General features: G+C 37.7%; 2 protein-coding genes across 2 annotated transcripts; both read right to left on the reverse strand.

Moving 5' to 3' along the window:
• Positions 1–38,408: 38,408 nt before the first annotated feature.
• Positions 38,409–40,259, reverse strand: LOC110883961 (receptor-like protein EIX2). Its single transcript, XM_022131627.2, has one exon. It carries the CDS (start codon positions 40,257–40,259, stop codon positions 38,409–38,411), a length of 1,851 nt encoding a protein of 616 aa, XP_021987319.2.
• A 7-nt stretch (positions 40,260–40,266) lies between these two features.
• Positions 40,267–41,397, reverse strand: LOC110880507 (receptor-like protein EIX2). Its single transcript, XM_035978118.1, has one exon. It carries the CDS (start codon positions 41,395–41,397, stop codon positions 40,267–40,269), a length of 1,131 nt encoding a protein of 376 aa, XP_035834011.1.
• Between the last annotated feature and the right edge of the window lie 30,692 nt (positions 41,398–72,089).

Here is a 72,089-nt window from a genome sequence, read left to right on the forward strand (position 1 = left end):
CCTCCTCCTCCTGCTCAACAACAACGTGCATGTTATGGAGGAACATCATCTGCTGGTCAGCAATCAAAGCCAAATACAGTACAGCTCGACACTTCAAGTTTCTCTAAAGTCAGTGTAGAAGTAGCTAAGGAACACATGGAGCTGCTTAACACTGTAGTGAGCGCGTACTGTGGGTTAATAGAAGGTCAGATTGGCAACATTAATCTGACACAAGAAGATTATCGGCAGATTGATAAAGAAGAGATGGACTTGATGGATATCAAGTGGGCCTTTGCGAGTGCTGTGAGAAGGGCAAAGGATTGGATGGAAAGTACTGGCAGAACCAGCTTGGAGAGTAAGAGAGACACCAAGTATGGGTTCGATAAACAGGCAGTGAAGTGCTTTAACTGTGGTGAACGGGGTCACTTTAAACGGGAATGTACAAAGCCAGCACAGCACGGGAACCAAAACCCCTTCAGAAATCAAGGCAACCAGCAGAACAGAAACAATGAGCGTACATTGGTGCCTGTCAACAACCAAACCAACCGGGCACTTTCGGTTCAAGTGGATGAAGGTTGTGACTGGTCAATCCAGTTGGGTGGCGATGCTCCTGATGGAACAGCATGTTTTGCTCAAGTTGTGAAGGAGTTAGTTCACACCAGTGGTGGAGAATCTTCCGCCAGTGGTGGTGAATCGTCTGAAGATGAAGACTCTTCTGGGTACAGCAGGAGTGTTGATGAAGAATCATCCAATTCTGGTGATGATCATGTGGGTGAGACATCAAATGCAGCAATCGATGCAGATATTGATGAACTTTTGGGGGAAGCTGCAGCAGAAACTCAAAGAAGATCTATTCTGGTGGATCAAGCTGCTTATTCTTTGTCTTCTCTCCATTCAGCCTTTATGGCTAATGTCAACGGTTCATCAAGTCAGGTATGTGTCAATGAACCCACTGCTATTACTTGTGATGAATGTGATAGATTGCGTGCTAGATGTGCTGATTTAGAGAAAAGTATGTCTGAGTTGCAAGGCAAACATGATGCTTTACAAGCTAGCTTGTTTGACTTGCAAGACAAACATACTACTTTGAATGAGAATTTGAGTGACTTGCAAAGTAAGCACGAAGCTTTGCAAGAAAAGTATGATGTGACTTTTATCCACAATCAGAAATTGACTGTGGACCTTTCCAAATGCACAGAAGCCAATATGTTTTATGAAAACCATGAAAAGGAGTTTAAATCGGTAATTGAAAAGTTAAAGAAAGATAAAACCGAGTTAACTAAAATGGTTTCCAGAAAACAAACGGACATTAATTTGTATATATCTCGTCTTGAGACAATGCAAAAAGAAATGGCGTGTGTAAAAACGGAAAGTGAGGCAATCCAACTCAAGTTAGATAGTTATTTGAGTTCTAGCTATGTGTTGGATCACATCATTGAGGTGCAAAAGGAGAAAAGGGACGTCACGTGCATAGGCTATAAGAACTGTCCACCACCAGTGAGACATAATTATGATGCCATGCCGGATGAGGAGGACAGAGTGTTCTTTGAACCATCTGTGCCTCTAGATGTGAAAGAGTTTGCAGCAGGACTCGGATACCAGAAAGAAGTATCCTCGGATTCAGATGGGTCAGCAGATACATTTGTAACTGCTGAACAGAATCAGGATCCTCCAGTTGTGATTGAGGATGCTGATTCTTCTGATGATGAATCTGATAATACTGATTCAGCAAAGTCTGATGCAGTAGTCAAAAATGAGGACATACCTCTCGAGAATCATATTCTATGTGATCCTCCTGCAAAACCCGCTAAGACTGTTGCAATCGAGTCCTCGTCTGAAAACGAGTCGGAGAGTGTGAACTTGCTGTACACTCTTGTTGGTGATGATAAGATTTATTCAGACAAAGATTTTCCTATTAAGAATGTTAATCAATCCTTAATCAGTAAAGTCTTTGAGAATTCGACTAGTAAGTTTTTGGGAAAGTCAGGACCACGTGTTACAATTACACAGTGTCCTCCTATTCCAAAGGCCGAAATTCGAAAACAATTTGGCAACAAGAAATTACCAGCAGTGCAGAAACAGCAAAATCACACCAAGCCAAAAGCAAAATCACCGGCTCAAACTCAAAAGAAGCCGAATCAGAAGAAAAACAAGAATGTAAACTTTGTGAAATCGACGGGAACGGACAAAAGTGAAACGTTTGAAAATAAATCTAACTTAGATTTTGTCAAGAAAGCTACTGTTTTAAAAAGAAATGAACAAAACAGTTCAAAGCCTAGTACCTCGGGTTCACAAAGTTCAACATCATCGGCTAAGCGATCACATGATACTTCGGGGTTTGTTGAACGAAGATCATGTTTCGAGTGTGGAACAATTGGACATATAATTAGAAATTGTCCATATCTTCATAAGCAAAAAGAAAAAGTTGATGTTCCCCGTGACCAAGCTGACCGTAAGCGATCTGTTTCTGCAAAACAAGATCCCCGACTTGTAAAAGAAAGGGAAAAGAAACAGAAACGCCAACAGGTCAAGAAAATTGAAAAAGCAATTAAAACCGATGTGGTTAACAAAACAGTTGTTTCTGTAAAACCAGACAATTCAAAAACTTCAGACAACCATGAAGTTAAAATTTTAAAGAACAACACTGGTAAAACAAAACAGACCTGGAAACCAAAAACGGTTAATGAATCAGGGGGACCATCACAATTCACCAACCATCAAAGACAAGAAGTTATTGTCACTGATGAAAATGGAAGACCCAAGACCACAATGGCTTGGGTCCCCATCTCCAACTAATTCATTTGAGTTCATGTGCAGGGTGTTCCAGGAGGAACTATCAGTAGTCATTGGATTGTTGATAGTGGGGCATCCAGGCACATGACAGGCGACATGAAGCTTCTCTACGACGTCAAATCTATTAGAGGAGGTTATGTTGCTTTTGCTGGAGATAAAGGTGGATATATCACGGGTGAAGGAATGATATCCAACGGGACTGTCAGCTTTGACAAGATCAACTTTGTGCAACAACTTGATCACAATCTTCTTAGTGTTTCTCAAATCTGTGACAAGCAATTCTCATTACACTTTGATTCTAATGGATGTTATGTGCTGAAACCCGGCTTCAAAATTCCAAAAGAATGGATTCTCTTGTCGGCTCCAAGGATAAATGATTTGTACGTCCTTGATATGAGCCAAGCTATTACTACGTCTGCACAAGCAACTTGTTTCGTTTCCAAAGCCACAGAAAAAGATACTATCTCTTGGCACAGACGAATGGGTCACATTCACTTACGCAAAATGAATCATTTGGTATCAAATGAATTGGTGAATGGTGTTCCCCTCAAAAATTTCCATCTTCAAGACGTCTGTGTTTCGTGCCAGAAAGGAAAACAAACGAAGAAGAAGCACCCTACAAAGAAGATCAACACGGTGGCAGTTCCTCTTGAACGTTTGCACATGGATTTGTTCGGTCCTGTCAAGCACAAGAGTATTCGGGGTGATCAATACTGCCTCGTGATAACTGATGATTATTCAAGATTTTCTTGGGTAGCGTTCATGGCACACAAGAGTGAAACCTTTGGTATTATCAAAAACTTGATCATTCAGATTGAGAATTTGTATAAATTGAAGGTTAGGCGGATACGTAGCGACAATGGTACTGAATTCAAAAATCATGCCATGACGGAGTTTTGCACTTCAAAGGGTATTCTTCATGAGTTTAGTACAGCTTATACTCCTCAACAGAATGGCGTCGCTGAACGTAAGAACCGCACATTGATCGAGACTGCTAGGACAATGTTGGTGGAGTCGCAGCTGCCCATTCCATTCTGGACTGAAGCTGTGGCCTCTGCATGTTACACATTGAACCGAGTCCTTACAGTCAAAAGGCACAACAAGACCTGCTTTGAGCTTCTTCAAAAACGGAAACCAGATTTGTCTTATCTTGAACCGTTTGGAGCTCCATGCACAATCATCGATCCTAATGGAAAGTTTGGGGCAAAAGCAATTGATGGATACTTTCTTGGGTATGCCACCCCTAACTTACGAGTCTGGAATCTAGAGACTAAAAGGGTCGAGGAATGGTCTGAGGTCAGAGTACAAAGGCACACCTTGCCAGTCAAATGTTCGGGTCAACCTTGGATGTTTGAGTACGATGACTTTTTCAATTCGATCAATGTTGAAGCCGTTGAAGAAAGTGCTGCAGCTAGGATGTTTTTTGAGAGTGACAATGCAACAGTTTCACCGGTGGTTCGTCCAATTCTTGTTAATCAAGAACCATCTTCTTCGGTGAACAATAATACTCTCAACAATGAGGATTTTCATGATGCAAACGAATTGAACGAATCTTCAGAGGATGATGAATTTCTAGATGCAGATCAAGAAGCCCCAACAACAGCAGTTCATGGTACTTCAGAGGGTACTCCTCCAGTGGATGCCCATAGAACAGCTGAGGCTACTGCATCATCCTCTTCGTCAATTCCGGGCCTTGATTTGGTTGTTGATCTTAATCTTAACAACCTGGGTATAAATATTCCAGTTCGAGAAAATCCTGAAACAAGGATTCATAATACCCATCCTCAACAAAACATCATTGGAAATGTGCAAAGTGGCATTCAAACAAGAAACATGTTGCGAAACAACAACAATGCAGGCTTGTATGCAGCTATTCGAGAATCCGGGCAACAAAACGATTGGTCTTTCGCGTGTTATGTCTCACAGGAAGAACCAAGAACTTGGAAAGAAGCCTTGAAAGATAACGCTTGGGTTGAAGCAATGCAAGAAGAACTGCAACAATTCCAGAAGCTGGGTGTCTGGAAACTCGTAGAGAAACCTGCTGGATACAAGAAGATTGGTACCCGTTGGGTTTTCAAATGCAAAAAGGATGACCGCGGAGTTGTTATCCGAAACAAAGCACGTTTAGTCGTTCAAGGTTTTCGTCAGATTGAAGGGATCGACTACAATGAAGTGTATGCACCTGTTGCACGTCTCGAAGCAATTCGAATCTTTCTAGCCTATGCGTCCTTCAAAGGATTCAAGGTTTATCAGATGGACGTGAAAAGTGCATTCTTACATGGTGTGGTTGAAGAAGAGGTATACGTCGAACAGCCTCCAGGTTTTGAAGATCCTATCCATCCCGATCGGGTTTGGTTGCTCAACAAAGCTCTCTATGGTCTTCATCAAGCACCACGAGCTTGGTATGCAACCTTATCTCACTATCTGCTGGAGAACGGTTTTCGAAGAGGTCTTATCGACTGTACTCTTTTCATCAAAGAACAAGATGGAGATCTTCTTCTGGTACAGGTATACGTTGATGATATTATTTTTGGTTCTACTAATGATGTCTTGTGTAGGAATTTCGAGCGGATAATGCAGGATAAATTCGAGATGAGTGCTATGGGGGAAATGACCTTCTTCTTGGGCCTACAAGTGCAACAAACTGAGTCTGGGATATTCATCCATCAGACTAAATATGTTGGCGACATCTTGAGCCGGTTCCAGATGTCTGATGCAACGCCCATTGGTACCCCATTGCCAACTAATCACGGAATTACTCCAGATTTGAAGGGAGAAGCTGTTAGTCCTTCAAACTACCGCGCAATGATCGGATCTCTTATGTACCTCACAGCATCAAGGCCAGACATAATGTACCCAACGTGCCTGCTTGCCAGATATCAAGTTAACCTGAAGGCCTCACATCTTGCTGCTGTCAAAAGGATTTTTCGTTATTTGAAGGCTTACCCTGACACCGGTCTGTGGTACCCTAGGGATAATAACTTTGAATTGGTAGCTTTCAGTGATTCTGATTTTGGCGGATGCAAAATCGACGGCAAATCCACAACGGCTGGATGTCAGTTTTTAGGAAATCGCCTAGTCACATGGCAGTGCAAGAAGCAGACATGTGTCGCTACCTCAACATGCGAAGCTGAATACATTGCTGCCTCAAGTTGTTGCTCCCAAGTTCTTTGGATCCAACAACAATTGCGGGACTACGGTTTTGAATTCCTAACTACTCCTATTTACATTGATAATTCTGCTGCTTTAGATATCACTAGAAATCCTGTGCAGCACTCAAAGACCAAACACATCGAAATCAAATATCACTTCATACGTGATTGCTTTGAGAAAAGGCTAATCGATGTTGTTAAGGTCCACACCGATGACCAACGTGCCGACTTATTTACCAAAGCATTTGACAAATCAAGATTTGACTTTTTATTATTGGTAAACGGCATTAAGGTCAAGCAAGAGTAAAACCAACATCGGAAAATCATTTTTGTATATATCTTTGTGTTTTTAAATTTGTCTTAGTTTATTGATTTTAGGGGGAGTAAATCCAAAAATCTGAAAATCCAAAAACATCGAAAAATTTCAAAAACACAAAAACAATAGAAAAACAAAAATGAGTTTCCTGGCGAGCAAAAGAGAAAATGATAGTACATCAGTGGTCTATCCAAACCTCTTTAAACCTTAAATGAAAAACGATAAGCAGCTCTATATAAGATGTATCGGTAGGCTCACAATCATTTTAAAGTGTGCAGGGTGATATAAATCTTAAATCGACTGAAGATCAGGTGGGAACCATTCATTGGCATATGGTCTTAGTACCGAAATTTCGTTTGATAGATTGCCGAGGTTCTGAGATATTCGGTCTTTATGTTGCTTATCATCTGGGTATCATGGTTGTATCTTTTACCAAAAAATAACGGGGACGCAAGTCTAGATCTTCCATGATACTATACATACGTGTACATATCTCATACTGCATTCGACCTCAATAAGTGATAAACAATCACATGTCCAAATCAAATAAGTGATAAAATATCACATTTATCCGGGAGTCAAGTTCGTCTCTCTGCTGTACTGAAGTACTGACCTGTTCACGGACTTGCTCCTGTGCCCTCATGCATATGAAAATCAAGTTCCTCATCAATAAGTGATTATATCACATAGGGTTTGTTTTCAAATCAAAATAAGTGAGAATCTCACATCATATACGGTCAAACAGATGATAATTGGTATACTCACCGGTAAGATGAACCCTCGTGCATACCTTGATACGGGAATGTGTCGTGATGTGGATGAACACCGGTCGGTAAGTATAAATCATACCTTAACGTATCCCCTCGCCATGATTACATCTGATAAGTTGAGTTTAAGTGGACAACAATACCGATAATTGTTATAGGATGCTTATCTTAATGTTAACTAACTGAACAACAGGAGCGTTTGGCATGACCGTACACTGATATGATTCTCTTACCCTCGAAACTCGCAAAAAGAATGTCTGTATATATTTATTTACTGCTTTCAGTCTTTACATTTGAAAAATTCAAAAATACCAAAAAGATTTTATTTCTACTTTATTTTCGATCGTACGATGTTGGAGCTCGAGTCTTCGTTACCTGAAACCTGAACGAAAACCGAACTGACTAAATCTTCATAAACGGTCGAAATTTGCAAGATTTTGAAAGTTAAAGACTAAAATTGACAAATTTATTAAACTTTCAAACTGTCGGACGGTGTTTGATTGTGACATGGTCATTTGTGTGTCATTTGTTTATGCTAACTATATTCCAAGCAGTTGTTCTCATTACGCGTTTAGATTTCTTGCATGTGCAGATTCTAAAGGCAAGGAGAACATGGTCGATGACAAGCTTCGGAATGAAGACACGACGTGAAGGCGCTCAAAAGATGAAGATGATCGAGTTGCCACTGGCCATCATCAACACCACAAGGATCTAACTTCATAAAGAACAAGTTTTTCACGAGCATAACTCAAGGGGGAGCTTATGTTAAGGGGGAGTTTGTCAACACACTTCCTACATGATACGGGTAGTTTGTTGATACACTCTCTGCTTTCAAGACGTGAAGACTTTGAAGATCCTCCGACATTGAAGACTTGAAAGGACATCAGAGTCTTGAAGACATGAAGATCAAAGATGATCAAGATCGAGACAAATCTGCAACCATCGAAGATCAAGACAAAGCTACAGCCAAGGGGGAGTTTGTTGGTGCACTTGTGTCTGTACTTTGTCTGTATTCAGTCACGATGTAAACGATGTCCTTGTCAGTCCTGTAAGTTGACCAAGTCAACCGTCCTCCTGGTTTGACTTGGCCAACAGTTAGCAAATTGGTTGTATTGTCTGTGTCGAAGGATAGCTCATCGAAGGATAATGTTGATCCTTCGATGTGCTCGAAAGATGAACCTTCGATAGATGATCGATAGATCATCCTTCGAGGTAGATGCTGATCCTTCGAAAGCCTAGTAATCGATAGATGATCCTTCGACCATCTATCGAATCCTTCGGACAAGACAACCTGTGCTGGGTATATAAATACCCATGCAATGTGTTCACTTGTAGATAGATGCACACAGAGAGAAAGATACGAGAGATAAGAGAGCATTCTGTCCAGGAACACACACACTCTAGAGGGTTTGCAAAACTGATTTGTAAACATTGTGCTTGTAACCGGAACCTTTCATTCGCATTAATACAAGTGGTGTTAATCGGTGAATCTTGTGTGTTTGTGTTTGTGCTTGTTTCATCCCGGTTTGCTTGCTAGCTTGGATTCCGCACTCGCTAGTGGGTTAGTATAACAAGGTTTAGGTTCGTCATCCTCCGAGAGGGACCTACAAGCTCTAATAAAGAAGGGATCATGATTAGAAGGCTTGCAAAATTCCATGTGGGACTAGGATCAAATGACAAAGAAAGATCAAGGAATTGTAAGGATGACATGTTCTGAAAAAAGTGAGGGAGTTGACCTTTGAACGAATTCCGGGCAAGATTCAGATGTTTGATGTTAGAAAGTGAAGTGCTTACATTTTGAAGAGCACCAAGATTGACATTAGAAAGACCACATCCTAGCAACCATAACTCTTTTAACAAAGGAAGCATGTAAAGCACCATGTCAAGGTTTTTTGCTCCCCTAAGATTTACCCAACTCAAGTTAAGATGCTCGAGTGACGAAAGGCCAGAAATCCAGGCCATATCATGTATGATCAGAAGATTTTCGTTGTAATCGTTTGAACTAAGATCAAGAGTTATTAGATTGGAAAGATTTCCAATGTGATGAGGTATAATACCAGAAAACTTTGCATAAGAGAGATTAAGGTAAGTCAGCTCTTTCAAGGATCCAATGAACTTGGGGATCCGGCTTTCTTGAAAATCATTCATGCTCAAATCCAAATATTTTAGACGCCTCAACTCTCCTAAAGAAGTGCTCACCTCATTACTAACTAAGCACTCTTGTTTATGAAACCAACCACCACCTCTGAGATGAAGACTTCCAACATTTCCAGTGACAAAATTACACTTGACTCCTCCCAGCGACAGCAGTCATTACCCAACCCATGATGACAACATATGAGAGACATCTTTGACACTGTGTTTGAACTTGAGAAGAGCTAGTCGCTCATGCTCAAAGCAAGCCACTGTGGTATTTTGAGCACCCAAACATGTATTTGGAGTTGCAACCAAAAAAATAGTTACAAAAACGAAATGGAGCCCCAAACCCCACTGATTCCCCATTATTTAATTCCACAACCCCAAGTTAGCCGGTGAAAAAGTACAATGTAAAGATTGATTGTTTTGATGGAAGTGATGGGTTCATGAGATTAACTGATCTTGGTCATTTATAGATACGGAAATGAATAGAAACTTAACTATAGCCACCGAAGACTTGGGAGTCAATAGCGCAATTTCAATCAAGAAAAATGTAATCTATAGTGTAGACCCTGCTCTGTTTTTCTTTTTCTTCATAGAAAGTCTTTGCAGTCAACATCTCCTGGATATATCCATTAAAAAGAAAATATATGAATTGATAAGGAATACAATGCTTTACAAACAAGCACTAGTATATTTTCAAAATTTCACAGATAGTTTATAAAATATATCAACTAACTTTAAATTTTTCTTTCATACGTTTTTAATTAAGTATTGTTTTTAAAAGAATTTTGTAAAGACCTTAACATTCTTCTAAAGTCTTATTAATATATCTTAGTTGCAAATTTGATTTAGATGTTTCATTTGCTTATAAAGCTAACTTTCAAGAGATATAATGTATTGTAATGCAAAGTAGCGTAATATATCAAAATTATAATATGATGTATGATAACTCTCGTTGACTAAGTGATCTAATACATTATGATTAGTGACTTTTGGCAACATTCATGACTAATGTGTGTGTATGTGGTCAGAAGTCGTGACACCATTTGCGAGTCAATTCCCCAACAACTCGCACTAACAAAGTATTGTTAGTGTTCAAAAAGTATAAACCAACAAAAAAGAATTCAGATATACTAGTGTTGTGCGTGTTGTTTGGGTTCTTGAATAGGTCCAATTTTAGACATATTTCTTGGAAAAATGGGGTGATTTCCATATGTTATAGTTTCGTTGTGCTCTCCTCTGTTTTACTTTTTTTTTGGGAAGTGTTTCCGTGAATAAAGTTAACCTTTCAGAAAAAAAGATACAGTAGAAGAGCCAAAATGGTTAACTTTCATGTACATTTTGAAATGGGCCAACTTGAGACACTTCTGTTCTACTTTTTTCGACGTTCAATAAATAATTCTAGAAATGAACTAGCAAATTCAATAATATAAAATGATTTAGGAAGTTTTACTTTTGAATACAATTTGGGTGACTTGTTATTTATTAAGCTATAGTTGTACTGTATTGTTGGATCCATTAGAGATAAAATATAACCTGAATCAACCCATCATGAGTAAATGGGTCGAGATTGCCACCTCTAAGTTGATGTAGTTGTGAAAATATGGGCAAGTTGTGTAACGGACCAAAACATGTACCCGTTGAAACGGGTCAGTTGGGTTGATCCGTAATACCTGTCCCAAATTATAAAATGGGATGACTGCTTTACTAATCTTACGAACATACATCATGACAGTTGTTGATGAAATTAACCAATATATTATGTAAAGAAAGAAAAACAAAAGATATTCTTTGGTGATGAATGCAAAAAAAGCCAAAGGATCTCGTAATAGGTGCATCCGGTTTTGGGTCTTTTCAGTTAATATTTGATAAAAACAGGCTGCAGATTACCTATTTAATCTCGGGTGGACCAATACAGGCATTGATTATGATACATTAAGAGGTATGTGTCATATGAAACAATTTTAAAGAACATTTTATCTACCAGCTAGCTGAATTAAGCTGATAATTAAGTGGAAGTTTATCAGGACAGGCTGCTGATTACCCGATTTAATTTAAGGCTTAATCTTACAAAAGCACTTTATCAAACAGGTGGTCGCAAACAAAAAACAGTTAAAAAGATGAAATGGTGCCCCAAACCCGATTGATTCCCCAATATTAAACCCCAAAAGTCTTTTTTTAAGCTAGTAAGTAAACTGAAGTGTAAAGATGGATTGTTATGATAAACTGAGGGGTTCTTAATTAATATTATTGAATTTGCTAGTTCATTTATAGAATTATAAATGAATAGGAACCTGTTGCCATAGAAGACCTGGAAATCAATGCAGCAGCTTTTTTTTTTTTTTTTTTTTGACTACTCTTTTGTTTAATTTCTTTTGTTAATTAAAATAATTAAGCTGTCAAAAGTTCCACTCAAAAGACTTTGAAGTCAATAGAAGAAAATTCAAACACCAACACACAGGTAGTGACTCTTTTAATAAAATATGATATGATAAGGAATAAAAAATGCTTTACAAGGAAAATTTCATAGGTAGTTTAAAAGATATCAAATATATTCAAAATTTTCTTTAATATGTATATAAATAATTTCTATTCTTTTATATTTATTAAATGTGTTTCTTACACACAGTAACATGTGCCCTAAGATTGGGAACATAAAGAAAGGAAATCATCATATTGACAGAAAAACATATTTTTCTGCTCTCATGTCTATTTTATAGTTTGTCATAAGTAAATGCACAAGTTGATGTAAATGGGCCGAGATTACCACCTACAAGTTGATGTAGTTGTGACAATATGGGCAAGTTGTGTAACAGATCAAAACATGTACCCGTTTCACGGATAAGTGGGTTGATCCGAAACACCTATCCAAATTTTATACAACTAATTACCGGTTAGTGAGTCAACTATGATTTCAAAAACTAAATATATGTTATAGGTGTGCATATATTATCAACTAATCAGATATGCTACCTTGGGTTTAGAATATACACCGGTGAACTAATTAGGTGGTGGAAGGTCCTCGGTTATACTTTGAATCCCTAATTCCGTCTCAGGCCGGCCCGTTCTTAGCCGGGTTTAACAATTTAAAGGCTTGAAATGGTTGAGCTTTGAGATTAATGTTTGACTATGAATTCAGGCTTTACGTTATATTGTAAATTTTGTTTAATTGTGAGTTGATTGGCTTTTACTAAGTTTCTGTTCATTATAGTTAATTTTGTGTGGTTTCAAGCAAAAAAAAATAGTTAGAAAAATGAAATGGAGCTTTCCCACTGATTTTCCATTATTCTACCCTGCCCTACCCTACAACTCAACTTAAGCTAGTAAAAAAGTGATATGTAAACATAAATTCTTATGACAAACTCATGGTTTCTTGACATTTACAAATTAACAGAAACTTATATTGTGATGGAAGACTTGGAATTTTTATACACAAACCCATGCGATATCTACACCGTTTACACAAACGTCCATCAACCTTTCACCAACCTCCATCGACCTTTCACAAAACGAAACCGTCCCCGAAACTCAACCACCCAACGATGGTCCTTCCGCACCCCAACCCATAAAAAAGAGAAGCCATAAGAAAAAAACCGAGGCGGATAAAGCACTTGAAACCATCAAGCGAAAACAACTAAAATGGACCATTCCTGAAGAACTTGCATTGGCGAGGGGTTGGTTTCAACAATCTCAACATTCAACTTTAGGTATTCTTAAACTTTGTTTTTATTAATGTTTTTTTTATATAACTTTGTAATATATTAAATTTTGTTTTTATAAAAACAGGAAATTCTCAACATCGAACCTACTTGTGGCAAGGGGTTAGTAGAATATTCCATCAAGAATTGGGAAAAGAGGTTTATCGTGAAAACGATAGCTTATCCTCGAAGTGGACCGAGATAAGCGGCCAACTTACAAAATATAGTGGTTTTTTAAATAAAGCAAAACAAAACCCAAAAAGTGGTGAAACCGAAGCCGACATTGTGACGAATGCATTGGTTCAATTCAAGACAAATGTGGGGACCGACTTCCGTTTCATGTATTGTTGGGAGATTTGTAAGTTTCATCCAAAGTGGGCGAATATCCCCGGTGGTAGCGAAAGCAACACGTCTTCCAAAAGGTCGAGGGCCTCGTCCAAAACCCAATCTGATGCACAAGATCAAGAGATTGAGGACCTTTTTGATGATTCGCCAAGCCGAAACCGGCCTGAGTATGGAAGAGATGCCACAAAAAGGCGTGCTCAAAAATCAAGATCTGCTACGGCATCACCTTCAGCTGGGAGTTCGCTCTTGCATAGAGGAATATACAGCGACCAGTTGGATGACATTTCATCCAAGATGGATACATTCAACGTCTTCCAACAACAAAGGGCCGAAATTCGGAAGAGCAAAGAAGCTAGAGATGCCGCTAGAGAAGCCCAGAGACAAACACGGGAGGATTTGAAAATTCTATCACAGCCGATTGATCACCTAAAGGGTGACGAGTTGGAAATAGTCTTGGAGATGAGAGAAGAGATAAAAAACAAATATAAACGTTAGGAAATTTCTTTATGTAATTTTTTTATGTAATTTTCTTTAATTTTTATGTAATTTTCTTTAATTAAAAACAAATACAAAGAGCCCAGCCGGGTCAGCCCAGCGAAGCCCACCAAACCCACGCCCCCAACCCCCGTCCCACCATACCCTGTTTAAATGTGGGTCGCCCCATGTCTGCCACCCCAAGCCACGTGTCAACAAATGCCCCAACCCAAGCCCAACCCCCGCCCCACCATACCCCGCAGTCTAAAGATAAATTCTTATGACAAACTCATGGTTTCTTGACATTTACAAATTAACAGAAACTTATATTGTGATGGAAGACTTGGAATTTTTATACACAAACCCGTGTTCTTTGGTCCTCCGGTCTATTTTTTCTTTTTCTTCACAAAAACTTTGAAGTCAATAAAGGAAACTTTCTTCCAACACCAACACACAAAGGTAGTGACATTATGCATTTATACCAATGGATATTTCCATTTATAACAAAATACAAGTTAAATTTTTTATACAGTAGAAACTCGATAAATTAATACTTGATTATTTAATAAACTCTCTAAGATAATATTTTTTGCCGGTCCCGACTTGGGGATATGGTGCTAAATTAATAATTAGCTAAAATTATAAGATAATACATTTTTGATAATTTCTTTAGACCCCATATAAAATATAAATTAATAATTCCTTATATATAGCATATTACATGAATGATTTATGAAGGTTTCTTGAAAAATGACTCAATTGTCTTTTGTTTTTTTGTTGAAATCAATTTCCCCTTGAATCTCGTCTCTAATTTTCCTTAGCATGGTAAGAACTTCTGGTGTTGTTTTCTCATAGCTCAACAAGAAATTGTTCAATGTGATTGCCGCTTTAATAGCTTCGTTTCGCGAAGGGGGCTCCATTGTAGAACTTTCATCATCTTCTTCATCGATATCATCTTTATTAATTCCAATAACGCTTTCAATAATTTCTTCATCAGTCAACAACTGTGCAACTACATTTTCTTCTGGTGTTTGTAAACTAAGTATTATACTATAAATTAATAAAATATTAATTAACATATAAATTAATAATTATTAATTTATCGATTAATTAATAACTCTTTTAATTAATAAATTTTGGTGGTCCCAAGTGTATTATTTTATAGAGTTTCTACTGTAGATAGTTCAAAATGTATTTAATATGATCAAACCTTTCTTTTATACATATAAATTAAATCTATAGTTTATATTGTTGAAAGCTTTCTGTAAAGACCTTAACATTTTCCCTAAGATGTATTAAAATAAAGTTATTGTTTATAAAATAATCATACTCGCCACTTGGTTGCCAACTACTGTAATTATTCTACACGCATCACAATAGTTGTTTGATAGAACCCAAAATCAAACAAAACTAAGTGATAGATTTTATTGTTGTAAATTGAAATACTACAAGATAGAAGACCCGATTCGAGATGGGTTAATCCCAAGAACAAAGGTATAGATACCCAATTAGATAATGATCATCAACATAATCCCCAAAAACTAGAACAAAGATATAAATAAGCAATAATAGCAGTAATAGCTGGCCCTTCAGCTCCCGTAATAACTGGCCCTTCAGCTCCCATTTACCCATCAGTTTCCATTTTCAATAATTGTTTTAACCATTCATAAATCTGACCCTATTTCCCACCCATATACGAATCGGGTTTGTATCAATACATCATGCCCCGATAATCGACTTGTCCTCAAGTCGAAAAGAAGGTAATTGGCGCACCAAGCAATGAGCCATTCAATTGAAGGCTGACTACCTTCATGGACCCATCTATAAGCTAAAACTTGTGTTTTCTTGGGCCCGAATTTAGGTGCAGCCCAGAAGGAATCCTGTGCATTAGAATTTGGAATTCGTAAGTCGGTATTGATATCTGCTAACTTTGCTGGCCAATCTACTTTGTCATCCATCCAACCCTTGATTGCCTTTTGGAACGACCAGTCAAGTTGTTTCTTATCCGTCTGAGTCTTCGTGTGATCCTTGTGCTAGGATCGGAGGCTGTCATGATTGTGTTTGTTTGTATAGTTTGAACAAATCAATAGAAATGAACAGAGTTTAAGTGCGGCGGAAATGAACAACAAACTTTGTAAACACAATCAAAGGAGAAAATAGTTTTGATAAACACTTGCTTCATATTAAGCTGAATGATTACAATTAAGTCAAAAGATTACAAAGCATGCTTAAAAAACTAAGCTCCCCCTCAGCCTGATACTCCATGGTTGATTGCACAAGATGGAAGGATTAGACTAGAGGAGAAGAACCCACTCAGTCAATCAAATGTAGCAGTACAGGGTACTATTACATTTATAGGCAAACCAAACCACTGAGGCATCTCAGCTGACGTCACCATGAAAGCGACATCTAACAAACTAACAAACTCTATCTACTGTTCTATAACTATTGACCATACAGACAATGATTGCATTCTAATCACTGATGTATAAACACCGATTCTTCATTCCACTGATGTAGTCAACCATTGTTGTTTGAGCATCAGTGCTTTCTTCAAAGGGTGATCAGACCTTGAATGGGTAGTGCTTTAATTCTTTAGTAGTGCTTGGATTCCGTCAATAGATTGAGCTTCAGCCTTTAAACTTCATCAGTTCTTTAGTGGCAGTTGTTCTATTGAGCAGTACTTTGAAGTCTATCAGATGCTAGATGACCACTGTCAAGGGGAAAGCTTAATGTAAACAGCTGCTTATTATGAATCCACTGTTGTGATCCGGTTTTGGCTTTCATTATCTGTTCCTCTGGTAAGGTTCAATCCCGACAATCTCCCCCTGGAACAGATAATGCCAAACCCCTTCATTATTCTGGATTTTTATTTCTCATCAGAAGTTCCCTAACTTGTCTTTTAAATTCCACTTCAAAGTCCTTGGAACTTGAGTCATCCTCATCCATGCACAGTGTAAGTTCAAGGAGATCCTGTAGATCTTCAACCCCAAGGCCTAGTGCTTGTTTCCTTGATATGTACTTCACTTCACCATTGGATCTGAATAGGGTCAATACATGGGTCTTTTGATCAGACATCCATTTTAGTATTTTTGAATCCAATGGGTTTCTTGGGAGAGATTTATTCACTGATGAGTTTGGAGATATTGGCCTTGCGAAAAGTTGTGAACTTTTAGCAGACATTTGTTTGCAGGCCATTTTGATGACATCATTTGCTGCAGCTATATCTTCTACAGTCTCTTTTTCAATCTGCTCTTGTCTCTTCTTTTGATCTAGCTCAATGGATGTCATGTCTGCTGAAGTGTTTGGTGATGCAGGTTTGGTTAATACCTTTTTGACAATGTTTCGAAGTTTCACTGAGCTATCTTCTTTTAGATCCATTTTCTTGATGGCTTCTGTAAAGTACTCAGCTTCCTTTTCTTTTTCTTCTTCACTGGTCAACAGTTTTCCTTTTTCTTGGTTTATCACAAGGATAGGGGTATCTGCTGATGTGATCAGTGGTTTAGGAGCACTAATCTGCTGTTCTGGCTTTTTGTAGTCAGGCTTCTTTGGAGTGTCAGAATCCATCATCCTCCTTTTCTTCAGCCTTTCATAAGCCTCATCGGTATACTGCTTTGTCCATTTTGCTATGGTTGTGGCAGTATCCACCTTTGCATCCACCAGCTCCTGCTTCTTTCTTTTATACTCAGATGTAAGGTCAGCAATGAGCTTTTTGTATTTGTTCCAGTTTGGAGCTGTCCTCTTCTTGCTTGGATCATTTTTGATTCTTTCAATTCTATTTGCCTCATGCTTTAATGCAACTATTGACCATTCTTCAAACTGTTTTTCTTCAGCTGGATAGAATTTTTCTTTCATGATGTATGCAAGATATTCTTTTCTCATTTCTTTTCGTAGATCTGCTTTGGGTGGTAAATTTGACATTTCTTTGCTCAGATCTTGTGCATAGACTTCCATCTGTTTGACTTTAGTGAGCAAAAATTTCATTTTTTCAGAAATGGCTTTGTCACTTTGATCTTCACTTTCAAGTTTGGCTCTTATCTTAGCCTGCCTTGCTTTGATCTGGAGATATTCATCCATATTTTCTGGGACTATGAAGCCTATGAGAGAGGGAAATCTTCTTTTTGAAGGATCATCCTCGGTGTAAAATTGTCTCATCTCATTTTTTACAGCTTCCAGTTCCAGTGGATATTTTGCAGCAATAGGATCATATTTGTCCTCATTTGGTTGAGTTATTTTCCTTTTTCTTGTGTAAAGCTTTATGGGTGAAGGGAATTTTGGTTGTGATGTAGGAATTGTGAGAGCAGTGGTAGATGGTTGACTAAGAGCTGTTGAAACAACTGGTGTTTCAACCTCTGTTGTCATTACAGCTACTGATGTGTCAGTAGGTGTCTTCTACTTTTGAGCAGGTGTTGAAATGGTAGTGATTTGAGTGGTGGAAAGTGTCTGACTAACAGTTGTTGAAACAACTGGTGTTTCAACCATTGTTGTCACTACAACAGATGTTGTAGCATCTGTTGTCTTATGCTTTTTGGCAGGAGGAGATGATGGGGTGGCTGTTTTTGGTGGTGAGTTTGGTTTTGGTGGTGGTGATGTGATCATAGATGATGACGGTGGTAGGGCAGTGGTTGTGGTGGTGGTGGTGTGTGGTGAGGTGGTGTGTGTTGATACGGCAGCTTTAGTCTGGCTATCTTTTTCGGGTTCAATATAAACACCATCCTCAATTCCCTTCTTCTTCCACCTGATTTTCTCCCCCTTTTTGGCAATATCTGGAAAGGGGTTATTCATGAAGTGGATAGTGGGGGGAACTTTTCCAGTGGTGCTTTGTGTGTGAGCCTTAATAGCTTTGATGTCAGCTTGAGTATCTTTGAACCTTGACTCCACCATGTTTGTCAGCATTTGTACATGTATTGCATGCTGCTGATCAGCTATTTGTTTTTGTATTTCAAGCAGGGGTTTGAATACACTCCATAGCTTATTTGCAGAAGGTGCATGTTGTGCAAATGCTTGAGCTGGAACAACAGTGGATTGTGCTTTTTGAGCTTTTAGCAGCTGTTGCACCATATCCTTTATTTCAGCAACTGATGTTTCAAGAGTTTCAACTCTACCCGTCAATTCCTGATATTTTAAATCATCACCCAAGTTAATGGGATCATCTGATTCCCCACCAGCAGTGGTTGTACCAATGTGTGACTTAGGAAATGAATCCCAAAAGTCATTCATTGATGCCCCTTGTTCTTGGTACTGGGGTCTTCTTCCTTCAGCACTTGATAGCCTTTTGAAGGTACCAGTGGGCATAACAAACTCACTGGTTGTTCTCAGAGGTGCTATTGAAGAAATTGCCTTCAAGGGAGTCTTATGAATGTAACCACTATCCAAATGTAAACCAGTGGGTTCAACATTTGTAATGGCTGCTCCACTTGAACTACTGTCAGGAATTACTTGTAATCCCTGCAGTGTAACCTCCTCAATTGTTGCTGGGATAGCAGAGGTATAGATATCAGACCCAGTCACTTGTGGGAGTGTACTCTTAGTGATAGGTGATTGAGAGGAACTGGTTTGTGTCTGAACTACATCAACTGCATGCAACAAGGGTAATATTGTTTGTCGTAATGAAAGGCGTGAAGATATGGGTGTTGAAAGAGACATGTCCTTGGGATTAGGACTGAGGAAGATAGATCCAAGTGAATCCAGAGCTTCATATTATGGGGTCCCTGTGTCTACAACCTGATCCTTTTGTGAGGATGCAGGAGGAGTTTGAGGCAAAGGTGGAGATCTTTCTTCCATCTGTTGTGAGGAAGTAGCAGCAGTGGTTATAGGTGACATTTGTGTTGTCACTGGCAGTGGCTCTGGGATCTCATCTTCCAGAGTTGTCTTTAATTTGGGTTTGGGGGGCTTTCTGGATGTTTTCTTTTTGGTCTTTTTGGTAATGGCAGGTGTGGGTTTCAAAGCAGTGGTTGTGCTGCTATGATCACCTGGAGCAGTGGGCTCAGCAGCCGATACTTGAGGAGCAGTATTATCTGCTAAAGTCTGCTCAGGCACCTCTGCTTTTGTTTTTGAAGGTGTTAACATTCTAGAGAATGTTTCAGGTGTTAAACCATTTATTTGAAAATAAACACCTTGTTTGAGCAAATTTTCATTTTCCTTTCCAAATTTTTGTTTAAAATAGTAGCTTAGAAACCTTGGAAAGAGTAAAAATGATTTGCTTTCAACATTTTTTACCAAGTCATTAAAGATCTCATGAGAATAGTTAAAATCTTCATTGTTTAAAATAGCATAACCCATGCATTGAATCTTTAATGGTATTTCGTTAAATGCAGTTGTTTTATTTGAAACACACATCAACAGTGTGTGAAATAAAAACCTAGGTGCAGAAGGGAAATAGCCTTTTTGTAAGGTATCTCTTTTTGGTTGTTCTGCATACCCCCTATTCAAGAAATCAGTTTTCAACTCGGTTTTAGAAAAAGAAGTTTTACCTTTCTGATCATCGAGTTTAAAGACTTCTGAGATTGATTGTGGTGTAATTTGAATCGCCTTACCCTGTATAGAGGAGTTGATGGCTATGACAATGTCTTCTTGTTTTTCAAGGATAACATTTTTCCAGAACTCTCTCTGGGTTTGTTGGTAAATGGGAGCATCTGCTATTAGCAAAGTTTTGTACTTTGATGCAGATAAGGTGTCGGTGATGGAATCGAAAGTGTTGGTGGTAGTGGGTTTTGTGAGTAGACCCAAGTAATTGTGAGGGGATTTGTATGGGATTTCAATGGGTTCAGCGACCATTTGAGTGGCGTCTTTGGAAGCAGAGGATGAAGATGATTTTGATTTTGATTTCGTCATTTTGATGAAGAAGATCAAGGAATGATTTGCGATGCAGAGTGGGAAACTGTTTTGAGAAGAGAATTTTTGGAATTCAATTCGACAGTGAAGCCCTGTTTGGGGTTTTGGTCAGGGTTTTATTTAGGGAAAAAGTGAATGTTGATGTGGCAGCGGTTACAACGATCTGATGGCTAAAAAGTGAACAAGTGCCAACCCCTGATGAAAGGTTAAATAATGGAGGACAGTTGTTTTGAGAGCCACTGATGGATCAACCATCAGTAGTTACAACGGTAACAAATGAAACAGTGGGTGATTTTTACTATCAGTGGATAGCATATCAGTGGATAGAACACTAATTTTGAACAACAGTGCTTATCAAGAATATGAGAGAGCAGGGGTTGACTTTCAGCAGTGGATAGACTTTAGAAAGCAGATGTTTGAGCACCACAGTAGTTAAGGGTAAAGAAATGGTAAGGATTTGAAAGACCATTAAGTCAACAACTGTTAGTGCAACAGTGTTTGAACATTTGACAAATAAAATTTGAGCATCTGCTTGTTCAGATGTGGGAATTGATTTTGTCTTGTGTAAACACAATATCATGTCCAACATCTGTTAGTATACATCTGCAGAAATGCTATACTTAACAAATTACATTTTAGATGCAAATTATCAAGTTTCATTTGTCAGCAGTTTTTCCAGGGATTTATGTTCTAGGTTTTACCACATGTTTTTGAAGCTTTTATAAATTTCTGAGAGTGGTTTAGTATCCCAGATGATGAAAACCTTTTTACTAAGGCTACTCATTTTGTGTCTAATTATTTGAATTAGAACATGAGTATCTCAGTAGTTTGAAATTTGTTAATAATCTATTTTTGATCTGTGATAAAACAAACTAGAGATTGATATGACCTAGGCACTAGTACCTTTTCCTTTTGATATATTTTTAAGGATAATATCACCAAAAAAAATAAAGGTTCTATATCCTGGCAGAAGATTGATACTTTTACTATCAAAAACAAGTAAAAGTACAAAATATATTATTCCAAAAAAAAAAACAAAGAATAATATATCCTGTTTTATTGAGAAAAACCTTTTCAAGAAAAAAAAATAATTAATGGTTATTCTAAAAACAACATCAAAAAGAGTTCTGGTATATTTTCCAATTAAAACACATAGTCATATCATTCTCAAGTTTTAGGAAAATGGTCAATGATTTGAAATGGTATTTTGTGTGATCATTTTCTTGTTAATTGATTGCATAAAGAGGAGACATGTGAGGATTCTGAAATATTTGTCTAGTCCTGTTATCAGTTTCATCATTGGTGATCCTAATGTTACCTGAACTTCCCTAAATCATTGAATGCACATAATTGCTTGATGACCATTGTTTACCCAACTTTGGACTATTAAGTGTTTTATATTTATACTCTTTTCTTTTGACTTCAAAAGTTTTGAGATAAACACACCTTTGAGTTTTGTAATTTTTTTCTTCTTCCCTTTTTACCCTTCCCATTCATAAGTACTAGAATACTTACTGGGAGGTTTTTATTGGAAAAATACTCAGACCAGAATCATTTTACAGCAATGTTTGGAGAGACTTAGACATTTTGCATATGCTTATGTCAAATCTCACATCACATATGATTTAGTCTGCTTTTCATCTGATTTTCTTGATGTGTTTTAAACAGAGTTGATTTGATCCTTTTTAACAGGATTCTCAACCTGTTTTTCAACACATAAGATGTAATAACTAAAGTTTTAATTTCCCTCCTTTTATGTTAACAAAAAAAACACTATTGTTTTTATGAAACTGGGTTTTTGTTGACAGGAGGTTCATACCTTAGTATTAAACACGATGGAAACAGCACAAACTTCATATTAACACTTGAAATCAATTTTGTAAAGGAAATGATTATACCATAGTTATCAGACATATTTTCAGATCTGAGCACTATAGGTGTTTTATGCATGATATCACTTATTATGTGAATTTTGTGTGTCTTATGACATCTTGGTTGTTTTACAGAGTATCTGAATAATCATTTTGAACATGATTTCTCGTTACTCTGTTTTTCAACTAAATACAATCACCCTTAGTATCAATGAATTTTGAGTTGAACTGTTATGTCAAATTGATTGTTAGATCGAATTTGACTGTCCGAGCTCTGATACCAATTGTTAGGATCAGAGGTTGTCATGATTGTGTTTGCTTGTATTATTTGAACAAATCAATAGAAATGAACAGAGTTTAAGTGCAGTGGAAATGAACAACAAACTTTGTAAACACAATCAAAGGAGAAAATAGTTTTGATAAACACTTGCTTCATATTAAGCTGAATGATTACAATTAAGTCAAAAGATTACAAAGCATGCTTAAAAAACTAAGCTCCCCCTCAGCCTGATACTCCATGGTTGATTGCACAAGATGGAAGGATTAGACTAGAGGAGAAGAACCCACTCAGTCAATCAAATGTAACAGTACAGGGTACTATTACATTTATAGGCAAACCAAACCACTGAGGCATCTCAGCTGACGTCACCATGAAAGCGACATCTAACAAACTAACAAACTCTATCTACTGTTCTATAACTATTGACCATACAGACACTGATTGCATTCTAATCACTGATGTATAAACACTGATTCTTCATTCCACTGATGTAGTCAACCATTGTTGTTTGAGCATCAGTGCTTTCTTCAAAGGGTGATCAGACCTTGAATGGGTAGTGCTTCAATTCTTCAGTAGTGCTTGGATTCCGTCAATAGATTGAGCTTCAGCCTTTAAACTTCATCAGTTCATTAGTGGCAGTTGTTCTATTGAGCAGTACTTTGAAGTCTATCAGATGCTAGATGACCACTGTCAAGGGGAAAGCTTAATGTAAACAGCTGCTTATTATGAATCCACTGTTGTGATCCGGTTTTGGCTTTCATTATCTGTTCCTCTGGTAGGGTTCAATCCCAACAAAAAATTGGAAAGGAAAATGAAAATTTGCTCAAACAAGGTGTTTATTTTTGTTAGTGCATGCATCTGTCGACTTCGTCTTGTATCGAGTCTTGTTCTAGATAGGTTAGATCAGGCCACGTAGATCGAAAAAATAGGAGAGTTTATAGCTGATTTCGCTTGAAAGTGAGAATGTAAGAGATTCCGCTTGAAACAGTTTGGAGCGGAATCAACTTCATTGTGATTTCGCTTGAACCATTTCAAGCGAAACCCCTTGGCCTATAAATAGCCATCTCGAGCGAAATCTCTATGGAGTTGTTGTAAGTTCTTGAATTCCATACCGAGGTGCTGCCGGTGTGAAGACTGATTGTAATTGTTGTTATTTCAATCTAATCAGTGTTTAAAGTGAAGATTAAGCCGTTTCTAAGTCAGTTTCTTGTTTTCCGCACCTGAAACTGATCAAAACTTCTCTGATCGACTCGTTCGGGTCAAATACACGATCCTACAAGTGGTATCAGAGCTCAGGAGGAGGAGTTCTGCAGTTTACAACTGGATTTCATTGAATTTTCTATCTTCTACACCTTCTTTCTTCAACAGAACAAGTTTTACCGGTCAAAACCTGATCAATTTTTCACAGATTGTGTAAAAGTGCATATTAACAAAGCCTAGAAAGTTACAGACCGAAATTCACATTAAAAATGGCAAAAATGAACTCGAGAAGTGATTCCGCTCGAAAGTACAGTTTTTGATTCCGCCCGAAACTGTGATATTGTTTGTTTGATTCCGCTCGGAAGCACCTGATTCTGCTTCAAATGTGAGATTCCGCTTGAAAAGGTTCAAGCGAAATCAGTGAGTTAGCTGCAATCAGATTCCGCTTGAAGGGCATTTGAGTGATTCTGCTCCAAAGGATTTTGTTGGTTATTTCGCTTGAAAGTTAGTTAGTGATTTCGCTCCAACTTGCTTATTTCGCTTGAAAGGGAAACTTTGTTATTTCGCTTGAACTGTATCTGGGTTATTCCGCTTGAACTTGACTGTGTTTAGAAATTTGATTACTGAAACATGGATAACGATTTTTACAACGGTTTTGCTACTCCGACTACTTCGGCATCCATTACTCAGAACATGAACTTAGAAAATGAAACCGGAACATTACAAAAGCTCCCAAAGCTAATGAGTATAGAAGAGTACTACGGATGGAAAGACAGATTTGAAAACTGGGTTCAAGCTAACCATCTTAGATCTTGGGAGTGTATTCTGAAGAAGTATGTCTTACCACGTACTAGTCTGTAAGTTAAGAAAGCAATATCTGAGTTAACTGATCAAGAAAGAGATATGTATAGAGCTGAAAAGATGATGATTAGTCTGCTTCAGCAAGCTATCAAAGAAGTCATATTCGTATTGCTTCAGCATGACAAAACTTCAAAATCAATTTGGGATGCTCTTCGAATCAAGTTTGAGGGTAGTGAGAATATGATAAAGAGCAAAAAGGCACTGCTCAAGAATGAATTTGATCTATTCAGGAGTTTGCCCGGGGAAGATACCAAGAAGCTAATTGAAAGATATTGCCACTTAGTTCGATCCATGTCGATGTTGAGCATAACCAAAGATCGTGAAGAGTGGGTAGACTAGTTAGCTGACGCTTTACCGCAAAAGGAATGGGGAACTTACTTGATGATTCTGAAGAACACTGGGGTTTATGATGGGTTAACAATTTCTCAGTTCATCGAGAAGATTGAGAGTCAAGATCTGGAACAGCAAAAGATTGCAAGGATGAACAATCCAAGTGGTCAACAAGACGTGAAAATGTACTACAAGGGCAGTGTTCCAGAAGTTGAAAGAAGCCCGAAAATCCAAACTGCATTTAGTGCTGGAGATTCAGCTGAAAAAGTTGATCAAAGTTCAAACAAAAGTAGTGGATTCTTTTCATATCCGAGTGTTAATCCCAAGAGTTCATCTAAAAGTTTCAGTTCTCAAAGTTCTAAAAATGGAAATGGTTGTGTGATACAATGCAACATTGCATTGAATCTTCCAGATGGTCAAAGTTTTTCAGAAGAGGTTGCTAAAGATCACATGGCATTACTTGGTTCCGTGCTTCTATCTTATGAAGGCTTGGTTGCAGGGAGGATCGGAAATCCTATGCTTACAAAGGAGGATTACGATCAGATAGACGCTGAAGAGATGGAACTAATGGACATCAAATGGTGTCTAGCTAGTGTCCTTAGAAGAGCAGAAAAGTTTAAACTAATTACTAGGAGAAATGATTTTCTTGATGCACATGTTTCTACTTTAGGTTTTGATAAATCTAAAGTTACTTGTTTTCGATGCAGGGAGAACGGTCATTTCAAGAGGGAATGCAAGAACAGAGAAGCTAGTAATGAGAAGAATCCATTCGGAAAAGATGATTACTACCGGAAAGCTATCTATCAACAAGTTGGTCAGCAACAGCAAGAACCACAAGTGGCTCATGGTAGAAAAGTGATCGAGGATTCAAAAAGAGCATGTCTAGGGAATCAAGAAATCTTTAACTGGAACTTTCAGGATGATGAAAGGCTACCGGAAGGTTTTAGTTAGGATATGTTTACAGATGAAAAGGGAGATTTCAAAGCGTTCATTGCTAAGATAGTAAAAGAACCAGATATGTTTACTGAATGGATGAAATCTATTGGTGTGACTGTGAAGAATGAAGAAGAAAAGTCTGTTTCATATGAAGAAAGTTCACAATGTTTAGATGAAAGTTCAGAAAGAGAAGTTGTCTTTGATCAGACACCATCTGATTCTGGTTCTTCAGATGACTGTTCTGACAAATCAGTAGAGTTTGATCAATCTCCAACTGATGACAACACTGATGATGAGGAAGAAAAACATATTAATATTGAAAAATCTCATCTCTCTCCTAAAAGTTTTCATTTTTATTTTGCAGATCGCTTGGAGAAGCTGAAAGAGAGAAGAGCAGCAAAAGAACAAAAAGAAATAAAGTCTGAAAGTGATGCTGAAAAAGATGAGATTGTTTGAAATGTAGAAGTTAAAGGTGCTGCTGAGGAGATTGATGAAACAAAGAAGGTAACTGAAGCAAAAAAGGTGGTTGAGAAGATCATTGAAGTTGAAAAGATTGTGGAAGTCATCAAGCCATGCTCAAAGTGTCTTGAATCCTGCAAAGACTGTGCAGCAAAAGATGAGAAGCTGGCTGAGCTTGAAAAGATGAAAGATCAATTACTGTTCAATCTAAACTACGTGAAGGAATGGTACGATGTTTTGAATAGAACAGTAACTGGTCTTCAAAAGACAAACTCTGATAGAGAAGAGGCTTTGACAATGATGAATGCTACAATGATGTCGAAGCAAAAAGCAATTAGTCATTACATTGAAGAATGTGCTACACTGAAGCAAGAGTTGGAGTCTGAGAAAATTGAGATTGAGAGGATCAGATGTTTATTACAAAGTATTCTAGTTCTGATTATCTTATTGATCGAATTTATCCGACTGTTGCAGGTTTCGAAGCATTCAAAGACGACAAGCCAAAGAAGAAAGATACTGGTAAGAAACCGAGTGTTAGCTATAACAAGTGTCCGCCTCCGATCTGGGAAGGTTATTCTCCCAGAAAACCAAATGAGGAGCAAGTCGAAAAGCAGTCAATATAAAGTTAAAAACCGATACAACTGATGAATTACCAGAAAACATTGACGTCACGTTCACCTCGTCTGACACTGATCATGAGTCTGAGTTAATCAAAAAGGTGGTCGATCAGGTGTTGGATACTGATGAGGAGTCTGAGTCAAAATCTGAGTCTGGAGGGTCAAGTTCGTCAGTCAAAAGTTCAAAACGGATGGTTAAACGGGTTTACAGTAAAGAGTTTTTGTTATCAAAATCGAATTTGAATGATGAAACATTCGAAGTAGTTTATACTTTGAATGATTCTTATATTATAACAAAGAGTTTCCTATAAGAAGTGTTAAAACGGAAATGATTAACAAGACTTTCAAACTAATAGAAATTAATATTCCTGAATTGAAAGTTTTGAAAAATCTTGAAAAACCTAAAAAATACACTTCAAGAGTTCAACAACGTTTAAACAAGAAAAAGGGTTACAATTCTGGTTCTGGTTTTCAAAAGAAACCAAATCATAATGGTAGCTACAAAAAGAAAGGATTAGGTTTTATCCCACCAGAAAATTACAAAAATGACAAAAGTTCTAAAACAAATACAAAATTTGTTTCAGGTGGAAGTGCAGAAGAAGAACAGAAGAAACCGTCCTGGAGACAATCAAATCAGGAGTTTCTTGCTGAAAAAAAGAGAACAGGAACTGGAGTTTTTCACAGAAAAGATACTCGAACATGTTTCAAATGCAATGAAGTTGGTCATATTCATCAATTTGTTCTCAAATGGCAAAACCAAAACAGGGAGTTTCTGAAAAATTGAAAGAAAAAGTTGTCGATGTTGAACCACCAACTGAACAGTTCAAAATTTTTGAAAATTCTACTCATGAAGTTGGTGAGAGTTCAAAGAAAAATTTTATAAAAAGAAAGTTAAAGACAACCAAATGTGTGTTGTTAAGAAGGATGATGTAAAAGTCGGCGATGAATCTGATTCCACAAAATCAGTGGAGCCACAAGTTGAGGTTAAAGAAGAAAAATATGTGCCTTCAAAAGATGATGTTGAAATTCCATCTTTGAAGTTTGAAAATATTAAGAAAAAAGTTGGTAACGTTGAGATTTCAAATCATTTTTTTCTGATCAGAAGGAATTTGATATTGAAAAAGCATTCAATGGGAATGTTAAGAAGATTTTTGGGAAAATGCTTGATGGGAAAGTAAAAGGGGTTAAAGATTTCTATGCAACAAAGAAAGCAACCTATAACCCTACTGAACAAGAGTTGAAAACACCCAAGGTTGGTAAGACTTGGGTGGAAATTCTTTTCTGTTGAGAAATCATGGACTTTGCCAGAGATCCCAAGTTTGTAATCGTGGATCAGGAATCGGCATCATTCTTGTTATAATAGTTTTTGGTGAAAGAATTTGAAATTGTTGAAATTTTTACAGGTGAAGGACTATGCCGGAGCTTCCAGGTTGGTAAGTGCGAAGCAGGAATCGGCATCTTGATTGGTAAAATGGTTTGTGTAGAGATTTATTCCTACATGTGATTAAATGTTGTAGATATTTTTGCAAGAGGTACAGAGGTTGCATAATTGCAAATGGTAAATCAGGGACATTAAATTGTACTTGATTTACTACTAGTGATTAAAAATGAACAAGATGATGAACCAATCCCTACTAGTGATAAAATCAACTAAACTCAATTTCCGGAAAAATCATTTTGATTAAAACAAACTTAAGTGTTTTGAAATCTTAATGAGAAAATGGTTTGTTGAAAGGGGGAGTTCTGATTGTTTATGCCAAGTGGATGGTGTTTTGACGCGATTTGATATCGGTTGTCAACTTACTGTATAGTTTGTTTTTCAAAATTTGTTTCTTCTAAGTGGGTCAAGAGCTCAATTTGTTATCAAATTTCTTAATGTGTTTGCATTTTAGGGGGAGTAGAAAATTTCAGAAAATCCAAAAACATTAGAAAATTTGAAAAAGCCAAAAACATGATAAAAACTCCAAAAACGAGTTTTGTTGTATAAAAGAGGAAATGATAGTACATCAGTGGACTGTCACAACATACTAAAGAAATGGAAAGTTAAAATGTGGTAAACAATCTCACTGATGATGTGCCAGTAGGTTTTTGCACATTTAATAAATTGTGACGAGATATAAACCTAAATTCAAACTTGCTTATTTTGTGGGTAACAACTTTTTGGATATATGGGTAACCCCCGAAATCTTGTTTGAAATGTCCCTCTTTCTGAGATACTAGGTCTTTATACTCAGTGATATCTGGGGTATTATCCCGGGACTTCTGCTGAATGGAAATTCTGACCTAGTCCCCGTATAATACTTTCTGCAAATGCTTTGAAATATAGCCGCCCTCAGCAAATTGATGAAACAATAAAATTGATAGTCATTGCTGTTGAAACAAAAGATCCTCTAAAGGGGACACACCAAAAGTCGAGTCGTCATCTCTCTGCTGAATGGAAGTTCTAACCTGAGCTCTCACGGTTTTGCATCTAACCCTTTACAGATATCATCTGTGGTATACTCACCTGTAAGACTGAATATTGGGATCTGGATACGGGAGTATATACAAGAAATGGGACACGCAAATAAGTTTAAGTTCTTAAGACATTAATATCGTATCTCGAAACAGTTGAACTTTGTGTGAAAATTTAAGTGGACCAATATACTGACAATCTAGGTGAATTGTTTAAAACTTAAAATGAAATGAAGCTTAACGGTGTTAGTGATTTGTCACATATACTGATATGATCCTCTTACACAAACTCACAAAAATAGTGTCTGTAAATATTTCTTTACTGCATTACATTTCTCTTATTACAAAAATCCAAAAAGTTTTTTAGTATGTTTTAGCATAAATTTTGAAAAATTCAAAAAGATTTTCGACAACTGGTATTGAAAAGCTGATTTTCAAAATTCCGAAGTGCTAAACATGATGACCAATTTGTGAGAGGGAGTTTGTTATTAAACAAATGTTTTTTTAATCATTTTTACAAGTGGTTCATCAAGATCAATTAGATGGATTTGAGGGAGAGTTAAACTTAGTGCATTTTTTTTTAAATTAAATTTGTAAAACTTACTTTGAGGTGATAGCCTGAGTTGAAGGTGAGCCAGGTGACGATCTTGGAACAACATCAAAGCTGAGTGTTAGTAGAGCCAGGTCGATCGATTCCGAGAAGCTTGAGCTTGTAGAGTCAGGTTCCGATACCTGAGAACTCGATGGACAAGGTTTGAGCCAGGCAACGATTTGAACCTGTGAAAGCCAGATGTCGATCCTGAAGCAGATGATGCTGATGAATTTTAGAAATGCCAGCACATTGTTAAGGGGAGTCTGTTGATGTTGTTAAAGAAATTGAAGCCCAAAGACTGAGCAAGACTGAAGATGCGAAGACTCGACACGTACGACTCGTCAACATCTGAGGGGGAGTCAGTTAGCGCATGCATCTGTCGACTTCGTCTTGTATCGAGTCTTGTTCTAGATAGGTTAGATTAGGGCACGTAGATCGAAAAAATAGGAGTGTTAATAGCTGATTTCGCTTGAAAGTGAGAATGTAAGAGATTCCGCTTGAAACAGTTTGGAGCGGAATCAACTTCATTTTGATTTCGCTTGAACCATTTCAAGCGAAACCCCTTGGCCTATAAATAGCCATCTCGAGCGAAATCTCTATGGAGTTGTTGTAAGTTCTTGAATTCCATACCGAGGTGCTGCCGGTGTGAAGCCTGATTGTAATTGCTGTTATTTCAATCTAATCAGTGTTTAAAGTGAAGATTAAGATATTTCTAGGTCAATTTCTTGTTTTCCGCACCTAAAACTGATCAAAACTTCTCTGATCGACTCGTTCGGGTCAAATACACAATCCTAAAATTTTCAAATAAATGGTTTAACACCTGAAACATTCTCTAGAATGTTAACACCTTCAAAAACAAAAGCAGAGGTGCTTGAGCAGAATTTAGCAGATAATACTGCTCCTCAGGTATCGGCTGCTGAGCCCACTGCTCTAGGTGATCATAGCAGCACAACCACTGCTTTGAAACCCACACCTGCCATTACCAAAAAGAAAACATACAGAAAGCCCCCCAAACCCAAATCAAAGGCAACTCTGGAAGATGAGATCCTAGAGCCACTGCCAGTGACAACACAAATGTCACCTATAACCACTGCTGCTACTTCCTCACAGCAGATGGAAGAAAGATCTCCACCTTTGCCTCAAACTCCTCCTGCATCCTCACAAAAGGATCAGGTTATAGACACAGGGACCCCATAATATGAAGCTCTGGATTCACTTGGATTTATCTTCCTCAGTCCTAATCCCAAGGACATGTCTCTTTCAACACCCATATCTTCACGCCTTTCATTACCACAAACAATATTACCCTTGTTGCATGCAGTTGATGTAGTTCAGACACAAACCAGTTCCTCTCAATCACCTATCACTAAGAGTGCACTCCCACAAGTGACTGGGTCTGATATCTATACCTCTGCTATCCCAGCAACAATTGAGGAGGTTACACTGCAGGGATTACAAGTAATTCCTGACAATAGTTCAAGTGGAGCAGCCACTACAAATGTTGAACCCACTGGTTTACATTTGGACAGTGGCTACATTCATAAGACTCCCTTGAAGGCAATTTCTTCAATAGCACCTCTGAGAACCACCAGTGAGTTTGTTATGCCCACTGGTATCTTCAAAAGGCTATCAAGTGCTGAAGGAAGAAGACCCTAGTACCAAGAACAAGGGGTATCAATGAATGACTTTTGGGATTCATTTCCTAAGTCACACATTGGTACAACCACTGCTGGTGGGGAATCAGATGATCCCATTAACTTGGGTGATGCTTTAAAATATCAGGAATTGACGGACAGAGTTGAAACTCTAGAAACATCAGTTGCTGAAATAAAGGATATGGTGCAACAGCTGCTAAAAGCTCAAAAAGCACAATCCACTGCTGTTCCAACTCGAGCATTTGCAAAACCTGCACCTGCTGCAAATGAGCTATGGAGTGTATTCAAACCCCTGCTTGGAAAACAAAAATAAATGGCTGATCAACAGCATGCAATACATGTACAAATGCTGACAAACATGGTGGAGTCAAGGTTCAAAGATACTCAAGCTGACATCAAAGCTATTAAGGCTCACATACAAAGCACCACAGGAAAAGTTCCTCCCACTATCAACTTCATGAATAACCCCTTTCTAGATAATGCCAAAAAGGGGGAGAAAATCAGGTGGAAGAAGAAGGGAATTGAGGATGGTGTTTATATTGAACCCGAAAAAGATAGCCAGACTAAAGCTGCCGTATCAACACACACCACCTCACCACACACCACCACAACCACTGCCCTACCACCGTCATCATCTATGATCACATCACCACCACCAAAACCAAACTCACCACCAAAAACAGCCACCCCATCATCTCCTCCTGCCAAAAAGCATAAGACAACAGATGTTACAACATCTGTTGTAGTGACAACAATGGTTGAAACATCAGTTGTTTCAACAACTGTTAGTCAGACACTTTCCACCACTCAAATCACTACCATTTCAACACCTGCTCAAAAGCAGAAGACACCTACTGACACATCAGTAGCTGTAATGACAACAGAGGTTGAAACACCAGTTGTTTCAACAGCTCTTAGTCAACCATCTACCACTGCTCTCACCATTCCTACATCACAACCAAAATTCCCTTCACCCATAAAGCTTTACACAAGAAAAAGGAAAACAACTCAACCAAATAAGGACAAATATGATCCTATTGCTGCAAAATATCCACTGGAACTGGAAGCTGTAAAAAATGAGATGAGACAATTTTACACTGAGGATGATCCTTCAAAAAGAAGATTTCCTTCTCTCATAGGCTTCATAGTCCCAGAAAATATGGATGAATATCTCCAGATCAAAGCAAGGCAGGCTAAGATAAAAGCCAAACTTGAAAGTGAAGATCAAAGTGACAAATCCAATTCTGAAAAAAATGAAATTTTTGCTCACTAAAGTCAAACAGATGGAAGTCTATGCACAAGATCTGAGCAAAGAAATGTCAAATTTACCACCCAAAGCAGATCTACGAAAAGAAATGAGAAAAGAATATCTTGCATACATCATGAAAGAAAAATTCTATCCAGCTGAAGAAAAACAGTTTGAAGAATGGCCAATAGTTGCATTAAAGCATGAGGCAAATAGAATTGAAAGAATCAAAAATGATCCAAGCAAGAAGAGGACAGCTCCAAACTGGAACAAATATAAAAAGATCATTGCTGACCTTACATCTGAGTATAAAAGAAAGAAGCAGGAGCTGGTGGATGCAAAGGTGGATACTGCCACAACCATAGCAAAATGGACAAAGCAGTATACCGATGAGGCTTATGAAAGGCTGAAGAAAAGGAGGATGATGGATTCTGACACTCCAAAGAAGCCTGACTACAAAAAGCCAGAACAGCAGATTAGTGCTCCTAAACCACTGATCACATCAGCAGATACCCCTATCCTTGTGATAAACCAAGAAAAAGGAAAACTGTTGACCAGTGAAGAAGAAAAAGAAAAGGAAGCTGAGTACTTTACAGAAGCCATCAAGAAAATGGATCTAAAAGAAGATAGCTCAGTGAAACTTCAAAACCTTGTCAAAAAGGTATTAACCAAACCTGCATCACCAAACACTTCAGCAGACATGACAGCCATTGAGCTAGATCAAAAGAAGAGACAAGAGCAGATTGAAAAAGAGACTGCAGAAGATATAGCTGCAGCAAATGATGTCATCAAAATGGCCTTCAAACAAATGTCTGCTGAAAGTTCACAACTTTTCACAAGGCCAATATCTCCAAACTCATCAGTGAATAAATCTCTCCCAAGAAACCCATTGGATTCAAAAATACTAAAATGGATGTCTGATCAAAAGACCCATGTATTGACCCTATTCATATCCAATGGTGAAGTGAAGTACATATCAAGGAAACAAGCACTAGGCCTTGGGGTTGAAGATCTACAGGATCTCCTTGAACTTACACTGTGCAGGGATGAGGATGACTCAAGTTCCAAGGACTTTGAAGTGGAATTTAAAAGACAAGTTAGGGAACTTCTGATGAGAAATAAAAATCCAGAATAATGAAGGGTTTTGGCATTATCTGTTCCAGGGGGAGATTGTTGGGATTGAACCCTACCAGAGGAACAGATAATGAAAGCCAAAACCGGATCACAACAGTGGATTCATAATAAGCAGCTGTTTACATTAAGCTTTCCCCTTGACAGTGGTCATCTAGCATCTGATAGACTTCAAAGTACTGCTCAATAGAACAACTGCCACTAAAGAACTGATGAAGTTTAAAGGCTGAAGCTTAATCTACTGACGGAATCCAAGCACTACTGTAGAATTAAAGCACTGCCCATTCAAGGTCTGATCACCCTTTGAAGAAAGCACTGATGCTCAAACAACAGTGGTTGACTACATCAGTGGAATGAAGAATCAGTGTTTATACATCAGTGATTAGAATGCAATCAGTGTCTGTATGGTCAGTAGTTATAGAACAGTAGATAGAGTTTGTTAGTTTGTTAGATGTCGCTTTCATGGTGACGTCAGCTGAGATGCCTCAGTGGTTTGGTTTGCCTATAAATGTAATAGTACCCTGTACTGTTACATTTGATTGACTGAGTGGGTTCTTCTCCTCTAGTCTAATCCTTTCATCTTGTGCAATCAACCATGGAGTATCAGCTGAGGGGGAGCTTAGTTTTGTAAGCATGCTTTGCAATCTTTTGACTTAATTGTAATCATTCAGCTTAATATGAAGCAAGTGTTTATCAAAACTATTTTCTCCTTTGATTGTGTTTACAAAGTTTGTTGTTCATTTCCGCTGCACTTAAACTCTGTTCATTTCTATTGATTTGTTCAAATTATACAAACAAACAAAATCATGACAGCCTCCGATCCTAACACCTTGTGTGAGTAATCACAGAGTGACTTCAAGATAGCATCCCTGCCAAATAATTTTTGCTCTAATTCTGCATTCTTCTTCTCTCCATGATTCTCGTGTTCCTCCTCTTCTAGACTGGCCTGATCATCTGTTTCATCTGCAGCTTCTAGCATTTTTTTCTCCAAATCTGAAATTAGAAGGGACTGACTTTTGGTTTGTGCGGTAGTTATAGGTGTTGCTCCAGGCAAGGAAACGTCGCTGGGAATTTCCTCCATTCCCAAATCTGTCACTGGATCCTGGTTTTCATCCTTAGCTTCCTTTGTTACATCTGTTCGTCTTTCTAGCCAAGCTTCCTTGATTTCTGCTATATCCTTCTTCAAGGCTATCAAAGAATCAAGCTTAGCAATAATGACTGCCAACTGGTCAGTGATTGGGTCTGGATAAACACCGTCTTCCTTCTGATTATTTTGAGTCTGCTCCATCTTCGATTTCCCGGCAATGGAACCAACTGATAGAACCCCAAATCAAACAAAACTAAGTTATAGATTTTATTGTTGTAAATTGAAATACTACAAGATAGAAGACCCGATTCGAGATGGGTTAATCTCCAAGAACAAAGGTATAGATACCCAATTAGATAATAATCATCAACATAATCCCCAAAAACCAGAACAAAGATATAAATAAGCAATAATAGCAGTAATAGTAATAGCTGGCCCTTCAGCTCCCGTAATAACTGGCCCTTCAGCTCCCATTTACCCATCAGTTTCCCTTTTCAATAACTGTTTTAACCCATTAATAAATCTGACCCTATTTCCCACCCGTATAGGAATCGGGTTTGTATCATTGTTGATCAACCAGGTTGCTGAATTAAGCTGCTGATTAAGGGCTATTTTATCAAAACAGACTACTGATTAGAAAGGACAAAACAGGCTGCTGAGTAAGCACATTTACCCAACTTTTAAAGGCTTTTTTCTCACACAAGCATTTTATCAAACAGGTGGTCTGCATATATATTTAACTAGTCAGCTTTGTTACCTTAGGTTTAGCATATACACTTGTGAACTATCAGGTGGTGTTAGTTTAATTAATTAACACAATCAGTTCATCAGAAGGAAAAAATAAACTAGAAGGTTATCTTGTGACGAAATGAGAAATTGAATTGCAGATTTAACGTGTTAGTTTGAAAAAATAAACTAGAAGGTTATCTTGTGACGAAATGGGCTACGTGGAGTACTCATGACCATGCGGGGAAGCAGTGGTGGACCCAGGTATTATTATACATAGGGGTGCGAACGATAGGTTTAACCAAATTTTCAAGTGGTGCAATTAGAATTTTGCCCTATAAAATACATTTTTTTTTTCAAGGGGGTCCGGCCCCAGAGAGGAAGAAGACATGTATCATAGTTGTCTTCTTTGTGATGTGAAGTACGATACGACCACACTTCTCATGAGTCTGACAAATTTAACAAAAAATCAAATCATTTAAAATTAGGAAAAAGGATCAGATGAAATTTGAAGTTTGTTTGATTTTTTGTAAATAACTAAGAACGACCTGTAAAGATTGAATACTTGCGGGAGATTATTTTGTATTTTACCCTAGATAGATTCAAAGAGGAAAACCGTTCAATGTTTCTCTTTGATCTTTCAAGTGTACCAATTTAGGGCTGTTAATGAAATAAAAAAAAAATAAATAAATAAATAAAACTGAAATCGATATTTAATTATTAAAGATGTCAATTAGACGGGTCTCGGCCTGGTAATCTCAGTCTTAATAATAAAAATAAAGTATAAAATGAGTAATGTAGTGCATAACATAAAATGTTACAAGTAAAAAATCTATAACATGCTTGAAAAAACATAAATTGTTTTCATACACCAAAAGGTGATTATTTAATTTAAATTAAAATATGCAACTCAAGTTTATAATCATGAAGTTATCAAGTAATGCGTTGTCATTTAATTCAGTAAGGGCTTGACTCTTTTACTTCTCTTGCTTTGGGCCCTCCTCTTCACTAGATTTTGGGCCCGGATATTTTTTATTGTATTGGGCTACCTACTTAACTCCAAACTAGGGATATATACTTTCTGTTTTTTTTTTTTTTTTTTTCGTAATTGTTTCAATCTTAACTTTTAATTTAGTAATGGTAAATTAGTATAATTAGTCACTCTTAGAAATAAGTGATAGACAAAACAGGTGTTACTGTGTTAGTGGGTCAAGCCAGCCCATTTTACTCAGAAATTATATATGGAGCGGTTTTGACCCATTATCCCGCCGCGGACTCACAGTAAGCGTAAATCAGCATCAATATCTTACTAGAAATTAATATTTGCTACTTGATTTCATGCATCAATGATAAGAAAGAAAATTCAACACTGTCATATGGAACATGAATACAAAAAAAGATTGTGCAACAGGATTTCCAAAATTCTTTTGTAACTCACATATAAAGAATTAGGAATCAACCCAAACAGCGCCTACAAACAATTTCAACGGAAATTGAAGTACAAGAAACAAAGAACGGTTGAATCTTTATAAAAATCCTTCAAGTTCAACCATAATCTTTGAAAAGGCCTAAAAGAAACACAAATATATAAAATAAAGGTTTGATGTTATATATATAGAAAACTATGGGGTTGAAAGAGTTGTAATTTACTGAGATTTGTTTAAAAGTTCATTTAAACTAAGGCTGGAAAAACGGTCAGGTCGGGTAGGGTCATGTAATCGGTCCTACTACCGGGTTTGGTCCGTCAGAAACTGGTTGTTATAAGTTATAACAGGGGTATCAGTTTGGATTGGGTTCAAATGGCACATTTAAAAAAAAAAGGATTCACAATATACTTAGCAGAATACAAGGATACTAATGCAACTAAAAGACAATACTGGCATGTTAGCATGATCAGCAGCATACTAACAAAAATAAATTCTTCCCTACTAGTTTTGGAAACCAGATTAACAGAGGCAGGTACTTTCTGATCTAAATTTCTTTTATAGTTTGTTGAATTCCTTCTGAAATACTAACTGATTACATTAATTGGAAATATAACTTTGTCCATTACATTGCTTTGAAAACAAACAAACGTACCCAGTAAAATCTCACTTGAGCTATATGTAGGGTCATTACATTACAACTAACAATCATGTCAATGTAGTAAAAATGTATGATAAAAAACTACCAGTATATAAAAAATACAAGTGTGATACCATACTTATTTATAGTAAATTCATATCTTAGAGCTATTTGTAGAGTTGGGTCATTACCATATAAAGTCTCGAGTAATAATCATATTAATATGATTACGTAATACCACTGAAAACTACTAAAATCATAAAATTACCATTGATAAGAAGTACATAAACACACATACACACCATATAACAAATACCTTACGGTTAAAATCCTAAAAGCGACAACAAAATGAAAAACAAGAATTTGATGATATATATGTGAATTACTTGCATTTGAGTGGATCTATATGGCTCCTCTTCCTATCCTCATCTTGTTAACTCTGACCATGATTGCAACGTGTATCTTGTCCACGTACTCCTCAGCAAACATGAAAAGCTTATGTCTCCACTGCTTCTTTAACATCAAAACAACAATAACACCCCAAAATCCTGTTGCATAACCACATATTATGTCCACATAAAACCATACCTTGTTGGGCTCATGAGCTGCTTCATACTTTTTATTGGGAGTTATGGTTGGGTCATCCGGATTGGAGCAATTCTTTGGCAACGGAGGGCCACATAGATCTTTGTTCCCCGTATATATTGATGGATCAATGAGGGTCTGCAACTGATTTCCTGTTGGAATTTGACCTGACAAGTTGTTGTTTGACAAATTCAAGTAGCTCAAAAAAGTCAAAGCTGCAATGCTTGGTGGGATCATACCGCCCAACTCGTTTCCTGATAAATCAAGAGAATTTAATGCTTTCATGTTTCCAATGTCCTCTGGAATGCCTCCACTAAGATGATTATTGGCCAAATTGAGACCCACCAATTCAGAAAGTGTAGTTAATTCTACAGGTATCTCTCCAACGAATTTATTGCTTGAAAGGTCTATGTTATTGACATAATACCATGTATTCGTATATTCAAGAGAACTGCCTTTCATAACCTGAACCAGCCCCTCCTCAGTACTCTCACTAAAACCAATACCGTAGTAATGACCGTCACGCATACCTTGCAATTCTCCTAGACAATGAGGGATTGTTCCTGTTAAGCTGTTGTGTGCAACATCCAAAATTTGAAGATCTATATTTGTGCACAGAGATCGAGGAATTCCTCCAGTGAAGTTATTCTTGTGTAACCTGAATACCCGCAATGATTTAATTTTTTCTCCAATCCATTCTGGTATATTTCCGCAGAATGCATTATCACCCAAATCTAAGACACATAACTCACTTAAATTCCAAAGTTCTGCAGGAAGCTCACCACTAAAGTTATTATCATTCAAGTTTAGCGATCCTAATTTTGAAAAGTGCCCTATAAAACTTGGAATGATGCCACTTAACCCATTTGAGCTTAATCTCAGGAACGCCAGGTTTTGCAGATTCTTGAAACATTTGGGAATTTCTCCAGTTAACCTATTTTTGGAAAGATCAAGATAAACTAAATCTGTCCTCTTGCACAAGGACCTTGGAATCGACTCATTGAAAGTGTTATTTTGAAGATATAACACTTGTTCAAAAAAATCCTCATCATCCACATTGGCAACCCCATTAGGAAGGTTGGTTAAAGGTCCGCTTAGGTTGTTGTGGGAGAGATCCATGAAAGGAATGATGGGCATCTTTCGCAACCATGTGGGCAGAGGTCCTGAAATGGCTGTATTAGATAAAACTAATCTATGAAGTTTCCTCTGATTTTGAAGCCACTGAGGAAATCCGTTTCCAATCTTGCAAGAACTGAGATCAATATCTCTCAACTGGAATGGAGGAAGCCACTCACGTGAAAAATTCAAAGTCATTTTAATGTTAGAAGCTACATTGAACTCCTTCAACATCGAGAGATTAGCGAAATGGGATTCATAAATTTCTCCTTCCAAAGAATTATAAGAGACATCAAGAGAACTGAGTTTAGAGAGTTGCCCAATTGAAACCGGAATACTCCCAATTAACCGATTTGAAGAGACATCAAGAAACTGGAGTTTAGAGAGTTGTCCAATTGAATCGGGAATAGTCCCGCTTAACTTATTGCCGTATAGAGACAAAGCTGTTAAAGCAGCTAATCTTCCGATGGATTCTGGAATTGAACCGCTCAAGTCATTTCCAGAAAGGAAAAGTTCCGTAAGTTTCCCAAGGAATGTCGGAATGGGACCCATTAAGTGGTTATAAGATAGATCTAACAATTGTAACATTTTTAATTTTCTCAGAGATTTCTGGAATTGAACCGTTCAAGTAATTATAAGATAGATCTAACACTTGTAACATTTTTAATTTTCTCAGAGATTCTGCAATTAAAACTGTTAACTCGTTATTAGATAGATCTAAGTTTTGGATATTAGAAAGGGTAGTAAGATTATGACGAATATGAGATAGATGTGTCTCTTTGAGGTCACAGTATGACAAATGGAGCTCTAATAAAGAAGGGATCATGCTTAGCGAGTTTGCAAAGTTGGATGCAGCACCAAGAGGAACGAATGAAAGATCCAAGAATTGTAGGGATGTCATGTTTTGAAAAAAGTGAGGGATTTTACCTGTGCAAATATTTCTGCTAAGATCCAGGTGTTTGATGTTGGAAAGTGTAGTACTCAAATTACGAAGCAGACCACCATCATCAATTAAAAGACCACAATATGACAAACTTAACACTTTTACTGAAGGAGCCATGTAAAGCACCACATCAAGGACTTTTAATCCAGTAAGATTCATATAACTCAAGTCAAGATGCTCAAGTAATGAAAGGCTAGAAATCCAGGTCGTATCATGTACACTGAGCCGATCGTAACAATATCTTGGGGATGAACCAAGATCGAGATTCTTTAAATTGGAAAGGTTTCCAATGTTATGAGGAATGATACCAGAAAAACATGCATTAGAGAGATTGAGGTAACTGAGTTGTTTCAAGGATCCAATAAACCCAGGGATCCGATTTCCTTGAAAACTATTCCCACTCAAGTCCAAGTATTTTATATGCCTCAGCTCTCTTAAAGAAGTGCCCATTTTTTTACTAAGTAAGTAAGAACCAAAATCACCTCTAAGATGAAGACTTTCAACATTTCCAGTGGCACCATCACACATGACTCTTTCCCAGCGGCAACAATCATTGCCAACCCATGATGACAACATACCATAGTCATCTCTGACACTGTGTTTGAATTTGAGAAGAGCAAGCCGCTCATGCTCAAAGCAAGCCACCGTGCTATTTATATTGCGAGCCCCCAAACAAGTATTTGTGGTTGCAACCATAATAATAGTTACAATAATAAATTGGAGCCCCAAACCCCACTGATCCCCCATTATTTAATCCCACAACCCCAATTAAGCTAGAAAAACGAGAAGTATAAAGGTGAATTCTTATGATGAAGTGATGGGTTTTGAGATTAACTAAACAAATTTCATTTATAGATGAAGACATGATAGAAAAGTAATTCCATGGAAGACTTGGAAGTCAATATTATAAATTATATCCACAAACTAGTAAGCTTTGGGTCCTACTCTGTTTTTCTTTCTCTTCATGCAACAATTTTAAATTTCCCGTCTCCTGGATATTTTTCATTTATCTAAAAATATGAATTGATAAGGGCACACGGGGTGGTCCGTTATACCACCCCCATCACTCGTTAAACAAGAACGGAACACCACCGTCGGCCTAAGTATCACTCGTTAAAAAAATGAGTTGAAAACATAACTCGTGAAACTTGAATGTATCCATTGTTTGCATGTGTGACACCTATGCTCTGGACCCATTACATGTCCTATTGACCACCTTTTTTTTGACACGTGGAACACCCACTGCATTTTTGTGAGAGTAATATGCTATCACTTTGGAATTTAAAATAAAAAATTAAAAAATATTGGGAGTGATAGAATCCCATCACTAGTGATACCCCCCCCCCCCCATTTCTATCACTAGTGATAGAATATTGGTTGTACACATGGCATGACTTGATTGGATAGTGGGAGTGATAGAAATCTATCACTAGAAACTACCCCTCCTCCCCTAACTGATAAGGAATACTGAATACAATGCATTCTATTCAATTCTATCATATTTAAGTTATTAATGAAAACAAAGAACAAAACGCATCATTGGATCAACGGACAAGATTTGTGTAGCTTTTGACCATGTCAATCATCCTTCACCTATATATCTTTTGCGTTTCTTCCTTACGTGTGCTAGCTTCTTGCTAGTTTTGGTGGAATAAAATCTCTTTTGGTGTTCAAAAAAAATTGGTCTGATCTATATTTCAGAGTAACTTTTTATCTAGATGGGTCAAGCGAGTTGGCAAATTTAACTGACTGGGTTGGATCTTAAGTTTTTTAGTTAAAATAATGTTTTATAGACAATTTAGAAGAAAGCAATGTTAAGTAGACCATTTTAAATGAGCTGAAGTTTATTTCAACATGGAAGGTCTTGCGAAATATTTATTTTGTAAAGGGCACGACACACTGGTATATTTTATAATTTAACGAAGAGTAACATGTCATTTTCGTCTCTATAGTTAGATGAAAAGTGTCACTTTTAAGGGTCGTTTTGACCGGTCTGGTTAGGTCAGACGAAGCAACTTTTTGCAAGAACCATGTTATTTTATTAACAATCAATTTTTTAAATTTAAATATTTAACAGATCATAAGCATCAAATACACATTTACCAGAAAGCTTTTGTGTGGGATTCTGGAATCTAGCTCAAACCAGACAGGTCAGGTTGGCCCTAACAGCTTTCTGTATAAAAAGAAAATTATAGATAACAGTGTTAAATATAATTGCAAAAAGTATATTCTTTCAATAATAATCTGGCTTATTGAATCTAACAATTTAACACATTTTGCGCACAACACAGACATTTGGGCAACTTTTGACATATTTAATTCCTTTCCTTTCAAGAATTTTTTTTTTCAAGTTAGAAATAAAAACATGACCCAAATCACGTCATCCATATTTAATACCTTAGAGTGGCTGATGTTGGAATTAATCTTGATGTTGTTGGTTCAGGCCCCACTCCACACACACAACACGCATTCACAACTCACTTATGTGTCACACAACACACACTCAAACTCTCGCGTATGTGCCTATTATGAATGTGAAGATGTATAATGTGCAGAGAATGGAAAAAGCTTGCTGTGATATATCTGATATTCAAAGAAAGGATTATATTTTTCAATAAACAAATGTTTACATATGTAGCCTACTACACTAACAAACACAACGAGACCCACTCTTCCACCATGTGCACCATCCATATCCTCAGGTGACCATTTGAAACGTCACCGATAACGTGTCGACCCATGACCCGTAAACGAACCCGATTAACCCAACAGATGTTACGGGTCGTTTACGGGTCAAGGGTCGTCACGTATCGGGTCATGGGTCAGCATGTCTACAAATGAACGGGTCATGGGTCAAAGTTGAGGATTAGATCACCGGTTTAGGGTATGTTTGGCAACAAGCTTTTAGGGGGTTTTAGGAGTTTCAAGCTTCAAGCTTTAAAGAAAAAGCTTCAGGCCCAATAAAAGCCTTGTTTAGTTGAAACAGGCTTCAGGCTTTTAGATTATTTGAAAAGCTCTTTTTGAAACCTGGTGGGAGTAGCGTTTAAAAACCTACAAGCTTTTAGGGTTTAAATTACTTAAATAACCTACAATCCTCATCATCCCAGATTGAAAAAAAAGATCGATCCAAACAAATGTTGGAAATTTGGTGAATGGATATTAAATATATTTATAATTTAATGAAATTATAAATATTAATTAGAATATTCATGTGGTAAATAAAAGAGTAACTCTTAAGTATTTAACTAGTTTTATTAGAGTTTTTAAGTCTCTAATTAAGTGACTAATTAAATGAATAATTAAGTGAATCCTTTCACTAGTCTTGTTCAAATAGTAGGCTATGTGCCTTTCTTTTTGTTAAAAACAAGAATAGGATATTGCTTGAAACATGAAGAATATTAGAAGTAGTATGAACACTTGAACACCAACTAGAGAGATGAGTACTCTCTAATTGTTTCCACCACATGAGTTCAAACACTACAATTACCGGATGTAACCTTGGGCTGGTGAGCCATCTCCGGCAGTACAGACTGCTTCGGCTGTTGTACCCTGGGAGACAAACGCTTCATCTTTAGTAGAGGCGCGAAATCTGTTTTAAGGGAAACGTGTTGAACACGTGCCTCAACCAAAATCGTCAACGTTTTAGTGTGCTCTTTGTTGCAGTCAAGGAGTATTTTTCAAGACTCAAGATGATGAATACTCGAGTCTATGATGTTATCAAGTGCGCGTGAAGGACCCATCAGAGATGCGGCTTGAATCAAGATTGGTATATATAATTATATTTATATTCTTTTATTTAGTTATTGCAATCGGTATTGTACAATGATATTTCCTACGAATAACGAGAGTCTCATTATGATATATTTTGTAATTATATTTTACAAAAGGTGAACCTATTTCCTACAAACTTAAAACAGATTTCATGAGATTGTTGGTACAATCTTAAAAACCGTATATATAAGGATTTTGGGTTTACGAAAGGATTTATAATAGAATAAAAAAAAATTTAGAAGTTATGATCTTATAAATATTTTTTTTGGGAAATATGTATGTAGTACAACTTGTTGTGTTTGGATATTTTTTTTAGATTGAGATAAAATCTTAAATCCTATACCGTGGTATAAAACGAATAGTTTTGGTTCCAACGTTTGGTTTGAAACGATTTTGGGAATCGTTAATTTTTCTAACTTTTGTGTTAGATCGGGTTTATTAGTGTAAACCATACGTTTTTTGTAAACATTAAATTCTCTAACATGTGTGTTAGACCGGAATTATTGGTGTCAACCATACGTTTTTGTAAACGTTAAATTCTCTAACATGTGTGTTAGACCGGAATTATTGGTGTGAACCATATGTTTTTTGTAAACGTTAAACTCTCCTAAGTAGAGTTTTTTATTACTTTAAATAAGAGTTTTATGTTACTTGATTAGAGTTTTATGTCTCTAATTAAGTCTCTATTTAAAGTAGACTATTCATCCACCCATGAATTGATATGAACAAATAAGTCTTATAATGATTTTTGTAATCATTTGTCTTCTAACATGTGTGTTAGAAACGTTCATGAAACGCGTTAGTTTGAAGCAATATTTTAATTGTTTAGTTTCTAACGGTGTATTAGAAATGACTTATTTATTTGAACCATATATGTGTTTTTAGCAAGACGAATTAACATTTTGTGGAAATGTTAATATTTCTAACGTGCGCGTTAGAATTTCTGTCATTTTAATATGATTGTTAAAAAATGGTTAAAATACAAATGCTTTGAAATGTTTTATGCAAACATTTTATATAAGTAATTTGTTGTAGCATTGATTTTAATGCTTTGTATGATTTAGAAATAAAAGGTCATACATTGAAGTTGATGTTTGATTGACTTCAAGAATTAAATCACTATAAAGTGATAGTGTAGTTGTGTGGGATTCGTTACCAACTTTAATTTGTGATTTCTAAATCAATTTGAGTGAAATTTTAATTACTAATTAAACTCTTCATATAGTGAAACTCTTGAGTAGAGTTTTAATGGTGACATTTGATGAGTTTTATTAGAGTTTAAATACATAATTATGGAGACTCTTAACTCTTCATATGTGAAACTCTTGAGTAGAGTTTTAATGGTGACATTTGATGAGTTTTATTAGAGTTTAAATATATAATTATGGAGACTCTTAACTCTTCATATGTGAAACTCTTGAGTAGAGTTTTAATGGTGACATTTGATGAGTTTTATTAGAGTTTAAATATATAATTATGGAGACTCTTAACTCTTCATATGTGAAACTCTTGAGTAGAGTTTTAATGGTGACATTTGATGAGTTTTATTGGAGTTTAAATATATAATTATTGAGACTCTTAACTCTTAATATGGTGAAACTCTTGAGTAGAGTTTTAATGATGACATTTGATGAGTTTTATTGATGACATTTAATGCTCTAGTTTGGTCATGTTTTGTATATATAAAGTGACTTAAATTTTCTAACATGTGTGTTAGAAAATGTGTATCACGAATACGAAGTTAGAGATTGTTCATAATGAACAGAAATGTTTTATGTAAACATTTAATTGCCTATGTGAGCATTAAAGATGATGAGAAATGGTTTATTTTATAGACTATATCTTTGGAAAACGTTTTATGTAAACGTTCGATTCTATAACGTGCTTGTTATAACGTTTTTTTTTCTAACATACGTGTTAGAAAATGTTATTTGGTGAAAAACAACTTGGTGTTGTTGTGAACAAATTTAATTGTTCAAGTTTACTACTTAAATGTAGTATTTGTAACAACTTGGTGTTGTTTTGAGCATAATTGTCCAAGTTTAAAGTTTAAACACGAAATAGGGAACTTGTACTTACAAGTGCATGGAGTCTTATTGAGTGAGTACCTCAAGACATGCCATGGGACGATATTGTTGAAAAAATTTCGGTCAAATTATAAAGTGTTGAAGATAAAAGCACTTTGCTATTTGATGTCTACATATTGTCTATGCTTTCATTTAAATTTCAAAAGTGATTGGCACTTATGATTTAGTTTCCAATGTATTTTATTGTTTTGTGTTCAATATCTTCGGATAACACATGCAATTTTTTACAAAGAAATAAATCACTAATGGTTGTGACGTATAAATTATTTTTGTGGAAAATAATTATAACGTCGGTTATACATTGTTTAAAATAATATGGTTTTAAACGGATAGTACATGAAAATACTTGGACATAAACAACTTGAGAGTTGTGACGTTGACTAAAAGTCAAAGACGAAACATCAAATGTATAACCACATCATGAATAAATAATGAAAGAACGTAGTGAGTGTATTGAGATGAAATACACTAACGACATTCATGTCGCATACTTCATTAGAAGTCATTGAAAAATTCAAGTGTGAATTCTAACATATGAAAGTAAAAGTACTATATGTTATTGTATACCTTTAATAAATCTTGCGAGATTTATAAGTAGATGCGTCTACCACTTGATTATTGTTAGATCTATATGGAGATTTTACCTTCATTTGGGAGAGCGTCCTAAATATACATATCTCCTAATGAATAACAATAGATGTGTGCAAATCACTTATGGCAAAATTATAAATGCCATGTTGCTAAGTGTCGATCTAGTTGATTCTATCTCACACATAATAGTGAGTGTAGACAAGGAACATTCATCTTGTTGGTGAGGAATGTGTTCACCAAGTGACTTGGATTAAGACTTATGTTTAAGTACTTATGAGTCAATGGTAGATTGTTGGAGATCAAAGGTAATCAAGTTATGTTCCTTAAATGAATGATGAAATTTAGCTATGTGCTATATATAATAATTTGTGAGACCTTCCTAAATATTGATGTTTTAGGATTATGAATAAGTCTCATTATTTTGTCTTAACAAGGGATGAATGTTGCAAAGTGATATTATGATATCCTTAGGGCTGTGAAGAATCAGAATGATGCATCTTCTGTTCACATGCTAAAGTATTGTAGTCTAAAGCATGCTAGACTAGTACTTGGTTAATTATGGGTCTTGACGGAGACTAATTAACTCTAATCATTCAAATGCGTATGAACACAAAAAGAATTTGTGTATGGAAAAAGTTGAGAGAGAATTTTCATTCATTATAAGGAAATGACATGTAACTTTTAAGAGTTTATTTGAAAAGCTAATGAGGAGAACTCATTGTCTAAGCTTATTCTAGATGCTAAATTAGAATTATTCTAAGTCGGTGACAAACTTATGACAATGGCATGTGTTGCTTTGGTCAGCTCAGAAGCTTGTGTAAGCTAATGCAATATGAGTTGAATTCACTAATACAATGAGGTTGATCTTGTTCAATCATATGTGTATAAATGTCGTCATAAGTGAAGTTACAGAAATGTTGATCAAATGGCAAGAAATGTGGGGGAGGATCCATTTAGAAACAACCCTATAAGGGTATGTAGAAATGGTTTTCATTACCCATCTGGATGATATCCTATAACACTTAAATGTGGGGGTGACTTGCATTTGTATCATAAAAGTTTGGCAATAAGGATTTTGTAATCTAACATTGCAAACAGACGACTATGTTGAGGACACAAAGGTCGCAGTGCATAATGGAGATGTGTTTGCCTTAAATGATAAGCGTATCTTACAAAGACATATATTATAACCAGATTCAGATGGCCACTGAGGTTATAGTCTTAGAAGTCGACAATAGGCAAAATTAACTTATGAGTTAATAAAACATCATGACAACTGATCTCAAATACGCAAAGTTTTTTGCTAATGTTATGGATCCAACAACCTGAGGGTTTATTAGAGATCAAGTTGTGGAATGGGACTGAAGCCCTTGAAAAATGAAGTTCATATGATGGGAACCTAACTCAGTAGACTGGAGATCCCAAGAATTGAGTTCAATAGGAAAACCTAATTGTATGAATAATCGAGGTCACTGTGGGGGAATAACCCTACGCATTTAATAAGGTAGTTTATTATAAAAATTAATAAACTTCCTAGTCCATTCCTAAAAGTGACAAGTGTGAGGCTAAGCATAGTATGTGGTAAATGATTTGGATAAATCACGATAACCACAATGCTTTTAATGATCTAAGGAGAATCACCTATGTTAGAGAGAAGTGAGGTCGCTTCGAATGGAATTGAGGGCACAATTCCTAGAGCTCTCGCAGAACCAGGAAAGTGTTCCACGACCATTATTGGACACGACTATGAGGAGATGACCCGGCTAGGGAGAGTCTTGTGTGAAGTGTATTGTCGTCTACACAAACGGCAGACGAGTTCAAAGACATCGAGATCTACTCAGAGGTAGTGGGCTAAGTGCATTTCATGAGCGAAGGTTCAAAGGGTAACACCTACCTATCGTATGCAAAACTCAACTGTCGAGGTTACATTGGAAATTTTAAGTGTTTTGAATGATCTCCATTCATGTGGGGGATTGTTGGAAATTTGGTGAACAGATATTAAATATATTTATAATTTAATGAAATTATAAATATTAATTAGAATATTCATGTGGTAAATAAAAGAGTAACTCTTAAGTATTTAACTAGTTTTATTAGAGTTTTTAAGTCTCTAATTAAGTGACTAATTAAATGAATAATTAAGTGAATCCTTTCACTAGTCTTGTTCAAATAGTAGGCTATGTGCCTTTCCTTTTGTTAAAAACAAGAATAGGATATTGCTTGAAACATGAAGAATACTAGAAGTAGTATGAACACTTGAACACCAACTAGAGAGATGAGTACTCTCTAATTGTTTCCACCACATGAGTTCAAACACTACAATTACCGGATGTAACCTTGGGCTGGTGAGCCATCTACGGCAGTACAGACTGCTTCGGCTGTTGTACCCTGGGAGACACGCTTCATCTTTAGTAGAGGCGCGAAATCTGTTTTAAGGGAAACGTGTTGAACACGTGCCTCAACCAAAATCGTCAACGTTTTAGTGTGCTCTTTGTTGCAGTCAAGGAGTATTTTTCAAGACCCAAGATGATGAATACTCGAGTCTATGATGCTATCAAGTGCGCGTGAAGGACCCATCAGAGATGCGGCTTGAATCAAGATTGGTATATATAATTATATTTATATTCTTTTATTTAGTTATTGCAATCGGTATTGTACAATGATATTTCCTACGAATAACGAGAGTCTCGTTATGATATATTTTGTAATTATATTTTACAAAAGGTGAACCTATTTCCTACAACAAAAACCATGTATGCATGTTCTTATTTAATCCCCTCAATCCCTCGTTTCTTATAATCGTTTGTAGGCTAATGACGATTACACCACCTGATCCATGTCAACACGCGTTAAATAATATTATGAGAAGAACCTCGTCATCTGAGTCTGAATAGTAGAATTTATCTTTTAAGTGGCAAAATTTTTGCTTTCAGTTTCATGGCTTATGTTACTTTATTAACCATTTTTTTATTTTATTCCAAAATAGAGTTCAATGAAAATAAAATAAACTAAATCGTTTTCCGACAAGATGTTCAGTAATAAGATTTTCTTCCATTCTTCATATGGTGCATCTAATTTATGTTTGGGTCCACGATCATATATTTGTAATTTCAATGAAACGAGTCGAGCCTTATCGAGCCCGAGCCGAGCTTGAGCCTAAAATAAAGCTCGTTTGTTTATTGAGTCTTAGTGTAAACGATCCGAGCTCGAGCTTGAGAAAACAAAGCTCGAATCGAGCCAAGCTCGAGCCCGAGCTCTCATAAGTTAATCGAGCTCGAGCTCGGTACGACTCGTTTGCACCCCTAGGTGTATATTCTTACTCTTTCTGGTTATTGACATTCACTACAATATAAGTTTTAAATATATATTTTGTTTGTGATCTTGCAATATGATGTGAAGTTAGTTTCTGAAATGTTAAGATGCAATTTGACTGTGTATGCTGAAACAATTGATTCTGATGTGATCTAGTTAGCTAACAGAAAATTGTTGAAGTATTTGCTAGATAGATTGACTTTTGTTAGACTCAGTGGAATGTGATCTAATTGGCTGACATAAATCTAAGATCAATGACATGTATGAAAACCTATATGTAAATGTTGAAGTTTGGATTTGCTTTTGTGCATCTGTTTACGGTTAAATCTACTGCTTTACACAATAACTATTAATTTAATTATAATATGTTAAGATGTGTTTTGACTATGAATGCTGAAATAGTTGATTTTTTATTTTAAAATTGAAATGCATTATGATAATTGTTGAAGTTTTTGCCAAATAATTGACCTCTGTTAGTCTCTCTGGAAATCTGTAATGTGATCGAATTAGCTAATGTAAATCTAAGATCAGTGACATGTATGAAAACCTAGATACATATGTTGAAGTTCAGTTTTAAATATATATTTTGTGTGTAAAATGATTACTAGAGGCCTAATCGTTCATACCATGATGAAATCACATTGACCAAAAAGGGGGTTTTGCTGTGATTACTAAAGTTCAATTTTCTTCTTCTTCATCATTATTATCATATGTATGTATGCATGGTTGCTAGATGGATTCTAAAAAAGAGAAAGAGAGAAGAGAAATTTGGCCAAAAGAAATGGTTTTAGAATTATGTCGGTTCCTAAACAAATATATCACGAAGCATGGTCGAACTTCCCCATTCAAATGGGTCACTCTTCAGCCAGAGTTGAAAAAGTTATAAATCATAAATTCGCCAGTGACAAAGCTATGAAGAACAAGTATGACACTATGAGAAAAGAATACAACCTTTGGAAGTCACTTAAGAATGGAGAGACTGGTCTAGGTTGGAATGAAAGTACCAAGCAACTTAATTGTTCTGATGAATGGTAGAAAAGAAAAATTCAGGTAACATAATATATCTCATTCAAAATTTAAATACCATATAATATTCTAGTCATAATGATAACTAAAGATTCACCATTATATTGTGTAGGAAAACCCAAAAGTTCTAGCAATTCAAAATAACCAACCATCTATACAAATACAAGAAGAATGGGATCAGTTATTTGGAGATTTAGTTGCTAGTGGGGAAAATTGTGTGGCACCCTCTATGGATCCAACTACATTCAATAAGGTGCATGTTGAGAACCTTGAGGATGACAATGTTGAGGGAGGTAACAATTTCTTTGGTGACTTTTTAAATGAAGTAAGTCAACATGATGCATCAACATTAAGCCCAAGTGAGGTTGCAAAAAATTTTGAAAAGTCTACTAAAGTAAACACTAAGCCTAAACCAGTTAAGATGAAACGTAAAGGGAGAGAATCATTGGGAGCTTCAATACTTAAAGAACATTTAACTCAAAGTCGTATGAATCAACAACGTGCTCTAGAAATATTAGAATCAGATTCTTCCAAACTCAGTCAAAGTACTAAGTTTAGTATTGAAGCTCCTATGGGTTTGCTTAGCCGGATGGTAGATGCAGGATTACTGAGAGAAGATGAGGAGTTGTGGTTATTTGCAATGGATTTATTTGAAGATCCCGTGAAAAGAGAAATGTTTATAAATGTACCACATGATCATGGTAGGTTAGCGTGGCTGCAACGAAAGCAAAGGCTCACCAAACTATATACGTAATTCTCAAGAAGATTTCATATTTACTGCAATGGAGCAACATCGAAACTACATACCACGAGATGAACTGCATGATGTTCGTAACCATGACACAAGCACTAGCGGTCTATTTGAAGGAACATCGAATGAGATGAAACATGTTTGCAACGAAATTGCTACTTTGATATGGAATGCACGACATTAATGATGTAATAGTATTATCTTATGTTATGACTGTTTGTCAATAGCTATGTTTTATTTAATTAAAAATGACCATGTTTTATTCATATGAGAAATAACTGATGTATATATATATGTATATATATATATGTATATATATATATATATGTATATATGTTGATGCAGATTTTGTGTCCGATGCTTGTCGAATAGATTAGTTATTATTTTACATTGAATTTGTAATAGTTAGTGACACAGTCAAACGAATGTGTATTGACCCGCTCGTTTGAAGTGGTCAAACGAGAGGGTTGTATGTTTGACCGTGTGGGTTTTGCTAGACAAGTGGGTTTGGGTATAAATACCAACCCTTTGTCATTTGCAAAACTGAGAGAGAAGGGGAGCTCATTTGAGAGTTCCCTGTGAGCTTCATTGTGTGGGGGAGAGATCACCACTTGGGGGGTGTTTGTTTTTAAAAAAAGCACTTGAGAACCTCTTTTCTCTTCTCCACGCAGACCACGCGCAGACATAAAGGTCTGCAGCTTGTTTGTTTTTTAGAAGAGTTTTCAAATAAAAAGAGCTGCCCCACCTCTTTGTCGGGCAGATGTTGACTTATCACTTCTCCCCTCTTCAAAACACTTCTCCCCATCAAAACACTCCAAACCCTAGATTTCTCCCATCCTTCTCCTCTGCCAACTGATTTCTCCCACAGCCGACTATCATTCTCCTCCGCGCTGCTCTTCCCCCACCATCTCAACCGTCGAGACCTGTTCCTTCTCCACCGCCGCCGCCGAGACCTGCTCCTTCTCCACCGCCGCCGCTGAGACCTGCTTCTTCTTCTCCTCCGCCGCCGAGACCTGCTTCATCTCCTCCCTCACTCTACAGCCGCACAGGTACAGGAATGTTACCAGGTTTCATTCATTATATATGTCCGTATTTTCTGTTTCAGTTTCAAAATTGATATGCAGGTTGTGACACCCCAGGAAAACCAGTGAACAATGTAACTTACCTAGCTTCCTCAGTGAGTGCGTACCAAATTTCGGGACGAAATTTCTTTTAAGTTGGGGATAATGTGACAACTCGAGTTTCTGACTTTCACTTTCGCATTAAATGCGCGTTGACTTTGACTGTTTAGTTGTCTGGATTGTGGACTTGAAATTGTACGCGTTGTGTTTTAATGAAACGTATTGTCGTGTTGCATATATGTGATTACTTGCTGTGGTAGAATATAATATTAGAAATATTATTAAAACACTTAGTCTAGATCGAAACATGATATGCAGATCGAAGGATCTCGAAACATATCCTTCGATTCGAAGGATCAACTTTCGGTTCGAAGGATCTCGAAACATATCCTTCTACCAAGGACTTTATCCTTCGACATCCTTCGGCCACGAAACATATCCTTCGACTGGAATTCAGATCCTTCGGCCCAGTCTTTCAGATGGGCTTGGCCCATTTCTGTAATACGTATTTATACGTGAATGCACGTAGTCGACTGTCATTTTTCTCAACCCTAGAGCTATTTCACTGTGACGGCAAACCAGAAACCACCGGAAACCTTTGCGTGACCAAACCCTCATCTCGGTTAGTAAATCTATTTGATTTGATCGTTCGTTCCTCTGCGTATGTGCTCACGTGTCGTGTGTTTTGATTGTTGATGTAATCTGAAATTTATGTTAAATATTAGGGTTCTTGTTACGATATTGAGGATATAGATTTTCCCATAGGATTGTTGTTGTCGGATATATATATATATATGATTCTATGTGAAACTCGTTACGGTTGAATACTGATTTATGAGTGCCGTTAATCTGGAATTGGCCATTATTTTTGTTAGTGTCGATATTGTGTGTTAGTCGGTTTTGGGATACGTTTAAACTAGGGTTCATGCTAGACAATGATTTCAGGATGATTGCGTTGTGATGAGATGTGCTAAATGAATTCTGATGATTGTTAATGATGATGACGGCTGCAGACGATTAGGGTTTCTGTTTCTGTGAAAACGTAACTGATTGTGAAAACGTAACTGATTGTGTCGAAAGATACTTGTCTACTCGAAACATAGTTATTGTCGAAAGATACTTATTGTCGAAACATAGATGTGACCGAAAGATGCTTGACCTTCGAACCATAGTAGTGTTGACCGAAGGATAACTTTGACCAAAAGATGTTAGTATACGAAACATAGTTGAGACCGAAAGATAACTGTTTGACCGAAAGATGACACATGAACCGAAAGGTGGATGTGCGTCGAAAGATAAGGCTGGATTCGAAAGATATTGTAGGATTATAGACATCCTTCGAAAGATAATGGGTTATAACATATTTCGAAGGATGGAAGGTATACTTGAATTATTTGACATGCCATGCTAGATGATGAATGTTTACATTTGTATTTGTGTGACACTCGACTTGCATGCGTATCATTTCGAACATGAACTGATTTGTTATACGTGCATACAATAGGACTTGATTAATTACTTGTGAGTGCATAACCTAGCATACCGAGCAAACCAAGGTGAGTTCACACTCTTACCAAGGCATGGGATTCCCGGGGTGTTGGGAATGGGATTGAAAGGATAAGGTTGAATAGATACACTACTGACACTATGACTAGATTACTATATTACTATCCTCGGATGTGAAGGATACCTATACTGATCACTATCCTCGGTTGTGAAGGATACTTATACTGATCACTATCCTCGGTTGTGAAGGATACCTATACTGATCACTATCCTCGGTTGTGAAGGATACTTATACTGATCACTATCCTCGGATGTGCAGGATACCTATACTGATCACTATTACGGCCCAGTAGAGCCACCTGTTACAAACGAACTTACTATTACGCATTTACTTTCTGTGAACTCGCTCAACTAGTTTGTTGATCATTCTGTTACATGCCTTGCAGATCGTTAGGTACTTGGAGCTTGCACACGGAGGAGCTGGTCGTTGTGGGGCTTGGATCGTGATCACCTTGTTAAACACTTTTGATGTTTGATACTTATTTGCTATGGGTTTTACAATAATACGCTTCCGCTAAACAATGTTAACTTACTTATGTTTTGGAAACACCCTTCATATGGAAATGGTTTGGATTATAATGTGTTTACTTTTACTTTATACAATGTTCTGTATGATTGGTGGCTTGATCCTGGTCAGTCACGCTCCCAAGCGGTGATACTCCGCAGGTGGATTTTGGGGGTGTGACAGATTGGTATCAGAGCCATTGGTTATAGAGAACTTGGTTTTAATATGGGAAAACGTTTTTATTAAAACCAGACTATAACCAGAACAGTGCTCTCAACGATCCACAACGACGCTTCGCTCCACGTGCAAGACTCAACTTCCTAGGTAATAAGGTTTATGTTTAATGCCTACATGCTAGAATTTGCATAGAACTTTGCTCGTAGTATGCTTACATTACCTTGCTCACAACTTGTCATTGCATGAGAATACTTATGTGCTTACACTCTTCTGTCATCGCACTGTTCGCGAACCTTTCTCACTTATGTTGCCTTTGATGTGAAGATCAATGGCCGCACGAATTACCATGACTCAAGCCCAGCTAGAGGCTCTCGTTGCTGCGGCAGTTGCAGCCGCCCAAGCAGGTAGTATACCCTGCAGTATAGACACTAGGATCTTTAGATCCTACATTAATTCTCGTACTTAACTTTGCCCTATTCGTACACAATAGGTCAACCCGCTCAGCAACAGCCTGGGTGCACCTTCAAGAATTTCATGGAATGTCGTCCTAGCTCGTTCAGTGGCACGGAGGGAGCAGTTGGACTCCTCCACTGGTTTGAAAAGCTCGAGTCGGTTTTCGAAATGTGTGAATGCCCTGAGGCTCGCAGGGTGAAGTTCGCCACTGGCACACTTGAAGGGATTGCGCTCACTTGGTGGAACGCACAAGTGCAGATCTTAGGGTTGGCAGCTGCTAACGCCACACCCTGGAATGATTTCAAAGAATTGATCAAGAGGGAATACTGCACTAGAGAAGACATTCACAAGTTGGAGGATGAGTTGTATAACTTGAAAATGGTTGGTTCGGAAATCGAAGCTTACACCAAGAGATCGAATGAGTTGGCTGTGTTATGTCCAACTATGGTGGACCCTCCATACAAGCGTATTGAGTTGTATCTCAAAGGGTTGGCACCAGAAATACAGAGCCACGTTACCTCGGCTAACCTCAACAACATTCAGGAAATCCAGCGTCTCGCTCACCGCATCACCGATCAGGCAGTGGATCAGAATAAACTGCCTAAGCGTATCAGTGCTACTGCTACCGCTACTGCTTCTACTACACTTGCTACTCCCAGTGAAAGTAAGAGAAAATGGGATGGGGATTCTAGCAAGGGATCAGCTTCAGTGCAGTCACAAGCTCAACAGCGAAAGACAGACAGTTACCAGAGTCCAAGTCAGCACTCCTCAGGCAGCCACAGACAGGGAAGGTATCGAGGAAATCTTCCAAAGTGTAACACCTGCAACAAGCATCATCGTGGCCAGTGTAACCAGGTTCGTTGTCAAAGATGCCTCAAGACGGGTCATGAGGCCAAAGATTGTAGAAGCCCTCAACCTGCAAACCAGAATCAGCAGCAACCTCAAGCACAGCAGAATCAGCAGCAGGGTAACAAAGGGTGTTTTCATTGCGGTGCAGAGGGTCACTTCAAAAGGCATTGCCCTCAGCTGAACAGAAACCAGAACAACAACAACCATAACAACAATCAGGGTAATGGTAACAACAACAACGGGGGAAACAACAACAACAACGGCAATGAAGCTCGTGGTCGTGCTTTTGTGTTGGGTCGAGGAGATGCAGTGAATGATCCCAATGTGGTTATGGGTAAGTTTCTTCTCGACGATATTTATGTTACTGTCTTGTTTGATTCGGGTGCTGATACAAGTTATATGTCCTTGAAAATGAGTAAATTATTAAAACGTACACCAACACCTCTAGACACCAAACACGTCGTAGAACTAGCCAATGGTAAAAGTGTAGAAGCCGCACATATAGTCAAGGGTTGTAGTATTGTTCTAGCGGGTCAGACTTTCCCGATTGATCTCATACCCATAGTTTTGGGTAGTTTCGACGTCGTCATCGGTATGGATTGGTTATCCCAACATCATGCGGAGATCTTATGCAAAGAAAAAGTTATTCGTATTCCTCGCTCCAGTCAAGAACCTCTCGAAGTACAAGGTGACAAGAGTGGTGCTGTGGTTGGCATCATCTCTTACTTAAAGGCGCAGAAATGTTTACGAAAGGGACATACTGCCATTCTGGCACTTGTCACTGACGCATCAACAAAGGAAAAGAAGCTGGAGGATATACCAGTTGTGCGTGATTTTCCTCAAGTGTTTCCTGAAGATTTACCTGGTTTACCTCCTCATCGTCAAGTTGAGTTTCAGATTGAGTTAGCTCCTGGAGCAGCACCAATAGCCCGCGCACCGTATCGTTTAGCTCCAACCGAACTGGAAGAACTGTCGAAGCAGCTACAAGAGCTTTTGGAAAAGGGCTTTATCCGTCCAAGCTCTTCGCCTTGGGGAGCTCCAGTGTTATTTGTGAAGAAGAAAGACGGTACGTTCAGGATGTGCATCGACTACCGCGAACTCAATAAGGTGACGGTGAAGAACCGTTATCCTCTTCCGCGCATAGATGACCTATTCGACCAGTTGCAAGGGTCGTGTTACTATTCCAAGATTGATTTAAGGTCAGGATATCATCAGCTGAGAGTCCGGGATGAGGACGTCTCCAAAACCGCTTTCAGAACTCGCTACGGTCACTACGAGTTCTTGGTTATGCCGTTCGGGCTTACAAACGCGCCTGCAGTATTTATGGATCTTATGAACAGGGTGTGCAAACCCTATCTCGACAAGTTCGTCATTGTTTTCATCGACGACATCCTGATTTACTCCAAGAGTCAGGAGGAGCACGAGCAGCACTTACGTCTTATCTTGGAACTTCTTCGAAAAGAGCAATTGTACGCAAAGTTTTCAAAATGCGACTTCTGGCTTCGTGAAGTCCACTTCTTAGGCCATGTGGTGAACAAGGATGGGATTCATGTTGATCCATCCAAGGTTGATTCGATCAGAAACTGGCCAGCACCACGTACACCGACAGAAATACGCCAATTCTTGGGTTTGGCGGGTTACTACAGGCGATTTATTAAAGACTTCTCAAAGATCGCGCAACCACTTACTATGCTAACACAGAAAGGTGTCGTTTACAGATGGGGTAATACGCAAGAGACCGCTTTTCAGTACTTAAAGGATAGGCTTTGCAGCGCACCTATTCTTTCATTGCCAGAGGGCACAGATGACTTCGTGGTATACTGTGATGCATCCATCCAGGGTCTTGGATGTGTGTTGATGCAACGTGATAAAGTGATAGCCTACGCTTCGCGGCAACTCAAGGTTCATGAACGGAACTACACGACGCACGATTTAGAGCTGGGAGCTGTTGTTTTCGCGCTTAAGATATGGCGACACTACCTGTACGGTACCAGGTGCACGATTTACACCGATCACAGGAGTCTCGAGCATATTCTTAAGCAAAAGGATTTGAATATGCGTCAACGGAGATGGGTTGAACTTCTAAACGACTACGAATGCGCCATCAAGTATCATCCAGGCAAGGCCAATGTTGTGGCTGATGCCCTCAGTCGGAAAGACACTCTACCTAAGCGCGTGCGAGCGCTACAGCTTACTATTCAGTCCAGTCTTCCTGCACAGATACGAGCTGCTCAGTTAGAAGCACTGAAACACGAAAACGTCAAAGCTGAAGCCTTACGCGGCTCAAGGCAACGCATGGAACAAAAGGAAGACGGCGCCTACTATGTAACGGGGCGTATTTGGGTCCCACTTTACGGCGGTTTACGCGAGCTTGTAATGGATGAAGCCCACAAGTCTCGCTATTCGGTACATCCAGGGTCGGATAAAATGTACCACGACATTAGCACTACTTATTGGTGGCCTAGTATGAAGGCTCACATCGCTACATACGTTGGAAAATGCTTAACCTGTGCGAGAGTCAAGGTTGAGTATCAGAAACCAGCTGGTCTACTTCAGCAGCCTAAGATACCACAATGGAAATGGGAAGAAATTTCCATGGATTTTGTTACCGGTCTGCCTAGATCTCAGCGTGGGAACGATACAATATGGGTCATAGTTGATCGACTCACCAAGTCTGCACACTTCCTACCGATCAAGGAAACGGATAAGTTCTCCACTCTCGCAGACGTTTATCTTAAAGAAGTTGTTTCGAGGCACGGAGTGCCCACCTCTATTATTTCGGATCGCGATGCACGATTCACGTCAGAGCTTTGGCAAGCGATGCACAAATCCTTCGGCTCACGATTAGACATGAGCACAGCATATCATCCTCAGACGGATGGGCAGTCTGAACGAACTATTCAAACTCTAGAAGACATGCTTCGAGCGTGTGTTATCGATTTCGGCAACGGCTGGGAAAAGCACCTCCCTTTGGTGGAGTTCTCGTACAATAACAGTTACCATACCAGCATTCAAGCCGCTCCATTCGAGGCATTGTACGGACGTAAATGCCGGTCACCTCTCTGTTGGGCAGAGGTGGGGGATAGTCAGATTACGGGTCCAGATATTGTAGTGGACGCCACAGAAAAGATTACACAGATACGACAACGCATGGCGGCAGCACGCGACCGTCAGAAAGCCTACGCGGACAAGCGTAGAAAGCCATTGGAATTTGAGGTCGGGGACCGGGTTTTATTGAAAGTTTCACCCTGGAAGGGTGTGGTTCGATTTGGTAAACGAGGCAAACTGAATCCGCGGTACGTCGGACCATTCGAAATCTTAGAAAAGATTGGCAAAGTAGCCTACAGATTAAACCTACCAGCTGAACTCGGTGCAGTTCACAATGTATTTCACGTGTCGAATCTGAAGAAATGCCTATCAGATGAGACCCTTATAGTTCCTTTTAAGGAACTCACTATCGACGGGCGGTTGCAGTTCGTCGAGGAACCAGTTGAAATCACGGACCGGGATGTTAAGGTCCTCAAACACAAGAGAATCCCTCTTGTTCGAGTTCGTTGGAACTCCCAGCGTGGTCCAGAGTATACCTGGGAACGCGAAGACCAGATGAAAGAAAAGTACCCCCAGCTATTCGAAACCAATGCATCCACTTCTGAGGCTGAAGCTACTACTACTGAATTTCGGGACGAAATTCCAAACCAACGGGGGGATGATGTGACACCCCAGGAAAACCAGTGAACAATGTAACTTACCTAGCTTCCTCAGTGAGTGCGTACCAAATTTCGGGACGAAATTTCTTTTAAGTTGGGGATAATGTGACAACTCGAGTTTCTGACTTTCACTTTCGCATTAAATGCGCGTTGACTTTGACTGTTTAGTTGTCTGGATTGTGGACTTGAAATTGTACGCGTTGTGTTTTAATGAAACGTATTGTCGTGTTGCATATATGTGATTACTTGCTGTGGTAGAATATAATATTAGAAATATTATTAAAACACTTAGTCTAGATCGAAACATGATATGCAGATCGAAGGATCTCGAAACATATCCTTCGATTCGAAGGATCAACTTTCGGTTCGAAGGATCTCGAAACATATCCTTCTACCAAGGACTTTATCCTTCGACATCCTTCGGCCACGAAACATATCCTTCGACTGGAATTCAGATCCTTCGGCCCAGTCTTTCAGATGGGCTTGGCCCATTTCTGTAATACGTATTTATACGTGAATGCACGTAGTCGACTGTCATTTTTCTCAACCCTAGAGCTATTTCACTGTGACGGCAAACCAGAAACCACCGGAAACCTTTGCGTGACCAAACCCTCATCTCGGTTAGTAAATCTATTTGATTTGATCGTTCGTTCCTCTGCGTATGTGCTCACGTGTCGTGTGTTTTGATTGTTGATGTAATCTGAAATTTATGTTAAATATTAGGGTTCTTGTTACGATATTGAGGATATAGATTTTCCCATAGGATTGTTGTTGTCGGATATATATATATATGATTCTATGTGAAACTCGTTACGGTTGAATACTGATTTATGAGTGCCGTTAATCTGGAATTGGCCATTATTTTTGTTAGTGTCGATATTGTGTGTTAGTCGGTTTTGGGATACGTTTAAACTAGGGTTCATGCTAGACAATGATTTCAGGATGATTGCGTTGTGATGAGATGTGCTAAATGAATTCTGATGATTGTTAATGATGATGACGGCTGCAGACGATTAGGGTTTCTGTTTCTGTGAAAACGTAACTGATTGTGAAAACGTAACTGATTGTGTCGAAAGATACTTGTCTACTCGAAACATAGTTATTGTCGAAAGATACTTATTGTCGAAACATAGATGTGACCGAAAGATGCTTGACCTTCGAACCATAGTAGTGTTGACCGAAGGATAACTTTGACCAAAAGATGTTAGTATACGAAACATAGTTGAGACCGAAAGATAACTGTTTGACCGAAAGATGACACATGAACCGAAAGGTGGATGTGCGTCGAAAGATAAGGCTGGATTCGAAAGATATTGTAGGATTATAGACATCCTTCGAAAGATAATGGGTTATAACATATTTCGAAGGATGGAAGGTATACTTGAATTATTTGACATGCCATGCTAGATGATGAATGTTTACATTTGTATTTGTGTGACACTCGACTTGCATGCGTATCATTTCGAACATGAACTGATTTGTTATACGTGCATACAATAGGACTTGATTAATTACTTGTGAGTGCATAACCTAGCATACCGAGCAAACCAAGGTGAGTTCACACTCTTACCAAGGCATGGGATTCCCGGGGTGTTGGGAATGGGATTGAAAGGATAAGGTTGAATAGATACACTACTGACACTATGACTAGATTACTATATTACTATCCTCGGATGTGAAGGATACCTATACTGATCACTATCCTCGGTTGTGAAGGATACTTATACTGATCACTATCCTCGGTTGTGAAGGATACCTATACTGATCACTATCCTCGGTTGTGAAGGATACTTATACTGATCACTATCCTCGGATGTGCAGGATACCTATACTGATCACTATTACGGCCCAGTAGAGCCACCTGTTACAAACGAACTTACTATTACGCATTTACTTTCTGTGAACTCGCTCAACTAGTTTGTTGATCATTCTGTTACATGCCTTGCAGATCGTTAGGTACTTGGAGCTTGCACACGGAGGAGCTGGTCGTTGTGGGGCTTGGATCGTGATCACCTTGTTAAACACTTTTGATGTTTGATACTTATTTGCTATGGGTTTTACAATAATACGCTTCCGCTAAACAATGTTAACTTACTTATGTTTTGGAAACACCCTTCATATGGAAATGGTTTGGATTATAATGTGTTTACTTTTACTTTATACAATGTTCTGTATGATTGGTGGCTTGATCCTGGTCAGTCACGCTCCCAAGCGGTGATACTCCGCAGGTGGATTTTGGGGGTGTGACACAGGTCTTGAAATGTTTGTGTACAATCTTGTAATGTTTGAAGTGAAAGTGTTATAACTTTCAACTTTGAAGTGAATTATTATGTGGGTTTGAAGTTATCTTAGGTTTTTGTGTTATCGATTGAAAGTGTTATATGAAAATTGCTATATGAAAATTGTCATATATGAAAATTGTCTGTCATAGGTTTGAAGTGAAATTATATATGAAATTTGTCAACAGAATGTTATGTAGGTTTGTTTGATCTAGTTTTTTTTTTTTTTTTTTTTTGTTTTTGCCTTTTCATGAGTATATGGTATGATGTTTGCTAGTATGTTAAATGTTTGAAGAATAATTTATTGAAAGCTTAATTGTATATGTATATCTTCGAAGCTTGAATCTTTGCTCACAAATTTACTAGTATGTTAATTGTTTGATTAGAGTTTTTGTTTTTGTTATGGATTGACATGATTCGCGCCTAGTATGTTAATTGTTTTTTTTTTTTGTTGATTAGTAGAAATGGGAGAGAAACAACAATGGTCAAACGACCATCTAAAATGCTTATTAGAGACATGCATTGAAGAGATAAACACGGTGGGTAGAAAAGGCTTAAGTTTGCATAAAGACTCGTGGAATAAATTAGGAAAAGTTCTTAAGGAAAAGTTTGGCTTGGATTTAACTCAAAAACAAATGAAGAATGCATATGATAATCTTAAAGCCAAATACGTAAGTTGGGTGTATTTGAAAAACAAAACCGACAACATATACAACCCTCAAACAAATACTTTTACCTTAACGAACGAGGAATTGGAAGAATTTAAGAAGGTATGTTCATTTATATAAGTTTTAAACATAATCTTAAAAAAAGTTTATAACAATATTTTTTTACTTTGGGTTTAGGGGCATCCAAAGGCTGCATCATTGAAGACAGTTCCATTGCCATTTCCAGAACTTTGTGCAGAGTTGTTTGATGGAAATACTGCCACTGGAAATTGCAAGTGGACCTCAGCCCAAACAACATCTGGGGTTGGATCTCATCGTGTCCAATCGCTTATGATTATGGACACCCATTATCATGACACACAAGATGATGCCGGCACTTCTGAGCCTACTCCAGAGCCCACTTCTGAGCCCACTTCCGAGCCTAATCCAAACAAAAGGGCCAAAATATCAAAATCATCTATTAACCATGATGATTTAGCACGTGATATGCAGAAGGCTCTACAGGTTTTGATTAAAGGCAAAGAAGGGCCAACGGTTCGTGAGTGTTCTGAGAAATTAAAGTTGGTTGGGTTAGACCCGGTAGATCCTATATTCTTAGCTGCTTTTCACATTTTTGGGGTGTCCTCCGACATGAGAGAGGCGTGGATGGCATTGCCAGAAATTCCCGAGGTCTTAAGATGGTGGATCGGAATGACGGCAAAAAGTTTAGGCCTGATAAAGTAGTGAAGACTTTATATGCTTAACACGATTGCTAGGTTTATGTTTGAGACATTGACTGCTTTTGTTTATGTTTGAGACATTGTATGCTTTTTGATTTACGTTTTAGACATTGTATGGTTTTATGTTTGACGTTGTATCCTTTGGTTTATGATTGTATCCTTTGGTTTATGCTTATGCTTTTGGTTGTTTATACTTGTTAAAACAGGTTCATAATGGATTATAATAAGAAATTACTTCTCGTTATTCTTATATACTTGTATGTCCGGTTTTTTTGGAAGAGAGGTTTAAAACGAGTGCGAGACAATGATTCGCGTATGACGGGACATAAATACACGTTAGAGTTATTGACAGGAAATCCCAAACAATGCATTGAACTTCTACGTATGTCTCGTGAATCATTTGTCCGACTATGTGCACATTTTAGAGTAAATTATTCGTTAGAGGATAGTAAACATGTATCGGTTGAGGAGAAGATGGCTATGTTTTTGATGATAATCGGTCATAATCAACGATATGTAGTTATCAAGCGTAGATTTCAACACTCAAAGCAAACAATTCATAAATATTTTTATGAAGTCTTGGATAAAATGATGCTTTTTGCCAAAGAAATGATAGTACCAACTTCTTTCAATCCTAATCCAAACATACCGGGGCATAACAAGAGACTACGACGGGTTTTTAAAGGAGCGGTTGGGGCACTAGATGGAACTTTAATACATGTTGTTGTCCCTACTAGTAACCGGGCCGATTTGTAATGTTTATTACCGATTAATACAAAGAAGTGTTTGTTTATCCATCTCTAATCTCTCCCGTCTTGAACCGATCTCACACTAATCACGGTTTCGGTCCCGAAACACGGTCCTACAATATATATATATGTGTGTGTGTGTGTGTGTGTGTTTACGTTTAGTATTATGTGTTTTTTATTCATGCCCATTTTGGTCATTTTACTAAAAGCTCTAACTACTTTGCCAAACACCTTAATATCTAAAAAGCTACATCTTCCAGCCACTAGCCACCAGCTTCCAGCTACCAGCTAGTTTTGCCAAACATACCCCTAGGAGATTGCAATTCACTTATTTAGTTGTTTTATATAACATGCTTTATTGTAATTTAATGAGTCAAACTTAGTGGCTTTGTTCTCCTGGCTTTTAGGAAATTCATGTGAGCACTAGGTAGTTTTAGTTCCTTTTTCTTTAGGATCAAGTTTGTATGTTTATTATATAATGTAAATTCTGGAATCAATGAAAAACAGTTCAAGCAGAAAACACTTTCTTTTGTTTTGTGAGTTTTATAGTGAGTATCCAAGGGGCCTGAACCAACAGCTGATGCCTCACTTTCAATATCTTCAGCAACACTCGGTGAAACTTAATTCTGAAATGCATATAAATAGTAACCTAACCACAAAAAGTGCTTAGGAACCATAACGGTCCAAATCAAGCATACTAAGACATTAATTATTGAAAAACCCAATCCATTTCTAAAATCTGAAAAAACCCCTTAAAGAAATAATGTTGCATGCATTAGAGTGCATTATGCGACGAGCGCATAATGCGAAATCGGCGCAACATCATCGCATCATGTAAACACAACGCAAGTGTTGCAATGCGCTCTCACTAGCGCAACGAGTGCATCATTCATAATTCGTACATTTTAAAACCAAGGTCTATACAGCTTTACTGATTCTATGTAAATAAAAATAAAAAGAGAGATTGTTTTGTGATAAACGTAAAAGTAACAAAAGGATCTATTAAATAAGCGCATCAGGTTGTGGGTCTTTTTTTATCAAAATAGGTAGCTGATTACAACTATATAAAAATCTTGGGTGGACCAAAACAGGTTGTGGATTAGGATACATAAGGTATGTGTCATATGTAACATCTTGAAGGAACAGTATCCAATCTATAAGGCTTTACTATGTAAAAGCATTTTATCAAATAGGTTACTGATGGGGTATGGTATTAGACCCAACCCGAACGACCGGACATATCCGTTACTCATCGCCTTTTATTATAATATTTATTATTATTACGTACTAACCCGCGAAGCCTAGTGCATTGTAGTTTACACTACATTAGGTTGTGGGCTTGTAGAGATAACCCCTAAATGGGTCTGACCATTGACGTTAGGGTAGGCCCATATCTCCTATATAAAGAGGTGTTCACCTCATTATTAGGGCACAAGATATGGAGCCGCCACACTTTTGTTGCTGGAAATAAGAGATTCTTCTCTTACCGGCCATCTCTACATCCCCATGTTTCTCTATTCTTCATTGCAGATCTAGGTTCAAGGGGAAGAACAAGGTGTGATTCTTCATCCTCTCAGAGAAAGCGGTCCAATCATCCTGGCGATTAGGGTTTTGAACGAAGAACACAAGAGCAAGATGCAAGAAACCCAAAAAGAATGGTTAAATCTAAGCAGACGATTATTCGATCACTGGTCACCGTTTCACTTTACCAGCTTATTTACATGTTTGAACTTAACCTCCAGATGTCTTCTGCTTATGTCCCATTTGCTGAAAGTAATGCTGAGGATTCTGGTGCCGGGTCAAAAGACTACGTTCATATACGCATTCAGCAATGAAACGGTAGGAAAAGCTTGACATATGAGCACGCCAGCCTACATGCTAGCCTGCTGCTCTACATATGAGCACACCAGTCTCCTTGCGAGCCTACTGCTCTACATACGAGCTCGAAAGTCACCATGCGCGCATGTTCCCTTACTTACGTTCACGTAAGTCGCCATACGTGTATGCTCCTTTACATACGAGCATCTCAGTCTTCGTGCGAGCCTGCTGCTCTACATACGAGCACGTAAGTCGCCACTCGCGCATGCTCCTATACATACGAGCATCTCAGTCTCATTGCGAGTCTGGTGCTCTACTTATGAGTACGTAAGTCGCCCACACGTGTGTATGCTCCTTTACTTCAAGAACGTATGACGCCCATGCGCGTATTCTGCTTTACATACGAACGCGTAAGTCGCCCGCGCGTGCATTCTTAGTTACTTACGAACACGCTTACAAAATATAAACTGCACTAGAAATGCACGCACCACTTTGAGTATATGCAAAAACACATTGGCTTCCACATCATTACCTTGACATGACTTTATGCCAATTCTCATTCGCGATAACCTGTACAAAGTGGATTAACACGTGCAAATACTGTAGACAACAGTTTAAAAAGATTTAAACACCAGGTATACATTTTCCTCAAGGCTTGAGAGACGCACACTCGAAAATCATCCGAAGTGAAGACACTCATCTAGTCTAGAATTCCACCCACTTGCCATTCACGCATGAGAGCAACACTGGACTGTGGGACCTGAAGGGCTATGGTCCCAAATGCTGCATAAGTCATACGCACGTTGGACCCTAGCCACACTTAGGGGCTGTTTAGCAACATCTGAATGGTTAAGTGCCGAACCAGTAAGTGGTCTGAACCATTAAGTGCTGAACCAATAAGATGTCTGAACCATTAAGAGCCTGTATAATGCTTAGCCGATCAGAGGCAACTGTCTGACCAATTCAGATTAGAGGTCTTAGCCATTCAGACTCTTTATAAATCTTAACCATTCAAGGTAAATGTCTGAACCATTTAGACATGTGCTCGTGAAACAAACAGTCTGAACCATTAAGTGCTGAACCAGTAAGAGGTCTGAACCATTAAGAGCCTCATTAAGAGGTAAACAAACAGCCCCTTAACCGCCAAAACTCAGCCTGCTCCAAGACTCATGCATGTGACCTAACCACGTATGCACAACCTGGACAAGCTCATGGTAATGCCCCAATACAAATGTCAACTGCCTACAACCAATCAGAGTGCACCAAGTTTGCCCAACCAATTTCCACGATGAACAATCGTAGGATATTCACTACTCCATTATCTCTACTGATATACGTTAAATTATACATGTTTTTATACCCCAAAACACTTTTGTTTTAAGCATTTTTGACCGAAAACACGACGGTTAGGTACCAAAATCGGTACTTTTATATTTTCAGGTCTTAAACAGAGTATAATGGAAAAATCTGGTGAAAACGGATAAAATCTAATCCATTTCTGATGAAAATGGCAAAAATTTGATGGACTACTAGGTGTGGCACGACCGTGCCACCGGCGGCACTACCGTGCCGCTGCTACGATCTCGGAAGCACTGCTAGTGCAACCAGGAGTGCCAACTGTTTCTCGGGCCGCACTACCGTGCCACCCGTGGCACTACCATGCCATTGCCAAATCAAGCCTTCTGACCAACATCTCTGAGGAGTGGCACTACCGTGCCACCAACGGCACTACCGTGCCGATCTGCTGACCCAAGCAACTTGTCCACTAGTCCACTTGGCTGACTCGGGATCGCTGAAACTGACGTCACCCGACAACATCTGATCGCACGACCGTGCCAAATCCGCACGGCCGTGCCAATCTTGAAATCGCCTATAAATAGCAGCATTCGCTACTGGTTCAAAGGTTGGGTTTTTCTCCATGTTTCTGGGCGATTTCTGGGTTCTTAAGCAGTCCTGATCAGACCACTTTGAAGCTTAAAGACCGAATGGAATCATAACCGATCCAACCTATCAATTCCTTGCTTGTTTATGGTTCGATTCCTTGTTCCTAAAACATGTATTCTGATCATTTTGCAAGTTATGAGCTGATGTTAGTTTATGTTTAATGTAGTTAATATAAGAATAGTTATAAACTTGTTTCTTGAATGAACTTTATGTTGTAATCTTGTTTATATGAAACTTAAGTACTTTTTCTTGTCGAATCTTCATGATTATATAACGAACGTTTCATTGATGTTGAGGTCCTCATTATGTTTGATTATTTTGGATAATGAATCTGTGGTTAGTGGGATGGTAACTATTTCTTGATTAATCACTTATTTGTAGACTTTGTTTACACCATGAAACCAGACCAGGGTATTGGTTTTATACAAGATATATCTTATTGTGATTAGGAATACTTTCTTACACGTAAGGGTTCTAACGAATTATATGGTGTTGATTACATGTTCTTAGATGCGGTTTATGATCCTTGTTTAGTAGTTTTGGTCTGAAATTGCTGACATGGTAGATTTATGTTTAAGACATGTAAAGGTGAAATTGGTTGTTATATGATCTACATAATTGCTTATCCTCGTGGTTGTGTTGTGACCATCGGTATTGCTTTCTTTGATAAATGAGGTTAGGAATCCAGACCCGGTAAATAACCTATCTTTAAAGGTTCGCATGAATAAATATCAATAGCTCACTAATGAATGATTTTAGGTGGTTAACGTGTGACCATCGCGTTAACTTTCCGAAGAATCATAATGCTAGAAATCCAGACCCGGTAACTAGCTGTCTCGAAATTGGAACATTGATTAAGTGCTTTTGTGACATATATGATAGATAACATGTTTAGGTTTTTTATGAAACAAGATAGTAACCCTTCACCTTTTCTTATATCTGGTAATCTAATGACAAAGATTTAGTACATTATAACGCCCGTGTTCCATGGATCGATATCTGGCCCTTACCAATACTTTGCTACATATATAACGGGATACACTTATCCTTTGTTGTGTGTGTTTTAATGTTAAGGTATAAACCATTTTTATAAATATAAAACACATTTCGTCGGGCGCGTGAACATACTGTAAATAGATGTATATAACCGCCCGCGTCAAGTTTTTGGCGCCATTGCTGGGGACTACGGCGAAATTAATGGAACAATCCGAGTCATTATTTTACCGATGTACAAACAGTCAATAACTGTTAATATCTGTAAATTTTTGTATTTATTTTCTTTTACTTAACTGTTTAACTAACTTTTGTTTCCTTTAATTTACTGACCTGTAAATACGTAGCCTGGTGCGCCCACTAGGACTAACTTTTGACTAACTTTTCTTTTCTGTTTTACTAACCAATTAACTACTAACTATACTAACTTACTAACCGCTAACTCACTAACATATCAACTTTTTATTTTATTATTCGGCTAACATGTATTTCATTTTATTTAATTCAGTTATGTGTTCGGAATTTAACCATTTACTGGCATTTATTTATTCATTTATTTTTAATTTCTGTAATTTCATTTCTGTACATCATTCATTTATTTATTCCATTTCAGTATTTCTAATTCAGTATTTCATTTATTTTAATTCAGTCATTTCATTTCTGTACTTCATTCATTTATTTATCTATTTCATTCCAGTACAGTTATTTCAGTATTTTATTTATTTCAATTCAGTCATTTCATTTCTGTTTATATTTATATTTATGCCTGTGTTCGGAATCAAACCGCTTATATACTTATATATTTATTTATTTATTTATTTATTTCATTCATTTATTTCATTCATTCATTTATTTCAGTTACATTAATTCATTCTTGTTCATTTGTTTATTTAGTTAACTGTTGTTTCATTCATTTATTTGTACTCAATTGTTTATTTATTCACTCTAAGAAAATAAAATATAACTTTATGATAACATCATCAGATTTTCTGCAGGTTTTCTGATGGATTCTGATAAACCCGTTAGACTTTCTGGTGCAATAATTTACATTTCTGATGAATTTACCAGATATTTTCTGGTAATTCTGATGGATTTATCTGAAATTCTGATGGAAAGAAAATTTTCATCAGATTTTTATCAAATCTTATCAGATTTTCTGATATATAAAAAAAACGAAGTTTCCTCAGATTTCTGATAATTTTCATCAGAAATTATGGTAAATAAACAAAAACAGTTATCGGGTGTAAATAAGTAAATAATTCAGTAAATATTTAAATAGATTTGTTTAATATCTTGTATATATATGTATATTATGTATACTTATTTCTTATATTATTATTATGTTCTTTTTTCTGTATAATGCCTTCCTTTTTATGTGCAGGCTAATGTCTACGCCCCCTGCACCCGCTAACGCTGAGCTAGCTAACGAACCAGAAAATAACTTAAGAAGAAGTCGGCGGCTTCGCGAAAGATCGCTCGTTGTTGCACAAAGGATTGCGGCCGCAATCGACGAACCAGTGATTCTTTCTGATAGCGAGAGTTCAGAGGACGACACAGGAAGCATTATGGCAGAAGACGACTAGCCTCTGAATGAGACCGGCCGTCCAGGAGGAGAGGGCTTGCTACCGAGCATCGCCCGACCTATGATAGCAACACCGAGTTTTGAAATCAAATCTAGTATAATTAACATGTTACAAAACTCTGTGCAGTTTGATGGGAAGGATCACGAAGATCCAGGCCGGCACATCGCTTCATTTCTCGAAGTGTGCTCGACTTTCTAAATTCGAGACGTTTCTGAAGACGCAATCCGTTTGCGGCTCTTTCCATTCTCTTTGCGAGACAAAGCCCGATCTTGGCTTTTGTCACTTCCATCAGGGTCCATCACGACTTGGAATGAGATGGCAGATCTTTTTATGCAAAAATACTTCCTTCCGGAAAAGACAGCTAAGCTAAAGAACCGTATCATGACATTCAGACAGGACAAAGTAGAATCTCTACACGCAGCTTGGGAGAGGTTCAAAGATCTTCTAATCGATGTACCACATCATGGGTTGTCCAAAAGACAACTTGTGTTGAACTTCTACCAAGGACTTAACTACGACTCACAAGAACGCATAGACGTATATGCAGAGGCGATCTCGGAACAAAAACACCAACAGAAGCCTACACAATTATAGAGAAAGCTACCTTAAAGTCGAGTTCTCGTCACAGTGGAGTACGAAGTAAAGCATTATCTATTCCTGGAGTTCATCAAGTGGATACATATACGGCTCTTGCAGCGCAGATCAGAGCTTTGGCAGCAAGGTTTGATCAAGCTCAGAACGTTTCGAAGGTACAATCATCATGTGAGCAG

Source organism: Helianthus annuus, chromosome 10 (assembly GCF_002127325.2).
Source record: "Helianthus annuus cultivar XRQ/B chromosome 10, HanXRQr2.0-SUNRISE, whole genome shotgun sequence".
Lineage (NCBI taxonomy): Eukaryota > Viridiplantae > Streptophyta > Magnoliopsida > Asterales > Asteraceae > Helianthus > Helianthus annuus.

Excerpts from the sequence above, each read along its gene's own strand:
- LOC110883961 (XM_022131627.2), bottom strand. The coding sequence starts at position 40,259 with ATGGGTCCCATTCCGACATTCCTTGGGAAACTTACGGAACTTTTCCTT.
- LOC110880507 (XM_035978118.1), bottom strand. The coding sequence starts at position 41,397 with ATGGGGGATCAGTGGGGTTTGGGGCTCCAATTTATTATTGTAACTATT.